This window comes from Tachysurus fulvidraco, chromosome 24 (genome assembly GCF_022655615.1).
Source record: "Tachysurus fulvidraco isolate hzauxx_2018 chromosome 24, HZAU_PFXX_2.0, whole genome shotgun sequence".
Classification (NCBI taxonomy): domain Eukaryota; kingdom Metazoa; phylum Chordata; class Actinopteri; order Siluriformes; family Bagridae; genus Tachysurus; species Tachysurus fulvidraco.
Window position 1 is genome coordinate 9,918,624 of NC_062541.1, and position 72,089 is coordinate 9,990,712.

The 72,089-nt window shown below is 36.2% G+C and overlaps 1 protein-coding gene across 2 annotated transcripts; it reads left to right on the forward strand.

Annotated features, from left to right (window-relative positions):
• Window positions 1–5,917: 5,917 nt before the first annotated feature.
• Window positions 5,918–25,042, forward strand: angpt2b (angiopoietin 2b). 2 transcript variants are annotated; one of them, XM_027176030.2, is made up of 9 exons: window positions 5,918–6,789; window positions 11,192–11,347; window positions 12,586–12,707; window positions 14,890–15,122; window positions 15,361–15,485; window positions 21,274–21,375; window positions 22,619–22,785; window positions 24,242–24,372; window positions 24,543–25,042. In XM_027176030.2, exons 1-9 carry the CDS (start codon window positions 6,523–6,525, stop codon window positions 24,701–24,703), a joined length of 1,464 nt encoding a protein of 487 aa, XP_027031831.1. In that variant the 5' UTR covers window positions 5,918–6,522; the 3' UTR covers window positions 24,704–25,042. The 2 variants fall into 2 exon arrangements, with proteins under 2 accessions (XP_027031831.1, XP_027031832.1); XM_027176031.2 differs by lacking the exon at window positions 5,918–6,789 and adding an exon at window positions 10,760–10,783.
• The last annotated feature ends 47,047 nt before the right edge of the window (window positions 25,043–72,089 follow it).

Consider the following 72,089-nt stretch of genomic DNA (forward strand, 5'->3'; position numbering starts at 1 on the left):
GGTTAAGTCAGGAAGCTTATATTGTCATTTCAACCATATATACTGTAGCTGTTGCAGTACACAGAGAAATGAGGCCATGTTTCTCCAGGGCCATGAACAAAGACAGAGCTAAGGAGTTAGTAAGTAGTCCTAGCCACATAAAGTGCATCTGTGCAACCTGGTGCAAACAGTGCAGGACAAAAGACAATAAAAGTGCAAACAATCAATACAAGACAATACACAAAAGACAATACACAAAAGACAATACACAAAATACAATTCACAAAAGACAATACACAAAAGACAATACACAAAAGACAATACACAAAAGACAATACACAAACACAGCACCAACCAGTGTAAATACTGTATGTTCTATATTGCATGTGCAGAAGTACTGAAATGAACACATTAGTATTATAGCAGCACTTATATGGACAACACAGCAAAACAGCAAAATATCAAAATCCTAACATATAGCTCATATTTCTGTGCTGTAGCTTTAAGCAGTAATATCTCTGAATTTAGAGATTTATCAGATTTCATAGCTGAAATAGAGTAGAACAGAGTTTAAAATTGTCAAGAAACAATTAGTTTTTTCCTTTTTCTTTATTTTTAACAAAGCGCTGCCTCTGATTTATCGGCTTTCGATGTCCACTATGTGTTTTACATTGAGCTAAATCAGAATAGATGCAGAAGAGGGCAAAATGTGCTTTCCTCTGAGTGTGCAGCCAAATGCAATTGGCTGGCTTAACATGTCTAGGAGGAAGCACATGTTAACCTTCAGTCTTTCCATTTGGTAGCTCTTGAGTAATTATGGGAAATCTGGCTGATGGGTGGGAACTGAAATGGGCCCAAATTGGGGAGAAAATTGCATATTCCTTACAGAACAATATACACAGTTCATAAAACACACTTATGTGCCAGTACATAAGAAAGCTTATTTGCTTTCCTGTACCGAGTATGAATGGCATGAGAAAGTACACAATCTGAGCTAAAATATTCAGGACTTTTTACTAGAATTTGCACAGTTTAACTTTTAAATGCATAGCACGAATATTTAGTAATCCCCCTCATACATTATTGTCTGTGTGGTTTCAAATCAATAGTACTGTACATGCATAATGTTGAGAACAAATAGTTGAATTAATTTCCGGATTCTGTCATCTGTCAAAAAAAGGAAGATCTTTTGACCTACAACATATGCTGTTGTGTTGGTAGCATATGGCACTGCAGGGTGGCATGTCTGGCTAATACATAGACTGGAGCTACTCATTTCCTGACAATTTCAACTTTACTAAACAGCAAAGGAAGAAATGCAGCTGGCTCCAATAAGTTTTTCAACTATAAAATGCTGTATATTAATTACACCAATCTGGCTGCATGTGCCCTAAACACAAAACACTGGCAAAATGTTAAAGCTCATTAAGCCTGATACCATGACACACATGTTCATGACCACTGCAGTTCTTCCAGCATATGGAGGAAGTACATATAACAGGACACATTAAACACATACTTGTAAATGAAGCGACTTTACTGCGCTTACGTTTAGCGGCTTATATTGCCATTGGCTATGTGATAATTATTCTCAGAAGGTTTCAGAGAAATTTGTGACATTTTGCAATCCAGGAACATGATTGAAGAGCTCAATTTTTAATTCTGAAGAAAAGGAGCTGCAAACTTTAACACTAAAATTGCCATAACAAACGTTAATACAAGCAACCTGCATTGACAATGAAGCTCATTAGGGGTTTAAAATGGAGCAAATGTGGTTACTTGTAAATTCAAACAGTTACCGGCTATAAAGTAAAGGTAGAAGAACACAAATACAAAGAGAGAGAGAGAGAGAGAGAGAGAGAGAGAGAGAGAGAGAGAGAGAGAGAGAGAGAGAGAGAGAGACCGACCTGTTGAGTGTTTGGAAAATCTGGAGCTCCTTTTCTTAATGTCACATTTTTATAGCGGCTGTTAATCCATCTATTTACAGTGGCTGGCTGCTCTAAACACCCAGAAAGAATTACGATCTTGAATCTATTCAAGGTATCGTAAGGGGCACTGCAATAGACTAGAGCAAAGCAACCCACTTTAGATGCTTGGAGGTCAAACATCACCTAAATTTTAATGATCCATACTGACATTTTAATTGATTCAGTGTAAAAAAAAAAAAAAATCAGCATTATAACTGTCATCTTATTCTTTAGGGCCCTTACACTATGAAGGCTTATATAAAAACTATATATAAACTTGGCGATAGTTTATGGTTTTATTATAATGTGTCAGGTGTGATGTGGTACTTGTTATGTATTTCTCTTCTTATAATGTCTGGTGTGTTTCTTACAATGCATTACTGTGCAGTTCATTTACATTTATATACTCCTATAAAAGCAGAACTGATAGAAGTGTAAAAAATACTTTCAGAAATATAAGCTGATGAAGTCTGATTCATATGCGGAAAATTAAATGCTACTAAAATTTTTGGACTAAAAACAAAACGACAGTAAATTATATTATGTCTGTAATGAAAAGATGGCTCAGCAAGCTAGCTGGCATTGAATAGACAAGGGATGATATCTGGAATAATCTGACTACCTTTTCTTTAACTATAATTGCTCACTTAGTTTATTCCTGGTTGTAACAGCAAAGGTGACCTTGCTCTCCTGCATCACTGAATGAATTTGACAAGGCTAAGCATTGTACTTTCATGTCACATACAGCATGCTGGTTCATGTCACATACAGAAAGGACCAACTGTCAAATCCCTTTTAATGTGAGCTAAACTAAATATCAATATTCATAAGGACTCATCAGGAAGTAGGATTAAATGAGCCTGTGTGTTACTTTATGAATAGATCCAGTTTTCCAGTTAACTTTCCCATTCACCCCTTCAAAGATTGTTATATGTGAGACACTGATGACTCTTAGGAATAATGACTGGATATGTAGTGCTGGAGACAGGCTTTATGATAAATGTAAACTGGACTGCGAATGCTCTCACTGCTATGCTATGTTGTTGAAAGGAAATAGGAGTGGGCGATTTGACATTTCATTCTCCGGAGCTCAAAGTGCTATTTTGCTCAGCTGTGGTTTAGCTCAAGTTAACAAATATTTTGGCTGTGATACCCCTTTTTTGGATAAAGATATCAACCTACTGTACATCTTTGACACACTAAAGCATATGAACGGGAACAGCTCAAGACCTTAAACCACCTTCTGCACATGTAGCATCTGTGATAATTATGAAGCATATAGTATTGTAGAGTAAGAGAGTGTAAAAACTACAAAAATGAAGACTCTCATATACCATTATAAATGGCAACGGGTACCTATTAGGTCTGTTTTTTTTTTCCATCATGTTGTACTTTTTCAGGTTCTGACATGAAAGCTTACTCAAAATGGTCGATACACTGTTTCCCATCAATCCGATGATATTCCTTCTGATATCTTGTGAAATCACTTTAAACTATTGAGCAAACAAACCACACACATCGGTACTTGAACTACTCATACTTTAGCTTTTAGTAGGGTTATTCATTTCCTAATAAAACATTCCCTCTTGCATGTGTTGGGAAAAAACAAGCTTGCTTAATTGATATTGTGATGATGTCACTAAACAAAACCACATCATAGCTCATTAATCAACCCTAGCATACTGTTTCAATTGAGTTGCTGCGGTAAAGGATGCAGTAAGACAGAATTATTTGGTGCCCTGGTGGAGATATATGAGATAAGGGCATGAGATTGGATCATCAGACAATAATAAATTCTGTTCATATGCAGAGGAGGACTGCAAGAGAACAAATGTGTTTATGCTAGCAGCATAATTTAGACTGATAGATACAAAGAGAATTATACTGATACTGACTCCTGACATCTGAAGAGTAATTTGGAAGAATGCATTCACATGGGTGAGAGTTCATTTCTAATGTATTTTTTTGTTCTTAAACACCGAGGTTGTATCAAGGTAGCAACTTTATATAATAACTAGATTTGTTCATCGGGACAAAATTTGATCAGTGTTACGTTTAGAGGCAAGTGGACAGAAAGCTAGGGTGCCAAAACATTTGGAGGCAAGTGGAGACGAGTATGTGACGTCATCCGAATACTCTTGAGGAAGTTCCCCACATTGGGCTGAGTGTCTTGATATGTCACATGTCCATGTTGTGCTAATTTTTTATTTTCACCTGACGTCACGTGACATCACCAGAATACACGTGAGGTAATTCCCCGCATTGGGCTGAGTGTTTTTATATATGATATGCCCATGTTGTGCTAATTTTTGATTTTCACATGACATCACGTGACATCATCAGAATGCCCGTGAGGAAGTTCTCCTTATTGTTCTGAGTGTTTTGATATGTCACATGTCAATGTTGTAAAAAGTTTTTTGATTTTGCATATTTTGGGGGCGGGGCTGTGGCACAACCGAAAGGCCAGTCAGCACAACAGGAGTATCACCCTAAAGGAGCTGGCCGAAGATAGTTGGTGTAGATAGTTGGAAAGCTTGCCGAGTTATAAACCTCCAAAGTTTATAATGGGAGTCTATGGAAAAAAAGGCCATTTTGAGACCCAGTACCGAAGGTAGAGGTACTCGGATCGCTTAGAAAAGTAACAGCAACAAACTTCAGACCAGGGACTACAACATCTCTGAATTTGGTTCATGTGGCTTGAAAGCACTAGGAGGAGTTACTCTTGATAAATTTTTGTCTAAGCTTAAATAGGAAAACAGAATGTTGGCTTCTACAAAGCCAAAATCATAAACTGCTAGACCAGATAAAGAGGCTGATTGTACTCTTTATACCTGGACTACAGTCTCATTTTCGGGACTCTGAATTAAACATATGAAAAAGACCATGATTTGTTTTACATGATGAAGTTAGAGTTCAAGATTGAGAAAAAAAGAGATTCATATAAAAAAAAAGGAAAAAAAAAGAAAACGGTGATTTCAACGGTGATTTCAAAAACATTAAAGAATAAAAAAAGGATAAAACAGAAAGGTTTAAAATAAAAGTTACTGGAACTAACATGTCTTTTCTGTGCATAAAATGTATAAAAATGTAAACAATTTGTATGAAAAATTTATGAAGAATAAAGTTAGTATGGCACAGAAGTAGGGATGGGTGAGGTTACATCTCATTACATCAATTATAAGAAAAAACAAAAACAACAAAAACAGGTTTTACTTGAGGTTTATTTGAATTTATACATTTCTTTTTTCACTTTTCTTTTCTTTTTTTTTTATAACAAAATATAATATATAGAGATCAGCTTTGTTGGCATCCAATGTGGTTTTGTTTAAGTTCTCTGGTTTCTTTATACAGCACAAACCGTGTAAGTAGAAGGATCCGGTAAGTGTGTGCATGGTGATGGATTGACATCCCATTCATGCCTACTGTTCCCTAGGATAGACTGTGACACCCCAAATCCACTGTGACACCAACCAAAATAAGAGAAACCAGAAACATTATGAAACATTATGAATAGCCAGACCAAAAAAGAGAATTTAAAGTTATTGGTTTAAAAGAAAATAAAGTGACAGTAAAACTTTGTCTTTTTGTTTGTTTGTTTATTTATTTGATAAAAATTGTGAAATGATTCAGTTATAACAAAGTCACATTTGACCACCAAGCTGTTTGGACTATGAAAGCTTTGAACTTTAGTTAAACCATATGGCTTATTAATTATGCTGTGTCCCATGATGAATGAAGTTTGAATCACAGGGGAAGGGAAGTGCAGCTATGGATATAATGAATTTACTCTTCAAAGTCAATTATATGAAAATGAATAACATGCATATGTTATCAGCTTTGACTGAGAGGTGCAGCTGTGAACTGTGTAACCCCTTATATAGAGACCCACTGTTGCGAGCAAGTGATGGTAAGGGGCTGGGGAAGGAGGAGAAAAGCAAGAGTGAGTGAGTAAGTGAGTAAGAGTAACAGGAGGAGGAGGTTTAATGAGAAGAGAATGTTCTGTGCTTGGGCTATTGTAGTGGGTGCCTGGTGCATTTTTGTGGCTTCCACCGAAGAAGAGAGAACCAGAAAGACTAGGTGATGGAGGGAGGTTGAATGATTGTGTGTCAAGAGAGGGGACGTTAAGGTAGACTGCTGCTTCAAGAGCTCTGGCACTCTGTACAAAAAAGCCCTTGAGTCCAGAAATCATCTCCAAAGGCATTTCTCACAAGAACAGCTTCGACAAAAAGGGGAGGCTGAAACCAATTCCGAGAGTAAATAAACACAGAGAGTGTTTTCAGCATGTTTCCTGTGTCAAGGCATCTACAGCACTGACTGGATCAGAAATAGGAAACAACTGTCCTGTTGATGCAACAGTAGATTTTTTTTCTGTGTGCAATGTCATAAAAAGATCTTTCCCTGGAGCATCGTAACAGCCACGGAAGACAGAAAAGAAAGAAGACACAGGAAAAAAGGAAAACCTGGAGGAGGGAAAGAAATAATCCTACGACAGCCTTACTTGGGAGCTTGTTTTGTAGCCTGTTTTTCAGTACAGTGCTCTGTTCTTTTTTTTACTTTCATCCATCTGTGTCCAGGGATGGGCTGGCTGCTGAGTATGGGCTACCTGGCTGTAGTGGTGGCTGTAGCAACTGGCACAGAGAAGAGGAAGCACCAGGTGCAGCATGGCCCCTGTAGCTACACATTCATCCTGCCAGAGGTGGAGCAGTGCCCATCACCTGGAAACTTCCGGGTGAGCAAGTCCCTGCAGAGAGATTCACCCTTACCCCCTGATGTTGCCCAGACTGAGAAAAAGCTTGAAAGCCTGGAGAGTGCCACTGAGAACAACACACTGTGGCTGCAGAAGGTGAGAAGCAACTCACTTTGTTCTTTTAAAATGCATTCATTCCCCAGCTCACATTAATTCATTAATAAATGCTTTGATAAATGTCCAAATATTGTTAAAGTTTCTAGACGTGTTTTTTTTTTTGTTAGCAAGCTGATCATGTTGTTTCTGAAATGGTCCACCAGGAAGCTGTGATTCTCAAATTCCTCTTTGGCTTGAAAGCAAAGGCAAGGATTCAGGCCAAATGCATTTCTCAGTTCCTAACTTCAGAGCAACCCCCTTACATCCATCTTTCTGTCTCTCATTCCAAAGTAAACACGACTAATGATGATGTGTACCAGGGAGATTAGTCTGGGTAAGCTGTTAGGGCAATATACAAAAAGTCAAATCCTGTCTCAAGCTAGATGCCTTTTGAGCCTAACCATGCATTTGAATTTGTTGATGTCTCTGGTTTTAATACAGTTTTGAAATAGAAACTCCCATCTTTTTCCATATAAAAACACCTCTTAAGTCACCCACTTTAATTTCCAGAGATGGAAACACATGAGTAATTGTACTTTATCACCGTGAATATTTTGGAGGATTTGTATGTTACCAAAATATTACTGATTTTAAAATATTGTATGCTTACTTAAGTAAGAGATCAGTCCTTACTTTTTCATTTTAAGCTTTAAAATTCTCTGTACAAAGTATAGGATCTAAAAGACCTACAGATTTTAAAAATGAAACATCAAACTAAAAAATTGCTAGCAAAGTTAAAAAGTATGTTGAATTGAAGTTGAAGGTAGCTTAATAAATTTATACAACCATTTTAACTGATTAGTTACGTTTTGTAGATGAGCTTGATGAATTAGCTAGTAAGTGCTGATAATGGGAATTTCCAATGATTAAACATTAGCTAACCAGCTAAGCGGCAAGATCTATTTCGTTCAAATTTGTTAGTGATCTAATTGTACCAGATCAGATTTGATGAAATAGAGGTAAAATCTGTTTATATGTTACAAATATTTACTTTTCTTTTTAAAATGCTTGGGTATGTACAAAAGGAATAAGGAATGGTGCATGACAGACCATGCTGTTATACATGCGTCAGTGTGATATAGGGTGCAAGATGAGGATAGAGAATCCTATATCCCTGGGGTAGTGTGATACAGCGCAACATGCAGCAGAGTGCCGTTAATAACTTGAAGTAGTGGAGTGTGTGATTCTGCAGATACCACAGCGATTTGTAAACAGAAACAATGGTTCATTCAGTAATTTTAACACATTTTAAGGATTTCTGAGATTTAGTGTTGTGGAATGTCTGAGGAACAAATTAAGAGTTATCATTTACCACAAAAAGACATTCTCTCACCAGTATATCTCTAATAATATGCTTATTTTTAGTCTTTGATTATGTGGCTTGTCCATCATACAAGTCCCCTGTGCAGGAGCAGTTACTATAGAAACAATAACATTAAAATTAACTTATGAGTTATGTTACAGCTGGAACTACCCTCTGAGACGTTTACTGACACAAAACAACCTTATGATCTATCAGATTTGTGAATTCAGCCAAGCTGTGATGAAATACTTTTGAAACTGTGATACTGTGATGAAATACTTTTTTTTCCTGCCCTTTAATTAAGTACATTTTTTTGTACTTTCGCTACCACAGGATACTTTCACAACATATGTACACAGCGTAGTATGTCAGGGTGGCCCTTTTGTCTTTGAGGCATCCCAGCTGGGAATTGCCCTGCTGTTTGTATGACACTTGGAGTGTGCCGTGGTGGAAACTTTGGCTGTTCTGTGTGGTTTTGCTATAAACACATCAGGAGGGCAAGAGGGTTAGCGCTATGTACACACAAGCAAGAACACTTGAATGCTCAAACATGACAAGGGGGTCAAACTATGCACACATCCACCATGTCTGAGTATGCATAGTTCTACTTTTTCTTATTTGGAAAAGAATTTTAATCGGCACAATAATGACAAAGTTGAAAGGAAATGCAGAGCGATATCAGAAACTGCACACCCTTAAAACAAGCTATTATTACTTTAAAGTATTGTTAGCTTTTTCTGCTTGATGCATTAGAAACTCGGAACTCAAGCAGTGTTGACGCATGAGCTTTTTTTTTAAGTACAGTCATGCTTTTTGCTTTGCCGAGGCCTTATTCTTTCTGGGGTTTTAGCAAAAGGTCACACTTCAAATTACCTACCCATTTCACATCCATTATTATCTCGCTTGATTATTCAGCCCTCTGGGGCTCAGTGAAAACTCAACACATTCTGACAAGTCATACATTTTTGTTACAGAGTCCCAAAGGAGTAATAGAAGAAACTGAGGTTTATTTCTTTATTTTTTTGGTTAAATCTGGTTTGATCTTTTCATCCTCTGGATTATGCATGGTGAAGTGAGTGCATGTATAGGTTTGTTAGCATGGCAGCACAAATAGTAAAGTTTAAAACTCAAATTAAAATAGATCTTAATTACCTAACACAATAAGAAAGATAGCATATGGCAGTAATTTGGGATTTTTTTTTTTTTTTGCTAAATCCTGATTGTTTCTACTTTTTACTCATTCATCCTCGAAAATATCTGACAGATTTTATTTAGGGGATTAAAATAAACACTTACTTCAACTAATAATATTAAAAAGATACAATTAACAATTCAAAATCTTGCCTAATTTTAACTAAGCCACATTTTCTTCTAAGGAATAGCTTCCAAACATGACCTTTATGCTCACCACCAGATCCATACTCTTTTGTAAGCACAAAAGTATTTTCAAAACTTGCTGAAATTAGCTAATCATTTTTCTTTTCTGCTGACACATCAAAAATCATTGGGGGAAAAAAAATCATGGTAGTATATTAGACTGTCAGCATTTTAACACAATCATGCTGATAGGAACCAACAGCCTGCCACTTTACTAAATGTGTATTGGCTGTAATTATGATATGACATTTCAGCTGTCTGATGTCCTAAGCTGCTATTTGAATCCAGTGTAAGATTTCAATGCCAGTCTCTATCTCTGTCAGTTTCATTGTGCCAAGATGCAAAGCCACCTACTGGACTACATTTGGAAAAAAAAAGTGAAATGAAAACATGCTATCTGTACCACAGGACTTTTCTGTATCTGTACAGTCTGTTGCACCTTAACATGTTACATATATATTAAATATGTATAATATTTATACGGTATATAAGTACATACTGTATATAATGTGTAGTGCATTGTAAATATGTCTAGTAGTACACTGTGTGTACTGACTATGTACTGTATGAGCACATTGCATCTTTTCCACATTTGCACATTACACCTGGACACTACTGAACATTTTTCACCTGTATGTAAATTGTTCTTAATTTCTGTTTCTTAACTACTGTATGTAAATGGTTCTGCAATTTCTGGAGCTCGCTCCCAAGAATTTCACTCACCATGGCACATGTGAAGTGGTGATGTGACAAAGGTGACTTGCCTTGACTTGACTTAAATATGTGAAGTGCCTAAAAACACATCCGCATAAATTTCACATCTGAATCTAGTAATTATTGAAGATTGAAGTGTTCATTAAAATAAGAAAAACGTATAGAAATTGAGTTACACTTTATTAACCAACATTTTGTGGACACTTGTCCAATCACACTTATTCTTGTATTGTAGTGTATATGATCCATTTGGTATGGCAGTTTACTTATTTTTGCCACTTAAACTCTGGAAAAAACGGTTTTCACTGAAAAAAATATTAAAGTAACATAACAGGATGTGGTTAGAATTATTACATGGTACATTGGAAATGTGTCTGCCATATGTTATTGCTCTGAGAAGCTATAATGCTGAATATCAGTCTGCAACGTTTACAGCTTACATCCCTATTGTCTAATAAAATTATACAGAAAAAATCTCAGTGACAGTAAATAATAAACTAAATGAAATGTTGTATTTCTGTCCAGAACTTAATGCAGTGCTTCAGGGATCATTTATGCATATCTGTTTGGATAAATAAGGAGACAGTAAAGATGGATAAGGTTATGTATGATATTATCCATTTGTCTGTATAGTGAAGCCAATTTGGATGTTTAATTCTCTTCCATTTCTTTACTTAAATCATTTTCAGAAGATTATATAATGCTGTTACTAATCAAATAGGAGGATCATAAACAAGCTTACTTACACACACACACACACACACACACACACACACACACACACACACACACACACACACACACACACACACACACTTGAAGTCAGTGCCATATTTTGTAGAACAGTTGAACATATTTATTTTTATCAGTGCATGTGTTTTAACATGTTGAAAAGTCTTTTTCTTAATCTGCTGTAATTGGATAGTTCAGTCTTGCAGAAAAACAGATATATATGTGGACTAAGATGGTGGTCTAAACTGACTGATGTGTCCTCTATCATGCTCACAGCTGGAGAGTTACATCCAGACGAATATGCGTTCAGAGATGGTGGAGATGCAGAGAAATGCCATGAACACCCAGACAGCCACCATGCTGGAGATAGGAACCAATCTCCTCAGCCAATCAGCAGAACACACACGGAAACTTACAAATGTGGAGACCCAGGTGACTTGTAAAATGGGACAAACAAAATCTAGATATCAGTTTCAATGGGTACTTCATTGATATTTGCAAATAAAGTATAAAACAAACTACATAATATTGTCATCATTGAGAAATGATGTGGTATAAAAGCAATAAAACAGTTATGCTATGGGACATAATCTTACAGCTGGTAACTGGTTACTCTGCTCACTTCATGTCAGGCCATATCATACCACTCAGTCACTGGTTAATTATTTCCATCTAATAGCACACCACATGATTTATTCCTGACAAATAGGATAGTGGGCTCTGATCCGCTAATTTGACTGGACAATCCTGGTCCTAAATCTTCTGATATTTAATATGACATCACTGGAACTCACCACTGTTTGTATTATCTAAGTATATAATCTGAGCTTTTAATTTATGCTGCATTGAATTAGTTCCTACAGTTCCTACAGCTGGTAGTAAATCTACTCATTGTATGGATGGCATTGTATCTAGTCTTCAATATGACAGCACTCTTGCTCATGTGATATTATCTTAAATAATGAATAAATTCCCACTTAATGAATGATTTAACTTTCTTATCTATTACACTAAGGGTAAGACTGAATGCAAAATACAAATTAATTTTTGTGACAAAAACCATGTAAAAACCCCCTAACAATACAAATCCTCTTCTTGTCCCCTTGAAGATAAAATTCACATTGTGTATTTTACTTTGCTATTTATATGTGTATCACTTGTGTATTATTATACTATATTTTTTTAGTTTCCCTCCCTTTGTCAGCCATCTATTCAACATAGTAGTGCAACCTGAATAAATATTTAACTGATTGTCCTGACATATGTTTATTATATTAGTGTAGCTGTAAAAATAGAACAAGTTTGAGTTATACACATGGTGAAATAATCACTTGGGGAAAACATGAACTCCTGAAAAGACAATGTTATAGCAAACCAAGGTCATAAAATAAAGCTCTAAAACATTCAATATAGTGTATGGAAAGAACCTAAAACACATGCACAAAGTGAACTCAAAAACATTTATTATAACATTTAAAAATTCACTACAATTTTGTAAAGTTGATTATGATCTAAATTTTAGGACGTATTTGAACTGCAAAAACTTTTAAAAACTTTATTTTGCAAAACGTCCTTTTTAAACTTTTTTAAAAAATAATTGCATTTATGTATATATTGAAATTACAGTTTGATTTTGTGGCATATTAACTACAATCCGCTCCTATATGCAGGTGCTGAACCAAACAAGTCGACTAGAGATCCAGCTGTTGGAGTATTCTCTCTCTACCAAGAGACTGGAGAAGCAACTCCTGCAGCAGACTCAAGAGGTGTCTCGCCTAAATGACAAAAACAGGTAAGATATTCAGGGTTCTGAAGAAGCTCCTTATTGTGCTGATGATAAAGATGATCTCTTACAATGCAGAGGGTACATTGCCATGTTAGAGCTGTACCGTAGTGGGTGGTAAAGTGTCAGGCATGAGCTATGACTGAAGAGTGTCAGAGTCTACACGCTGTTCAGGTCACAACCAGAGGAAACCCACTTTGAGGGGGTCAAATAATGGAGGACATGCATTAGTGGTGTAAGAAAGATGTTTGTTTTGATTTCTCTTTCCAGTTGTTTAGCATTCCAGCTTCTGAACAAATTTGGCCTAGGCAAACACAGCTCACCACCCACCCACACACCACCTGTTGCACATCTGCACATTTTGTGTGATGTAGATCTGGAGGTCAGCATGGCAGTAGCACTACATGGTAGACAAAGTAATGTTATGTAAATTTTAATGTTACATATCTTACAAAACAAAGCTCGCTGGTAGGCATTCCATTTAATGTAAAGTATAAAGAATTGTCCCTAAACACTGGGCCTTATGGAAATACAAGCAGTTTGAGTAGTGAGGAGGGGATTTAGGGAATTATGTCTTCTGAAATGCCAAAAGTGGCTTGTTCAATCCATATGGTTGGATTGTTCCAATGTGTAACTGCCATAAAGTCATAAAGAGTCATAAAGACCAGGCCTGCAGGATTTATTACCATCATTTAGAGCACATTGAGATGCAAACTCACACACCGTCTGTGATGCCTTCGGGTTGATGGAGAAAGCCAGTCACCAGCACCATCTGTGAAAGCTTGGACTCACCAGGTGTTTTTGGGGTTGTTTAGAAACACCAGTTACTGAAAAGAGTAGCCCTTTTACTAGAATATTTATTTTATGGAGTTTATGGAAAAGGGTCGACTGATGTGCACAAACAAAGAATCAAAGTTAATTTGCATTGTTAATTTTCTTATGATCCTTGTTTTAACCTAAATATTATTCTTATATTAAAAAAAATATCAGGTTTGTTTAGTTTATTATACAGAATTACCATACTGGGGGTTTGAGGGTTTGAACCTCCTTGAAACATTTTACTGTAGTTCTGTAACACATACAGTGCGGATAATTCTATATAAAATAACACTGTTTCATGCAGTAATTGTAAATGCGATTGTAAATGTCATCATTATCATTACTCAGTATTTAACTTATAGGTAAGCAAATGTATCCATTAGTCTAATTGTCATGACGCGGGGTGAGGAAGCGGACCCAAACGCAGGATAGCCAAATCAACAGGGTTTAATAACAAAAGGACATGAAACAACACATGGACTAGAGACAGGACAAAGAGAACAGTAGATTCACACTTAAATACAAAAGACAGTCAGATACAATTAGGAATAGGTGTGGAAATAGGGAGGAACAGACAAGGGTAGGGCAAACATGTGACGAGGAACATAAACAAACAACTGCACGTGGCCAAAGTCCGGGCTGAGTCATGACACTAATAACATTTTATTGGCTATAAAAAGCTGCTTTTGGGAAAAACAGGATTAACTTATTTTTTGGTTGAAAGCTGCTTGTCAGATACTAATAAGCTACTGTACTTTTCATAGAGATATCACGATGATAGCATATAAAGTTTAATGCATTAGGAGAAAAAGAAAGGCAGAGTCTTGTTTTATAATGTTAAGTATCCATTTTCTCTGTTACTGTCAAGTTAGTTTAATCATTTGCAGTGGAACTGTCATAATGGTTTAATTTTTGATCGCTGTTAATGTTATTAATAGGGCAGGATTTGTTGACAGGAGATTTTGCCTTAAATAACTGAATGACACATTCTGAATCCCACTCATGATTCTATTCCTGTCTGGCATCCAAACAAGCACTCTAACTGAATTTACCAGCAATTAATGCATCCATAAACTGTTTGTACTGTATGTGCCATCAATAACATAACTTGGTGTTTGTCTAGCAGGGTTTGCCAAAATAAATCCTAAATAGAAATGTATTTATTTAAGATAAAACTTTATGAATGTCATATTTTTATAGTAGGCAATATATCAAGTTTATGTCTATATTAAAATGACTATATATAAAGCCTGCCAATTTAGGCTTGTAGATATGAACAAATATATGATGAACATCTTGAATAGTATGTCAAGGTTTTATAAACAGATAGCACCACAGGGCAAAATCAAATTCATGCCATTCTCCACAACAGCTACCTGGAGCAGCGCTTCACAGCCTTGGAGGCCAGACACAGCCAGGAGCTGCAGGCTATCCAGGAGGAAAAGCAACAGCTGCAGGAGCTTCTGGAAAGGCAGAGTCGCATGGTCACTGTGCTTGAGAGACAGCTGGCCACCTCCACACGCAACAGCACACTGTTCCAGCATCAGCAAGCTACTCTCTCAGAAACACTGCAGCAGCTACTGGCCATGATCGCCCAGTGCAATGGTGAGTGCCAAGCTCTAATCAGTATGTATGCAGCTGTCTGGAAAGCATCAGTGTGTATTTCTGGGAAACGCAATTGTGGGCCAGAATGCCTTGTTTCAGGATGAGACAATGATGCTTTTACTTAAGAACAGATTACGGGAAGTTGTAACATTGCTCAACATGCTATTTTAGTACAGGCCATAAAAAAGCCCTCACATACACATTCTTAATACCTAATGCACACTTTCTGCCCTGCCAGATATTACTAGCCTGTCTAAGGCGAAGACAGTGATTTTCAGAGACTGTGCCGACATATACAAGTGTGGAATTACAGAGAATGGAATATACAACATTCATCTCGCTAACAGTACACAGACAGTTAAGGTAATTATTGAAGTTATTTTCAACCTCAGGATATAGTTTTACAATTCAAATAAAAGTTCACAGTTCATACTTTGTTTCTAAGATTATGATGTAACCACTGCAGATGTACTGAAAGAAATGTTACAGATGGAGCATAGTAATGCTTGTAAAATTTATGTAACCACATATGCAAATCAATTCCAGCTTTGGATCATATTTGATCCTCGGCGCTGTACCAACGGACGTTATAACAGATAGTTTGAATTAGTTTTATTGGGTATAGTTGTAAGAACTGCTGGTTCTTCAGTGAGCTTTTCTCTTTGGTTGTGACTATACCTACAGCTCCATATGAGCGTTTCAGTTATTTTATTGTTTTTTTAAATTACAGTAAAAAAAAAAAATAAATTATTTTTAAATTTTGGTTCTGTTACATACTATAACAAATATAGGTAATAACAATTATTTGAAAGATGCATTTAGACAAATCCTATTTCAAACGTGTGCTTACACAAGCAAAAGAAGCAGCGGTAACTTTACAATATCAATTAATGCCTAAATACTTTAAATCCTAACATTACTAACTAAACTAGCAGTAATGTTAGCACTATTTGCATATATTTATGCCTGTATTCACTAATTACTAATGAAAATAATAAACTGCTATGTTGTTTATATATCGATTGCCTACTATTCGTATTAACTGTGTTAATATAATCTGAAGATTTGTACTTTGAAAGTTGGATTGAAAATGCATTGCATTAGATTGCTAAAATAAGCTAGAGAAATGTTAGACATGGGCTATAGTGTAGTGACTTTAATTTTCAATGTACTATCAGTGTTTTGAGTTAGATTGCATATTTAGATGCTGTGGCTCTGAGACAAATGACATGGGAAAATGTTATTGTTATTCATAGAACTTTCTCCTATGCACTCTTTCTCTGTCGTGTTCCTCTTCACACAGAAGCCAGGTGTTTGGCCTAGGTTTTGTAGTCTCTTGCCAAATTTGGATCTAAAGCAGCTTTGTAGTGTGAGTTAATAGATGCAGATTCACAACTCTTTTAAGTGATGCAATCTTCTCCGTAACAGACTTGGTGGTTTTGATCGTTAAACAGCGCAATATTACTTTTCATTCTTTATACTTTATGCATCATGCTAAAACATACTCTTAAATACATTTCTGAAGCAAATAGAAATGCTGAACTTATTTAGCAGAGGTGCTATAAATCTGATTCAGATAGAATTCATTCCTCCGATGATTCCAACAGCAGTTACTAAGGATACGCAATACTTATTAACACTAATAATACTTTTGTTTAATATTAAAACATGAGTTTTGAGTTAGGGCATTAGAATTATAGTTTTAGCATTTAGTCAAAATACATGCTCAGAGACCAGGGTCATTGTTTGGATAAACTGACCAAGCCCAAGAATGATAATGTGATGAGTTCCAGTTTTATGGGAGAAAAAAGCCCTTTACCCCAAGCCTAACAACTATTGCTATGTCCTGTTTAAGCTTATTCAATTTGTGGTGGAAAATCTTAAATAAGATCCAGATACAGTGTTTCCCCATGGGCAAAAATATAACTGAAGCTTTCAGCAACCTACAGTAGAATTTTACATTACAGACATTTATTTTTATTGCTTATCAACTTACTGTAGGTAATAAAATTGATAGAAAAATTACATTGTATAGTAAAATAAGGGAGTCAAAGAAGACAAAGGGAATGTTGTTATTCTATTTGGATCTATTCTCTGCATGATAATGAAGTCTCATGGTGTTTAGTATCTTCTTGGCTATCTTGACTTTAGTATAGTTTTAATGAGTGTTTTGGTAAATTTCTAATTTTGTTGCCTTAGAAACTCATTTACTTCAAGTTATATTCATGTTATGGTTCTACATGGTACCTAATTATTATTAATATTATAATAATTAAGGTGCACTTAATTTCCCCACTTGATTTCTAAAAGTTAGGTTGTTTTGGGAGGAAATTGACTACATATTTGTATGATTGATATATAATAAATATATAATATATATAATTGAATAATAAATATTTGTCACATTTTACCATTTCTATCTTAAACCTACACAAACTATCCTTGCTTCACTTCCAAACTAGACTTTTGCCAAACTGATGCATCACCTTCACACATTTTTCAACAAGTACAGTCTTTTTTCCCTTTAACTCCAGTTACTGCTGCTTTATCTTGCAACATGTGGCTTACTCCAATATCTGTTCTCACAGACCATGAATGCATCCTCAACAATGCAGAAACTATACAATCAATGATTTCATCTAGCCTCCACTGTTTTCTGTCTCCCAAATTGGTGGTAGGTGGGATCTGGGACTTGGAATTTATCTCAACTTCACTATCTCAACTTCAACTATCTTTACCTCAACTATCTTCATTCTCTCCACCTTTTGGCACTGACTGAAATTGGGATCACTCCAGAGAATTAAACAACATGAGTTGTTTTATTCATCTGCCAATGCTTTGTGTATGTTCACTATGAAACTGGAAGGTACAATGGTACAGGTCAGCTTCTATTCCAGAAATAGAGCCCCACATAATTTCAAAGTCTCATCTTAACTCTTGAATTTCAGGCTGTTGTTGTTAGCTCTCCCACTGATCTTTGTATTGTTGTTATCTATTGCCCAAGTAGCACCTGAGGAAACTTCATAGAAGACATGGGGATTCTCATTAGTTTCTTCCCATCTCATGGAACTTTACTCTTCTCTTAGGAGCCCACCTTCAAACAAGCTTTTGTCCTCCTGCCTCCTCCTCGCACTCTTTAGACCTTACCTTATATCGCGCATTGGTACACAAGGGAGGACATGTACTATTATTCACACCTCTACACTATTCACTGCAACCACCACTCTGTCTCTCCTTCCTCTCTGGCTTCCAGTTTCCTAACAACCATACCACAACCTAACTCCATTTCCTCTGTAACATGTGAAACAGCCACTTTAATTTTCTCTATTCACTTTATTCTCCAGCAATCATCTCTATCTACCAGACTAAAAAAGGAAATCAAAACTCGATGCTGAGCTCTTCTCATTATGCTTTATTATGTTGGACTTTTCGCTAAATCGACTGTTGCTAAGACTTCTTTTGACAAAGGAAAGTTAAAAGCATTATCAATTACACGCTATCTGTCTACATTCCATTCCTTCCGCAGTGCTCCAGACCATCTTGCAAAACTTTATTAATTCCTCATTTCCTTTAAACAACTGCACAAATACTGGTCACACAATAACTGCTTTTAAGACATTAAACAAATTTTGAAAAAAGCCTGCACTAGACATATCAAACATCAGCAGCTTGTGACTGGTATCTCATTCAGTGTCTCTTTTTCATACCCCCAACAAAATGTAATTTTGTCAGATATGTTTCTGCATGGATCATGTCGCTCATTTGGGTGCAAGGTTTACTGTTTAATACATTTTGCATTGTGTTTCAAGAGTTCTAATATAAGATTCACTTTAAAATATTGCCTTTTCTTAAGAAAATAATTTAATTTAATAATTGCAGTATAGCCTATATAATTGCAGACATTTGTCTGTCTTGTCCTGCACTGTTTGCACCAGGTTGCACAGTTGCACTTTATGTGGCTAAAGCCCTATTCGGACGGGATTAGTTTTATGTAGGGACGTGGGGGTAAAGTAATTATTACCAGAGGTTCTCAGTGATTTTAGTCCCATCCGAATGTCTCGGTAATCATTACGGACAATGTCAGTAAAGATTACGGCGTTTTTTACCTTCTGTAAAAAGGTCCGGAAAAATTACGTCAGGTAATACTAATCCCGTCCGAATAGACCCGCTGTAAATATGTACGGTAAAAGTACGTCATTTCCTGTTTAAAAGTAGTTTTTGGCACGTTTTGCAAGCATGGAGGCGCTTGATACAGGAAGCAACGTCATATGCACATGATGACAAGGAGGTTACTGTAGTGCGTAAAGCGAGTTACCCCTCCCACTTCTGCTAATTTTATTGAGATATCTAGTTCCGTGCGAATTGGCCAATTAATATTACAGACGTCCTGAGGTAAAATTGCATTACTCCACGTCCCCACGTAAAACTGATCCCGTCCAAATAGGGCTTAAGACTACTTACAAGTCCTTAGCCCTGTCTTTGTTTTCATCTAGCACCATGATCCTGGAGAAACGTCTCATTTCATTATGTACTGCAACAGCTATATATGGTTGAAATAACAATAAAAGCTTCTTGACTTGACTTGAGATTGTTATACCACTAACTGTTAAAAGTACTGTTTGCTACTGCAAACCTGTTACTACTTTTTTAAGGTTTCTTGTGTTTTAAGTTTTAATACAATAATGGGCATTTTTGTATTTCTTTGCCAGAAACAAATAAATCTTAACTAAACAATTCTTACATTCTAGTTTTAAAGGTAGAAAAGAACACAGGTATCGGATCGGTATCGCCGATACTGGCAAACTCTGGTATCAGAATTGGATCGGAATAGAAAAAGTAACAGTACATCCCTAATATAAACCTCTGACACAGTCAGCCTCCAACTACTGTTTTCTCATGGTCTTGAAATGGTCATGCAGTTTTTTATTTTCACCTTAAATGGATCTGTCCACATCTCTCCACATTGGACAGTCAGTTGCTTGTTCCATTTCCTATGCTCAAAAAATTTGACTACTGTGATTTTCTCTTGTTATGTCTTCCCTATGTGCTATCAAATCACTGCAACTGATTCAGAATGCATCTGCATGACTTACTTTTAATCTTTCCCAGTTCTTGCAAATTACCACAATTCTATGTTCCTTCAACTTGCTTCCATAGCTGCCTGGATTGGATTTAAAACACTGATGCTTGTCTACAAAGCCAAAAATTGGCCGTATTAACCTACCATCCTTCAGGGCCCAAGGAAGACATGCTTAAAAAACTGGCACATAGATGGTGGAATGAACTTCCCATAACCTTCCAGACTGTCACTAGCAGTCTTCAAAAAATGATGAAAACTTTTTAACTAAATTTGCACTAACTAATAATTACCTCTTTGTACTAGCTTGAGGATATATGCGTTGTCTTGAATTTACAAAGCACTCCTGTAAGTCGGTCTAGAAAACAAATAAATGTAAGTTTAATCTAATAGAGGAGAGGGAGAAACAAATTTTCATACAATAATAAGATTGGCTTTGATGGGGCAGATAAACAGCAGCTCTTTGTTACAAACTCTTACTGTATTGCAACATGGGATTAAACAATCTGGAATAAGGTGTTTTTTCAGAACAAAATTCATCTAATTTTTGTGAACAGACCAAAAACTATTCATGAAAGGATACTTGCTTCCATGAAATTGTTATAAGAAACCTGTATAGGGATTAACAAATGTCAAGAGAAAAATGTATCTACAGTAAACAGTACTTTTACAGCAAACAGTTTTTCCATTTTACTGTTTTTCCAAACAGTCCAATATTTTTCCATTTTAAATGATTCCTGTTGGATACTACTAGCATTTTTTATATCCCTCACGATGAACCATTGATGCAGATGCATTGGTTTCAACAAATTTACATTGTCTTCTACTGATCTACTGATTAAAATATCAGTAATCACTAATCTTTGCTTATTTCCAACATATTATTATTATTATTATTATTATTATTATTATTATTAGTAGTAGTAATTATAATGTCTAATTATCTGTCTATCACTATCTTTTCATCCTTACATACATACATACATACATACATACATACATACATACATACATACATATATTATTTGAAAGTATTTTTTATGCCATTAAGCTTTGTATTGTTGGTGTCACTAGGTATTCTGTGACATGAAGACTAGAGGAGGAGGTTGGACTGTCCTTCAGCATCGCTTTAATGGTTCAGTGGACTTCCACCGGAACTGGAAAGATTATAAAACAGTAAGTGTCTCTTTATATATATAGTAAAGTAAAGTGGTAGTAAAGTGGTTTACTGACTCAAAGATTAATGTAATATTTGAGACACAGATGAGGCCTTATATTAATGTAATTAATGTAATGTCCGCAACACTGTTTATAACTCCCAGATTTAATAAAGGCAACGTTTCGAACCTACTGGGCCTTCTTCAGGCCTGCGAGTCCGAGTTAACGTTAAGAGATTCCAGCCATCCCTTGCAGAATCTTTTTATGTTGTTACCTTCTTCACGTAGATATTCTTTACCGCTTTGCAGGACAAATAGATTTAAAAATTCTTTTGTACCAGTTGCTATTGGGTTTTTAAATACTTAATTTATTTATTTTTTTCCCTCTGTACGGTTTGTTGTTGTGTGTTTGGGATTGTATGGATTCTGCTGGCTGTGAAACAAATTGCCCCTCGGGGATAATAAAGTTGACCTAACCTAAGCTGGGAGTTATAATCAGTGTTGCGGACATTACATTTTTTTCACTTTAGTAGTCTTTTGTCATGCACCTGCCAGAAGGTGGGATGTGCACACAATTACTTGTTTAACAGCCCTACTGTATATTAGTGTTACATAGGTTTTGTGCTTTTTTATGTGTTTTATTTTGTAACCTGTTTCTTGTGTCTTGCTTCCATTGCCCTCATGTTCTCCTGCCTTGTGTATGTGTCATGTTCTTATTAGTTGAGTTAGATATGTGGCATTCTGAAGCCTATATATATATGGATGTACACAGGAAATAAGCCTTTGAATTAATGATTCAAATATGACTTTAAAGTTTAAAGCCAATGATTTTCGCCCACAGTATATTAAAGCTTAATCCATAAGTTAAAAGCCTTTCTTAGACATTGAAATGAGGCCCCAGAAGTTCATATGAGAAATGATCACAGATAATAGACGAACACAACTGACTGCAAATCAGTTTTTCTTGCACTTACATTTCATTTGTTATCCAAGAAAATGTTTTTACAAGTGAATGATAAATATTTGGCCGTGGAATTAGGGAGGCCTGTTAGATGGCTGATAACATATGACCTAAGGTGTTAGAGTGTAATGTTTAAATAACATTGAACAAATGTTGTTTCACTAACTGGCTTAGCCAGACAGTAAGTGTGTATTGCTACTTAAAGGTACATTTTGCATTGAAATGCACCCTTATAGCCCCAGAAGATGTATTCCGATATGTAGCAGTGTTGGAGGAAACTCACAGTTTATGCAATATGCAGGGATTTGGAGACCCCTCAGGAGAGCATTGGTTAGGAAATGATGTCATTCACCTGCTCACCACATCCAGAGACTACACTCTGCAGGTCCAGCTCAAAGACGAAGATGGAAACCAGGCCTACTCTCAGTATTACCGTTTCTACATCAATGGAGAGGAAAAGAAATATAGGTACTGTAATATGTCTCTGGGCTCACGTTTTAAATGAACAGTCATGATGTACTAAAGCTGGTCAAATTTAAATTCCAAACACATTCTGTTTGTATTGCATTAATAAAACTTGTTTTATAAGTTAGTTTGTGTGGTAAATAAACAAAATTTAATGTTAATTAACCGTGTTAAATTTCATAGTTTTACTGAGAAAGAAGTTACATTCATGGCTCCTAATGTTGTGCATAAACTGGGACCAATCGGCATGGGGTGGGAATATACCATGGATATACCACAGTCACACCTAGGGGCAATTTAGCATAAACAATCCACTTACAGTATGTGCATGGTTTTGGGAGGTGAGTAAACACTAGATAGTAGATAGCACTAGATAGCACGGAGTGAAGAACATGAGAAACTTTACTCAAAAAAACTCAAAAAACAAACTTACAGTACATCTCTGGAGCTACGAGACTGCAATGCTTCCCACTGTCCCTCAGTGCTTTCCTAAATAAATATATCCTGTACCATCAATCAAGTGTGCATCAGACAAAACGATTATCAAAGTAGAGGGAAATTTGCCACAGTTTGCTTTCCATTGCTTTCTCTATCAACAGGTACTTTTAGGCTACTGATTCAAGGGCAGACCTGGATTTTGAATGCCAACTTAAACAAATCTCACCTTTCTGTTACAGATGAATTAGATATTGCCTAGGGAAGTTATCATATCGTTATGAAGAAGGAACATACAAAAACATACATTAAAAAAAGAAGTGAAATGAAATGAGTTCCTTGTATGAAGAATGAGGCTTGGAAAGTGGTAAGACTTTATTAAATCTAGTCTTGTTGGAAATCATTGTGTGTGGTTCACACTGCCTACAACCTGGGAGGGAGATAGGAAGTCTATTGCCAAATTCCATCTTGTTTAGTTTCCTTTACACCTTCTAACATATGTGTAAGTTTTATTTGCATGCTGTGAATGCTGGCATTGTCTGTGATATGTTGTGTTCATATGGAAACAGCCAGACATGTGACCTGTTGTGTAAGGCTGTCTCTGAGCCATTATGCTTGCCTGTAGACTCATGGTGTGTGGTCCATTTTACTTCACTTTTCATTTTAAATGCGCAGTCACACCTTGCCAGTTGTAAACAACAGATTACAGATAATGGAAGTCATTTTCAACACAGTTGAGTTAAATGCATCTTAATTTAATATACTATACAACTGACTGAACTGTACAAACTTATGAACGTGACGACAGAGTTTCACACAACCTCTATCAAAACAGTATATGACCAAAAGTTTGTGACCGTCATATTCATGATTGCTTTCTGAACATTCTAATCTAGCTTAGTCTACCTTTGTAGTTATAACAGCCTCCACTCTTCTGGGAAGTCTTTGATTTTAAAGCCTATGCATTTTAAGATTTGAGAAAATCTTATTTTAAGAATTGATTACTTGGACTCTTTTTTTACAGCATTCATGCTGAAGGTTTCAGTGGTACAGCAGGTCGGACCAGCAGCCTAACCCACTCGGGCACCATGTTTAGCACAAAGGATCAAGATAATGACCGCTGCAGCTGCAAGTGTGCTCAGATGGCCTCTGGAGGTAAAGCTCTGCACATGTAACTCTTACTTTTGGTCTTCTAAGATGCAAACTTGATTGTGGCATATAACGAAGGGGTCAGGGGCTTTACAGCATTAATTTGGAGTTTTTTGTCTTCTCTGGTTATACTTGGGTTTCAACAGCTTCTAATTCTTAATATTTTGTTAATGCAGGATGGTGGTTTGAAGCCTGTGGACCATCCAACTTAAATGGCATTTACCACACTGGAATTTCCAGTGTGATGCGCTACAATGGGGTCAAGTGGTACTATTGGAAAGGGCCAAACTCCATAATAACCAAAACCACTATGATGGTACGTCCTGTGGATTTCTAAAAATAAATGTCGTGGACACATTTAGCTCTTCACACAGCAACATTCCCAAGTTTAATTAAGATGCTCATTTGTATCCAGCTGCACTTACATAAACACTATGTGTTAATTCAACATTAGGGAATCTGTGACATAGACATCGAATGAGTGCCAGAAAGTTGTTGACACAGCTGAGACTCACTGACATTTTATGCATTTTTGGAATTTGTGAAACACTATATGATTTAATCTATCTTGTTTGTTCTGTGCTGGCAAAAAAATGGACCCAGCTGGTTCATCAGTATATTATTTCCCTGTATATAAAACCTCATGCAGTGAAGAATAAAAAGGACTACAATTTTACATCAATGTTTGCTTGTATAGATTGAGGTCTTAAATGTGAACCCTTCCTCCTCCCTCTCAAACACCCCCTGTCCACAGCACCTCTCTATTTTCTCTTTCCTGAAATGCTTGTAAAGTTTATGAGTGAATACTCCCATAAAAGCTGCATGAGATACTAAAACAGGTGTATGTTTTACAATCACATTATTTCCTATAAAATATATATTTGTAATAAAAAGACATAAAATCGATCAGAGCCGTCAGAGTGATTGCAGGGAATGAGAAAGCATGATGCTACAATGCCAGCATCTATGAATGCGGTCTGTTCATGGTGTTGTTTTAGCAGCAGGCTAAAGGCTGTGCCTAATGCAGCACTATAGTTGATTGACCGTCCATGCAGGGTGTTAAGAGGGTCAGTGTTATTGCAGTGACTATGCCAATTCCTTGATGAAGCATACAATACAGGCTGCTTGCACTAGTCTGTGTTAAATACTTCAGCGGTCAGGCCCTTTTGCACTGCTGACCTGTGTTCACACTGAGCACTTGGATCTGCAGTCATGATTAATCACTACAATCATGATTTAACTCTCGGTTCAATATTCCCATTCATCCAGCGGCACAGGGATTGTGAAAGAGGAGAAATACTTGTGCTGACATACAGAATAAGATCCCAGTCAAACTCCCATGACTTTCACATGCTATATCTGCAGCATGTTCATGAATATACATTGGGAAGGAGAAATGCACAACTCATAACAATCATTTACCAATAATTTATGGCTGCCAGTGCAGATGAGACAAAATGAAGATGTAGTGCGGTGAATAGTATGTGAGCTCATTTACATGCACACCACACCAAGCTGCAGAAACATTTTTATCATGAGTCCAACAGCTGCCTGTGGAAGATCATTGCCCAGGATCTGAATTGATCCATCAGATTAGATTTAATGGCAAGTTCTGAGCGACCATATACTTTTACAGGGCTTTCGAGAAGGGACTATGTTCTGTATGGGCTTTGGTTTCATTGGAGCCACTCCAACCTGTTTGAATGTCTAAATGAGATGCCCTACACCAATGGGGGTTCTGCTCTAGTAGAGCTTTGGAGTGCATCCATGAATTTATTATCTCTTTCAGCAAGTTGAAGGAAGAGTTGAGAGGGCTGAGAAAGGGATATGCAACAAGCACACGTAAATCTTTGTTGAACCTTTGTTCCACATGAAAGGCTCCATGGGTGCAAGAAAGGATAACTCAACTCAAGTATAGTCCATAATGAAAGCAGGAGACAGCGTTTCTGTTGATTCAGCAAAGTGAGACTCATCGAAGGAACATGAGAGCTGAAGAATACTTGAAAACACCCTTTTTATGTTTACTTTTTGGCTGTTTAAATAAAGCTTCATGTAGAATAAGCATAATTATTGGTTGTTAACCCATTTCTACTACAGCAGGGGGCACTCTGGGCACAATATAGACACAGCAATTATACACACACCAGTGTGGGTCAAAAAGAAGCTGCAAATTTGAAACCTAGTGTTATTGGTTATTTTGGCTATGCATATTATTTCTTAACTTAACATGCAATTACACCATGTCATTACTATTATTCTGAGATAACACAAATGCCTTACAACAAAATTAACATATTCTAAGGCTTTGAGAAACTCAATATTTAATCAAAAAATGTTTCTTTTATTAGATAATGATGTGTACTTACCAGTGAGATTGAGAGACAAACAGCTCATTAATGCCTCTGAAATACACAGAGAACATATTGTTGCAGATTCAGAGCTACAGCAATAAAACTAGTCATGTGGTGGAGTAACGACATAAAACATTAGCACATCAAAACATAGGGTCTTTCCCACATGGGGTTATGGCTGCTGTCTGATCTCGAGCTAGGAGTGAAAAATTCACTCATTTTAATATTTATTTACTGGATAACTGGAGTTTGGTGAAACGTTCAAGTTGACATTCTGAGCACATCACTTTTTTCTTTTTTTTCTTTTTTTTCTTAACACCCACATAAATCTACTTGGTCACTTTCTTTTTTCCATAATAGCACACTGACACAGACGGCTCACATACAGTATGCGAACACGCAATCATCAATTTAAAGAGAAAATCACAGCCATAATCATAATGATTCTCATTAATGAATAGGTAGGCAGGATTAAGCTGTCATGACACTGATAAGAGTGTCCCCATACAGGATGTGATGGTTTTTAGTCACCCTTGACTGTATAAGATTTTATTTTCTTTATGTTTTTCTTCCATTTTACTTTAAAAAGACACCCCCAGTAGGATTTATTAAAGATATATTGAATATAGGCCTGACAAATTTCAGGTTATTACAGCACTAAATTGATCACAAGGAAAAAAGGTACAGTGGCTGTAAGTTGGAAATGAGTAGCATTGCCAGCAGGGCTGTGTACCAACAGCTATTCAGTGGATCGTAAAGACATGCTAATTAAAAAGCATATAACAACAGGGGCCAGAACAGAAGCTGGGCTTATGATGATTAGCATCAATGCTGGCACACTAAACTAATATAATCACGATTTATTAATAAAGGAATTATAATCACCATTATTCCTTTGAGCACAGCAAACAAGCTCACTGAACCCCAGAAGGATTTCATCAAGAATACTCAGCAAGAACCAACTGCTGCTATGATATTTGCACGTGTTGATGGTGAAATGAAGAGGGATGAAGGAGATTTATCTAAATGGAATATAAAGATCACATATTTTTGTCAGATCAGCAAAGGAGGATAAAACTCATTAAGGGTGTGTGGAAAACCAAACAGAGCATTCTTACAATTTTCTTAATTAGCCTGTTAACGAATATTTGCCTTGTCAATATTTGCCTTCTGAAGCATGAAAATAACACACATTTCATTTCAAACTGCTCACTTATAAATGTGCCAGATGTGTTACTACAGTAGTTTCTTTATTTTTATTATTTAACCATACACTACATTAACACTCTACATTTCTTACGTATTGTATACTATATGGCCAAAAGAACGGTGTAACCGATGAGCCCACATGTGGGTCTATCCCAAACTATTGCTATAAAGTCACATTATTGTCTATAATGACATTGTATGCTGCTGCATTACAATGTTTGTACTGGAATCGAGCACAAACCAGTTTGGGAATGACCATGACAATGCACCTGAGCACAAAGTGAGGTAGTTTGCAATGTTAGGTTTTTACAAACTAGTGTGTCCTCCACAGAGCCCTGACCTGAACACATTCAGGCTAAACTGGAACACCGGCTGCACTCTAGGCCGCCTTGACTCACATCAATGTCTGACCTCACACTCACGACTTGTGGCTGAATCAGCAAATCCCAATAGCCACATTCTTAAATCTATTGGAAAGCTTTCCCAGAAGAAATGATGCTATTATAGAAGCAAAGGCTGAGAGTCAGGTGTCTACATACAGTATTTGGCCATATAGTGTATATTCTTTTAAGACAATGAGTCAGATTGCTTTGTAGTTCATATAGGTTAGATTGCTATTGGGGCTTGTTCAGTTTTTCATGTCAGAGGGTAAGACTTCAAGAAAACATTTATCTACAATTAATATACGAATGAATAATTATCTTTGTTTTAAAAAACAAACATCTACGTGTACAGGCTTGTACATCAGGTCCCTATTTGAAGAAGAAGGTGTGAGGAGCTGGAGTATGAAGATCACAGTGGAAATCAGAGAACACCAGTCATTTGGAAAGCCTTGTGTAACACTTAAAGTAGTGAAAGCAGTACACAAGACCTGGACCTGATTCTTTATTGACACTACATGTGTGAACTCTCCACCATCTTTGTGGTGTACAGTATTACATCCAACAATTTAATGTGATTATGTACATTTCAAAATGGTAATGGATAGAAAAAAATATATAAACTTGAGACTGATGGTTAGGAGAGAAAGATTACATTTACTTTCAGTGCCCACACTAGCCGGTTTTATAATTAATGATTTGCTGCTCATTCAGAAACATTCGTGCAGTCAGCAAGGGCAAACGTTTAAACAGATTTGTTCTTGGTTTTTATTATAGAATGGTTTTAATTTTAAACCTCTTTAGATATCACTTTGTAAAAAAAAAAAAACAGGAATATGGGAAAATAAACACTCGGAGTACTACACAAGGATTTCTCAACACTTAACACTTGTCACAGGTGTGCAATACCTTTTCATTTCACACAACAGAGGTTTCTTTTTCTTTTGGATACTGAAGGCAGCAAACAAAGTCATGGGGCTGAAGTGAATCTAGGTGCAAAAACCACAGAGGTGCAAAAAACACAGTTAAAAAAGAATGACAAGAGAAAAAAACCTTCTCTCTCTCTCTCTCTCTCTCTCTCTCTCTCTCTCTCTCTCTCTCTCCCTCACACACACACACACACACACACACACACACACACACACACACACACACACTACAACATAACAAAGCACCGGGATAAGCAAAACATGACAAGAAAATGTTCATGGCCAACAGAAACAACCCAGAGAAAACACAGCAATGTAAGAAGTGCACCATGCTGAGAAAAAGATTTCACATTAAGCCAGAGTTAAGGCAGGGGATATGAGCAGGAAGGGACTAGAACTTAATTGCAAACAGGTGGGAATAATCAGCAATAACTATGGCAAATCAGTAGTCTGGGAACAATGACCTCTGGTGGCAATAAATGTGACTATCCTTCACATGATCCCTGTGTAAGATATTGTCACAGAAACATGTTTATTTTGTACTTAGATGATTACATCTGAAATTCCTAATCAAGTTTCATAGTATTTATACTGTTTCCCTGTAAAACTAGAAGATCATGTAAGTAAAGTATCACAAAAAAATATATATTGTGGGAACGAGGCCTATGTGTCTCTTAACATTAACAGCATCTAAGCAGAGACATTGAGCAGAACAGGAACCTGAGCCGTCTGTGAACAATTCAATGTTTTATTCAAACATCTTCTGGCCTGAGATTAAAAAAGCAGCTTAGATGCCAGATGTGCAGAGATGTCAGTGAAAACCTGCATCCTGCTCTGTGGATTCCACTTAATGTTCACACATTGGTGGCTGACTTCCGTTTTACCTAAACCTGTTCCTTTGCTAGTATTTCCATCCTTGTTCCACTGAGCTGAATTGATGAACTGAAAGCAATTATAAAGGCTACATTGATGATCAACTGTTTTATTAGTGTTCTAAGCAGGTATCTATTTAAAATCACATATTTGCTCTGCACAGTTACAGAAATATGTTATGAAACTCATGGTAATGTCAAAACAAGCTAGAATCCCTAGGTATTATGATATTACTAGGTTGTGTCTGCTTTGAAATTTGGCAAAACTTTCAAATCAAATGAGCTGGAAATAAAAATGCCCTGTCAGCAAAAGCTTTTATATATTCTGTTTCACTCTTCTTAGCTCTCAAAAGCTAAATCTTTCAAACTGCTCTCAGGATGGAGATCATCCCTAATGGATCCACACAGCCAGAGCTCAGTGTAATCTAGTGGTGCAGTCTTCTCCCTAGAAGAGTTTATGTCCCCTCAGAGCTTTGGTCACATCAAACGCTCTATTCACTGACAGCCCCTTGGCTTGAGCTCATAAGAACCAGTGCCAAAGAAACAATAGAGAAGCACTGGAGAGGTGCCAGAGATCTCAGTCTTCATCTCTCTCTCTCTTTTGACACTAAAACTGGGAAAAACAATATTCATAGGAGGTGGCCTGGCACATCTGGTACTTTAAAATTAAATCAATCCATTGATTTTTTTTTGGGCTTCTTGTTTTCTTCTTTTTTTCCTCTGCCATCTCACTATGTCTTTCAAGTTCATTGCTTTTACTGCACCTTTGCCACTGAGGCTTCTTTGCTAAACATTTCCCTGTAATTTTATTACTTAAACCCCAAAACCCCCGATTCTCAGATAGGAAGAGGAGGGAAGCTGGGTTGAATTCAACAAATGTATCCTTAGAACAGCTGGTTTAATGCTGCTGGATGTGCGCTTAGTGGATATGGGGTTAGAAACTCTTGTCTAGAAAAATGCTATATATCAGAACTTGTCAACTGGTGGACTGCAGCCCAGATAAGGTCCAAGCAATGTTTTTCAGTTGACCACATTGAGTACAAAAATTGTTTAAATGAGCTGAAAAATATAAAACAATCATTTCTATAAATGTTTCAATTCTATTAATTATTTTAATCCTACCCCTAGACAACATATTCTGTTGTTGCTAACTACTGTACATGTATTTATATAAATTAGTTATCCAATTATTAAGCTCATCAGACCAGAGACTAGCTACAGAACATGAGACTAGAAATCAGGTCAGAAAAGTTTTCAGATTGTATTTACTTCTATAGTCTTAACTGACAAAATTACTTTTCTGACCTGGAAATTCCTTCATTATAGCCATAATCACTGATTATTGTGTAAGACTTAAAAACATCAAGTGCTTACATTTGGTTTGTTTGTTCTGTTAGCTATGTGAAAGATCTAACTGAGTAGAACTGGGATCTAACTATTAGCTAGTTATACCAAACAGCATATATGCAAAAGGAATGATTCTGCTCTGCTGTGCTCAGTTAAGTCTGCCGTAGTAAAAAAAAATGTAATCTTTTTTGACATATACACCAAACAGGATGCAGGTTGCCTGATCACATTAACTAGCAAGACAAAACACAAAGGAAAAGCAATATGTACATATGTATTTTAGGTAATTACAGTAGCTATTAGTTATTTAATGCTAGTAACCGCTGGGATGTCATAATGCAACTTTGCTAGTGTGCAATGACTTCACAAATGCTTTTCTGTCTCAAGCAGCTTTTCTGTCTCAAGCAACTGGTTCACCATCAAACACTTTTCACAAATCAAAGACTATTATTTTACCATTAATTTGCCTGGAATGATAATGAGGAAAAATTGGAAAAATACATACATTGAAGAATTCTTTACAGAAAAAAACCCAATAATATCTTGCTATCCCAGGAAACCCTTGCCATTGTTTTGTATGGGCAGTGGAAATGCAGAACTAGCTTTCAGTTTCTTCTCGATTAGACGCAGGCAGATTTGCGCTACTTGGCTGTCGTTATACCAAAATATTTTTTTGACAAATTCAAGGTGTGAAAAACATATTTAAACTGCTGAAGGACATCATGGATTCTAGAAGTGTATGTTAGTATGTTTTCAAATTCTCAATTTCAAGTAAGGTTCAATTAAACAGTGAAAGGCAGCCAGAGAGTTTCTCAATGTTCCAAACAGCATCATTGTTTATTTTTAGAAGTCAGGATATAGGCAATAATATTAAAAACATGATTGGTTAAGGGGGCTTGCCAATAACATTTGAGTAGTTATGCTTATTTATATTGCACAATGGTTATCACCACACAGAAGTAAAATGAAATATTGCATTTTTCCCTAATGAGAAGGTCATTTCAGGGGAAGAAAACAATCCTTGAGAAGACATGAGATATTTAATGATTGGGAATATTTGTGGCATGCCTTCATTATGAAATCCAATAAAGAACATCCACAGAAAACCCCTGGTGATCTTTAGGATATTCATGTGAGCCATCAGCAGCAACAGCAAATGATTTTTTTCCAAGAAGAGCCAAGAAGAGAAAGATACTCCTACAGTATGCTGTCAACACAGTAGTCAAGCCAGTGGACTTGAATAAGCTCATGTGATGGCATTTACTTTTCTATAATTCATAAAAAACAGGCTGTCCTGTCAGCCTTGGGAAGTAACAGGCATGCATGCAGGCGAGCATGTTTATGTGTATTAACCCTTTATGCATGTTACTTCTTTGAAGGATGGCTGTGCAAGTCAAAAATGTCAAGTCAAAAATGTACTCAAATGAATTTAAATGTCACTTTTAAACTCAAGTATTCAAAGTAATTTACCAGCAGAGATTTCTGAAGTGGAAATATTTTTGTTAATCTTTGAGATATTGAGCAGCCGCTACTGGATACACTTTCTTTAATGCAGAGTTGTTGTGGTCATGGTTGAGGTGTGAAGACCTTGATCATATGATTCAAAATGTATAAGCAATCTCTGTGTCAAATCGAGTTCTTTTCTGGGATTTTATTACATAATCTAGAGAGAGAGAGAGAGAGAGAGAGAGAGAGAGAGAGAGAGAGAGAGAGAGAGAGAGAGAGAGAGAGAGAGAGAGAGAGAGAGAGAGAGAGAGAGAGAGTCTACAAGCAGAATTTTACTTAAGGATGCTTCACAAAGTATGTATGGAGAAAAGTTACAGGAAGAAGAAGATTAAAATGGAAAGGAGCAAATGAAGCAGAGTGAGCTGTTTATACATAACAGGTGTGCGACACATCTGCTCGGCGGAGCTTTTCGGCCAAGCCTCAGGTCTCTCATGCTCTGAGTGTTGAGGAAAGGCGAAGAATAAGGAAAACAAATTTGCAGCCAAGCAAGTCCCAACTCTTGAACTTGTCTTGAGAGAGGCAATGGGGAGTGTATGCACTTACCCATGTTTTTTTAAGAGGAGGTAAGCATGATAATCAGTGCCTTTGAGGTGTTTAAAACCTCATTTGTCCTAAACAGCAGATGTGAAAAGACAGAACATAAACACTTGTTTCCCAGAATCCCTTCTGAGAATAACCCTTTTCAGCCACTGCGTATGTGTGCGTGTGCGAGAGAGAGAGAGAGAGAGAGAGAGAGAGAGAGAGAGAGAGAGAGAGAGAGAGAGAGAGATATTTGTTGATGTCCAGACCAAACGAATCCATTCACTAGCTATAGGACAAGAAGACTGAGACGCCCCACATCTGATAAAGGAAATTAAATTTCCTCATCTAAAGCTGGAACTTGTTTTTGACCTCTATATGGCCAGGATGTGGACGAGCATGTAGAGCAGATTCTGAGTGTGTATGAGCATGTTGAGCAGATTCTGACACACCTTACATAGAGTTTTCATGGAGTAGATTTTCAAAGGTTTTCAGGTTCAATTTGGTTCAATGGTTCACTTTGCTTCAGGTTCAAATGAGGCTTAATTTCTTTTTGATGTTTTGCTTTTTCTTAAGCTATTTTCAGGTCCAGGTTTATTTTATGAATAGAATCTGTATAAAATGATGATCGAATGAATTTGCATTTACCATATGATGACTTTTCAGTTGGTTTACCAAATCATTAAAATGAGTAACTTGTTTATAACAATAATAATTGTTTGAATAATGGTTGCTATTGCATTTATTCCACAAACCCTATGATTCATTTGCATTCTGTTTTATTGTGCCTCTTAGTTTGCTATCTCTTCTATTTGAAAGTTATATAAACTTACATTACATTTATAATAATTTGATATATATTAAAGGGGTTAGTGGTTAGCACATTTGCAGGGTCAGGGTTTGATTCCCACCTCCGCCTTGTGTGTGTGGAGTTTGCATGTTCTCCCCGTGCCTTTGGGGTTTCCTCCGGGTACTCTGGTTTCCTCCCCTGGTCCAAAGACATGCAGGGTAGGTTGATTGGCATCTTTGGAAAATTGTCCATAGTGTGTGATTGCGTGAGTGAATGAGAGTGTGTGTGCCCTGCGATGGGTTGGCACTCCGTCCAGGGTGTATCCTGCCTTGCTCCCAGGCTCCCCGTGACCCGAGAAGTTCGGATAAGCTGTAGAAAATGAATGAATGAATGAATGAATGAATTAATGATATATATTAGATCAAACAAGCAGGATTGCCCCTTAATATTAACAGAACTGTGTTACATATCATAGTGTCACATCTCTGTCCTCAGTATTCCAGTGAATTACAATTCATGTCACTCACATGAGCAAGTATTCTGTTTCTCTAGTCTCTACATTTTCTGATTTATTCTCACCTGTTCTCACTAAACATAAGCCCTACAAATTACCCAGATTTTCATATTTAGTTTGTAAAGTCTTTACTAGTTTTTGTATTCTGTTCCTTGTTTAAATAGTTTTTTGCATGATTATAATCTGTTAGTCGGTCATATATCTGGTATGTCTGCTCTGCTTTTAATCAATACTTGAATCCAACCCTGCTGTTTGCTAATGCCAATAATTAATTTGCAATTACAAGTAATTTAGAAACTGTTGCCTTTATCTAACAAGGCAATAAAGCAAGCAAACAAACAAATAAAAAAAAAATCAATGATTACATTATGCAACAAGGTACATTTTCTTTAAGCAGTATGAAACTACCAGTGCAAGTCTAGAAAATGCCCAGAGCTTTTTTGCTGAGCTGATGGGAGACCATACACTGCAGATTTCCATTTCTCTTATAATCAGTGTATTATGTGGATAATATTTACATGAAGTAATGCTCACAAAATCACATTAAAGGAAATGCTCACAGTCAGCTGAAAAAAAAAAATCCTTTTGCTTTCAGTTACGGATTTGTTTCAGATTGGTTCTTAAGGCGTGCATATGAGGTGGCTGTTTTTCCACACAAAACTGATAACCTGATAAAATAGACTGTACATACAATTGCAACACATAACACATGCTATTAATATCATTTGAAGCCTGTTGATCGAGGTTCAATTTCATGAGTTGACTTATATGTAAATATACACAACCTCAGGAACTCCAACAAGATAGGAAGTTTTCCCAAACTTAATAGATTTTCATGCATTTCTTGTGTAAATACTCCTGTGAACGATTTACGAATAAATTCTGGGCCTTTGTTTGCTGACCTACTTTCCCTCTCAGAACACTGCTCAGCTTTATGCCTTCCTATGCCATGTTTGGTATTAGAGAAAGTAAGTCGCCTACATCTGATGTGTGGGATTTCCACCTACCTTGGAAACACAGTGGGGTGTGTGTTAAATCGAGCAGAAAATAAAAAAGAGGCTTTGACCTGTGTGTGTATTTCCAGAAATCAAGACAAAAAGCAAAAGCTCTGTGTTTTATTTGCCAAACAGGTATCAATTTTTACAGTCGATTTGTCAGCATAACATTTTCTTCTAAAAATCTTTCTCCACTTAATATTCTTAAAATATATATCCATTTAATTAAATTCAAGAACAGAAAAATGCAAACAGTTGCTTATTCTTTAAGGCACATTATGCTATTGCACATTAAGGGTATACACTAGTGGTGAAATAATGGGTGTTTAATATTGGTGGAATAATCCTAATATTATAGAGAGACATACATGAGTCCCACAGTGTTGCAGTGGTGCGAATTCACATGTCCTTACTGTGTCCGTGTCTGTTTCCCTTTGGCTCTCCAGTTTTCTCCAGCTTCCCAAAAGCATGCCATTACAGTATGTCGACTGTCTATGCAGAATTACTACTTGGAGTTAATGAGTGTTTCTTATCTGTTGTATATTCACAAAATACACCTAGTCATCCCATGAGTCTCTAAGTATCAGGTCCTACAAGACTCTGACCAGTTTACAGTAAAGACTGAATGCATGACTTGGAGATACTCATTAGGAAAAATGCTTGCCAGTATATGACTTAGTGCTTAACATGTTGCCTTGCATCTCAGGAGTTGAGGGTTCAATATCAGCCTTTTCTTTCTCTGCTCAGTACTTGCTCATGTTTGCTAATGCTCCCCGTGCTTCAGGGGTTTCCTTCTGGTACTCTGGTTTCCTCCCCAGTCCGATTTAGGCGTTTTTGGCTAATATTATATTTTAGTTTAGGTAGTCAAAATTGTCAGGGTGTGATTGCGTGGGTAATTGTGCCCTATAAACTACCCTGTAGTATGAAGCTCTACAGCTCTTACAAATGTACAAAAAGCTGGGCAAAATAACCATTTTATATATATTAACATTTTTGACTTATTTTTTTATAACATTTTTTAATTATTGAGTATAGAGTTTTGGGTAATTTTGAATTGTAACCAATTTTCTTTCTCATTATAACATTTATTCAAAATAATATTAAACTTTTACTATAATTAAATATTCAAAACAAAAGGAATACAATAATAAAAAAGAATCCACAAAAACAAAATCTTATTATGAGGAGTTTCAGAAAACATTCCTAGAAAAAAGTAATTTCTGCTTAATAAATTTTGATTGTGTTCAGCTGAATTTATCCCAAAAACTTTGTAAGAGCTTCCGAACGACTAAATCATTCTAAAATTCACTTTACTCATTTACACATTACAATCAATTTCAGAAAATCTAAATCTTTACCAGCACATCCACCATGAATAATAGAATCCAAGCCGTCAAAATAACAATATGTGATAATCAAGGTCGTTTATTCACTTCTTTAATGTCATGTGAAATTTAATTGAAATTGCCTGCATGTCTGCATGTCAGAAGTCAGAGCAAGTGTGAAATATGAGGAGCTAATAATAAAAAAAAAATGTCAAGAAGGATGTGAATATTGATTCCTTAATCTGCAATCAAAGGATGGACACATTGTTCCTGCCTACACTGAACAGGGAATGTATTAAAATCCTGCTGAGCTGTGGGAGTAGCTGTAACACAAAGAGATTACCGAACTGAAGTGACTTTGAGCCCTAGTTGCTTAGCTATTCCTTTAATTGAAATTAAAAGATCTTTTACAATTTTACATTGCGATTACCTTCATGAGTCATGATAATAAGAAATCAGAAGATATAATGCGTGGAGTATAATTAAATAATAAATGTGTTAAGAAGGATCTGGCTCCATTTACACACAAAAATGGGCAGATCTACTCTGTACTACATTTACATTTACATTTACAGCATTTGGCAGACGCCCTTATCCAGAGCGACGTACATAAGTGCTTAAATCTCTAACATTGAATACATTAATGCTGGTTCACTAGATTACATACTTAAGATACCATGAATTTAAAACATTTGTTCAAAGTTACAATGAAAAAGTGTCAAAGGGTTTTTTTTTTAAATGCTATACTATACTATACTATACTATACTATACTATACTATACTATACTAAACTTCTCCACTATACTATACTATACTATACTAAAACCTGGCTGCATTGCAGAAGCACCTTTAATATTTTTAATGGTGGATCTGAACATAGAATTGACTCCTGAATTGACACCACTTCCTCACCCTGTACTCCTCCCCAATTCCAATTGTCTTGTAAGGAATCTAACACCTCGACAATTTGTGCTATATTGAGGTAAACCGATTAAATATTAAAATTTAAAAATAAAACTCTTCAAATGGATACCAATTGGCATATTTTAGATAATAAAGAATGGAGAAGTGGATTGGCACATTGGCATGCAAATTCGCAATCCTTTTAACTGTCAATGTTTTAACTTTATCAACACTAGTTTTACAAATCTTTTCAAGTTGTCATTCTGTATTTACAGAAATATTTCCAGGACCAGAATCGGTGCTGAAAATACAAGTTGGTTATTTTGTTAACTGCAGACAAGAGGTAAACTCCTCTTTCATGCAGTGCCACTGATACCAGCATCAGTCAGCTGTGTATTTTTCAGAGCAGACTAGATCTTCAGGGACCTGTTAAAGTGCAAACTGAAGCTTTAAAGGATCAATTGCTCTGTATTGCCTGACATCAGACAGATATATTCTCAATCCGTTGCACCTCACTGTCAGCAACAGCTAATGGAATCAACATGGGTGACAGATATAGCATGGAAAATGAGTTGTCAAAGAGTGCCAAGCCTTTCATCAATGAGGCTGCCACAGCTGATGCTGACCCTCCCAAAGTTTGAGCAAAGATTTATCTGAACATCAAAATCGCACACTGTGTTCCTTGATTTAAGGAACTGGGTGGAATTTTTTGTGAAGGTCAGGGGATTTAAATTGAAATAGAAATAGAAATAAAAAAAAGAAAGTACACATTGTTCCTGCTGAGAAATTAAGCCTAGCCCTGAGTATACTATTGTTGAAGAAATGTGATCGATATGTCTGTTTTGATGTGGGTTGTTTTGTATGACAGAATGTGTGAAATCAAGATTGGGATTTTACAAAATAGGCAAGTCCAAATTTACACTAATATAACCTCTGACAATTCTACAGTGCAGATTGATTTGTTTGTTCATTCCTTTGTTCATTCTGAGTAACCATTTTGTTCAGGTCACGGTCTCAATGGATCTGGAGCCTGTCCCAAACACAATCAACCTGAGGTGGGAATTCACTCTGGATAGGATTGCCAGTCCATCACAGGGCATTATACATTCACTCATACACACCTAGGCAAATCTATCATAGCCAATTCATCTACATGCATGTTTTTAAAAGGTTGGAAGTAACGTGACTACTGTATAAGGAGGCTTCTTCATCTGACTAACAGTAAATACTTCATCACCTACAAAAAACCCTTATAACAAACCCAAAGTGCACTGAGCTCCCAAGTCAGAAGTATGTTATAACTTATCATATCAATCATATCATTCATATGTTGTAAATCACATGTCAAAACAAAACAAGGTCAGGTGACTCAGGGTATTAGGACAACTCGTACCTGTTGCAAAATTGTCAGGAAAGGCTTGCTTATGCAGTTTCTGCACTGACAGACATTGGTATGGTATAGAAGTGACTGAGGGATTGTGGGACATGTTTTATCAACTCTACAATGTCTAACAACTAAGGACTTGACAAATTTCCTACTGTCATAGAAATAATTAGCCAATATAAATGCTGTGGCCATGAGACAGAAAACACATTTGTTCTACCTGGTTATTTCTACCAATAAAAGTAGAAGAAAAAGAAATCGAAATGAAATCTAATAGAATGTCACTTGGATGAGCTGCCAGCACAGTCAGTGTTTAAAAGGAAAGAGAAGAGCTGATAATGAGTCAACAGCACTTCAGCACACTGAAACACATCACTGTATACAGTATTCCCTGTATAACGTATTCATGCCGACACAAGACTTTTTACAGTTGCAGCACACTGAAAGGTTACCACCTGCACTCATGGTCACACTGAGCATATATCCTACCAAATTCTGATAACAGCACACTATTATACCTTTTTAGATTTGATTTATGATTATGAAAACATGACTCACTCTATGTCCAAATAAGTGAGACTGTATCTACGGCTGCATAAAATCTGACAAATATAGCTCATATAGCATAACCAGTCTAATCCAATCTGATCACAAGTAAATTCTTCTGGGGAAAAAAAAAATCCACTAAACATCCATGTTAAAATTTATAAATGTTCAAGAGAGTACATAAAGGTGTGGAGAGTGGTATCTGTTTTTTTTTTTTGTTTTGTTTTTTTGTTATTATTGTTGATTAGCTACCGTAGCTGGTTAAGTTGGTTAAGGGTGATCAAGAGTGACACCTCTTGTTAAGGATTTTCTGTCGACTTAATGCTATAAGTCAGTCAACTACAAAAAATAGCATGACAACTGACCTCAGATATATTTGTTGTTTAGCAATTGCCTAACTGTTTCAGTAGCATTTACAAAATCAGCTACACAAAAATGAAGAAAAAGTTGATTTATGGCTAGTCAAAAGGCTAATTTGGCTGTAGCTGAACTATTTTAAGCTAAGCTTAAAAACCCCTGCAAGTATAGATGTGCAGTTAATCTCACTCTATACAGTATATCTGAGTAACAGAAAGATATAAAGCTGTGGTGAGTCTGTATCTCATACCTGCTGAACCTATAGGACCAGATCAGATCTTTTTAATGGTGCTGTACTGTACTTTCCAAATTCTCTCAGGACTTAAACCATACTGAGCAGCAGGATTAGTGAATAAAGCACTCAGTATTCTTTCGTCTTCATGGGTAGGGAGGCTCTGATTACATCTCAATAATATTTCCATCAAGCCAAAATCTTAAACATCTACATGATGCAAATGTAAGGCTCTAGGTCTAGTGAAATAATCTTTCTTTCAGTTGCCATGAGTCGTTTTTATCATGTAAGCGAACATGTGTGAAGTTGCACCCCTTAAAAATATCAGTTTACAAAAGATGAATAGGTATTTCTATATGTACATGTACAAACTCTCTGGAAATAAACTAGAAGAGTTAAAATTTTTAAATAATGTAATAAAAATGCGATGCAAATGCAAATTCCAATTATAAACATATTTTAAACATAGCAAAAAATATATTATAATTTCTGAAAAAGTTTTAAAATGCAGGCTTTGCATATTTTTGTTATGTCCGTGTCCACATCCATTATGAACTCCAACTCCCATGACGCTCAGCCAGTTCTCATGATACAAGGTTCTCCTAAAGCTACCCAAATCCCAATCTCTGAACTTCTTGTACATTTACATTTACATTTACAGCATTTGGCAGACGCCCTTATCCAGAGCGACGTACATAAGTGCTTAAATCTCTAACATTGAATACATTAATGCTGGTTCACTAGGTTACATACTTAAGATACCATGAGTTTAAAACATTTGTTCAAAGTTGCAATGAAAAAGTGTCAAAGGTTTTTTTTTTTTTATAAATGCAAAAGATAAGGAAAGAAGTGCTAGTTGAAGTGTTTCCTGAATAAGTAGGTCTTCAACCGCCACTTGAAAATAGCCAGTGACTCAGCTGTCCGGACCTCTAGGGGAAGTTCATTCCACCACCTTGGTGCCAGAACAGAGAAGAGTCTTGTAGTATACTTGCCTCTTACCCTGAGAGATGGTGGAACCAGTCGAGCAGTGCTGGTAGATCGGGGGTTGCGGGGTGCAGTGCGAGGAATGATGAGGGCTTTGAGGTAAGAGGGGGCTGGTTCATTTTTGGCTTTATAGGCCAGCATCAGTGTTTTGAACCGAATGCGTGCAGCTACCAGAAGCCAGTGGAGGGATCGCAGCTGCAGGGTGGTATGCAAGAACTTTGGCAGGTTGAAAACAAGCCGGGCAGCTGCATTTTGGATCATTTGCAGAGGACGGATTGCATTCATAGGTAGATCTGCCAGCAGTGCATTGCAGTAATCCAGTCTAGAAATGACAAGAGACTGAACAAGTACCTGAGCAGCCTGTGTGGACAAAAATGGCCGAATCCTTCTAATGTTGTAGAGAAGAAACCGACATGAGCGAGTCACATTAGCAACATGAGAGGAAAAGGACAGTTGATTGTCCATGGTTACCCCAAGGTTGCGAGCTGTGGCTGAAGGGGAAATCAGATCGTTGTGCAAGGATATAGCAAGATCATGACCTGGGGATGAACACATCCCCAGGTCATGCACATCTTGTACACATATATAATCTAAATCTAAATAGATAATACATTTATCTCTAAATAATAAAATGATCAAGACTTCCAGTGAGCCATTGTGGTCAGTTTAACATTTACACCAAAGTGATGTTGACCTGTCACTTTTGACTGGGCAGAAAGCTTTGATTACAGGATCGCTAATAGCAGGCCTTGATTTTCTATAACAGCAGCTCTGAGAATAGTGCTGTCCTTAAGGAAAAATTATAGGTTTATAGTAACAGTAACAACTTACTAACAGAGACTTGTAAACAGATTCAAAAGGTGTTATTATTTAAAAAAAGGCAATATATTTAACATTCATAGAGGCAGACTCAAGCAACAACACAACTAAAAGTAAGTAAGGTTTCTTGCTATGAGAACGCCAACTTTGTGCTTTCTTGTTTCTTCAAAACATAACAAGTGCCTTTTTTTGGTTTGTGTTCAAGAAAAAAAGAAAAACAAACAAACAAACAAAAACAAACAAATAAATAAATACATGCACTCAAACCTTATCATTTGTACTACAATTGTTTAGGTAAATAAATTATTTCTAGACTATTCAATTAATAAGTGTACTACAAGTTTTTGTCACTGTGCTCCAGCACTCAGGATATTAAAAGGAACCATAACAATGAGTAATGTTAGCTTTAAATAAGAAAGTGATGAAAAAGAGATGTCCATAGATGTCCAGTTACTTAGCGACAAACATTTAGCCCTCTCTTAGTTGGAGGTATGAATCATGAATATATTGATTATAATAACAGGTAGAACTAAATCTACCATCTCCCTTTGTAACATGGCTTTGTTTATGGAAGATCTTTTTGCATCATTTTTGCAGACTTCCAAATATTAGGGGAGTAACAAGGCTGTAAACTAAGTAGGTCAAGGATTGAAGCTGCCTGATGTGCTTTCTACTTGGAATTAGCTTCCTAGCCACTAGGAGTCCCTGCTGATCCATGAATGCACAGAGACTGCATCATTCCAGAGAAATCAGTCACCCCAAAACAATTATAGAACAATATTATAACAGTTCATTACGATATTGCTGCAGAAGCAAAAAATATCAGAATTAAAACGTAACTTTATATTGTATTTGTTCAGCAGCATGTAATTTTTCTGACATTTAATGCAGTGGAAGCAAATGAAACGCAGAGAAGGCAAAGGTTCCGCATTGAGCTGGCTAACACATTTGAGCTTGTTTAGAAAAAAACAAAACAAAAAAACAATAAAATTGAGATATTGACTTATGTTCTTTTTAGTTTTATGTTCTTATTTTCCAAGAACATTATGTTATCCTGTAAACCCAACTAGTGTCGATAACATCCATTTTATTATTATTATTATTATTATTATTATTATTATTATACTAGTAGTAGGCATTGATGCATTACAATACTGATGCACAGGTTTCTTAACTGTAAAGGAATCTACAGAATTCATTTTTTTCTTCAAACAGGACTACTTATTATTCCAGGCCAACTTTACATGCTAACAAGGTCAGCTGCTGTGTTCTTACATTATTTGTACATGTTTAACAGAGTTAACCAAAGGTAATTAATTCATTCTAAATGCAGGTTTTTCATCTGATGTCTATGTATAGATCATACTTGAGCAGCAAATAAGAACCTATAATGTCAGAAAGCAGTAGGGCCGTAATATGTGTTATGCGATAAAACATGAAGAAACATGCCTTGAAATGGATTATATTCCTATAACAGCGCTTCCTGGAATGTTTTATTTCTCTTATACACAGAAATTTGCCAATAATTGCAATATATCATTTAGTAATGACTGACAGCATCCTTTTTAACTGTTCCTAGTTGAATACAATGCTATACAGACAAAGCTCCTGTTATTGCTTTTGATATAGCAGTTATAACAGATGATCACTCACAAGCCTCTCTTTATTTCTCTGTCTTGAAGTTAGTGAGACAGGTTGGCATGTAACCGAGACGTGTCTATACTGATGAGAAATGTATTCTGTATTTCCTGTGGTGAAAAAACTGACACTAGAGACTTCATCCATTAACGTTAAATAAATGTCAAAAATAATATGTTTTTATTTGCTAAATACCAACAAGTTTTCATTATTTCAAGACGTTTTAATTCTAGTCAGCGCTAGAGTTGTCAGAGCTGTGCTGCAATAGACAGTTAATCAACACGTTCTCACCAATCAGAACTGAGCATTTAACAGCAGTGCTATTAATATTTTTTAACAGGGAATTCACACTTGTTTGCATCCTGACAGGTTGACCAGTTAAGCTGCCTATGAAATACATGTAAAAAATGAATTCTTACTACTACTAGACCATGCAGCAGCCTGAAGGTACAGGTGATACATCAACTGTCAGCACCCTGATAAAAGCCAACAGACATTGTGAAGTGATCAGAGCATGACAGCAGTGTTTACTTTTTGGATTGTCATGGTCATGCCCTCCTTACCTCGTAGATCCAGAAAGCCCTACATCCACAAGTGCCTATGACAGGTGGCTTGTTGCAGCAGTAGCCATGACATCTGTCCAGCCTTGGGCAACTCTTAGGCTTCCCTCAGTGACAGAGGTGAACAAGAGGTGAGATGTACCTGACTGCTAACCTTTTCAAGCACTGTCACAAAAAGTCCAAGCGGCCATTCCAGATCAACCATCAAGTCCATCACCTGCTGCGTTGAACATACCTAAACAAGAAAACAAAAACATGACAAACCAAAGTAAAAAGTTTTGTTCTAAAAAGGCTTCAAGAAACATAGAAATCGAAGCTACTAGCTTTTAAAATATGTCATCTTTTCTGCAGTCACTTGTTAACTCTCTTTCCTTCATTGCTTATGCATCTTGCTCTCTATTTCACTGTTCAAGAGGATTATGTATACTTGAGTTGACACATGGATGGAAAGGGGATGAGCGTTGCTTACTGTTTGTTTTGAAAGAAACGTGACAGAAAATGACAGAAAACTAGCATTGAAAGTCACAGATGCGCTGATCTTGTCTGTTTATTTCTTATGTAGAACATTGTTCATCTGAACATTTCATAATCCACATTACATGTCTCAGTATTATGTAGGCTTTAGTTAATTCGAGAGTGCTCACATCGCACAACACTGGCACCCATCTTAGAGGTGGAAGTGGAGACAATGCTGCTATTGTTCCCGCTTGCTTGCTGGTGTCGCTGTGACTGACATAAGTAGATGTATAGGAATGAAAATATAACACGATAGCTGATACCTTTTTACACTCTTGGATGAGTAAACAGTGATATAGTCAAAAATCAAAGGACATTAGGAGCTGAGCAAAAGTCATTTCGGGTTGTCTTAATGTGAATGATGAGTTCATTATTCATTTAACAAAATGGATTGTTGGACAGAATGTCAATACAAAATGATTATAATTCTATTGCAGAACACCATTCAAATTTAATCTTTGCTTGATTTTTTTTCACTTCTTTATTTACAGTAAACACACTCGATGCTCATCTAAATGCAACCTTGTCAAATCTATAAAGACACCTTAAATTGGTTACATTTATGTTCTGTAACTTGACATTTACTGTGTGAGGAAATCATGCTTATCGTGTGGGAAGTCTGGCTGCACACTCATGCAGTTAAGATCTATTCATGCAGTCTAATCAACCAATCATGTAGCAGGAGTGCAGTGCGAAAAATCATGCAAATACAATTCAAGAGCTTCAGTGTAAAGAAGCATTTATTAAAGAAAAGCATGGTAACAATTATCTACACATAAAACCTTATTACAGTACATTTAACTGGGTATGTTTTAATTAAGCATAATTTATACTTAAGATTTACAAGAAATATTCTTATCAAAAATACCTAAAAAATACCTTTTTAACAATCAAATTTTATTTCAACTACATTGCACAAATAAAGCAATATTTTTTTTGTTTTGCACTTATTTCAAATTTCATACAATACAGCTCAAATAAACTACAGAAATTTTAACATTAATAGTATATATTCATAATGACTGAACAAACAGAACCAAAGATGATCCACTTCACACACACACACACACACACACACACACACACACACACACACACACACACACACACACACACACACACACACACAGAGAGACTTGAGAACCACAAAGAGGGTGAATCAGGAAAATATAACTGAAACACATAATATGACAGTTTTAATCATTAGTTCATCAGTCAGCAAATTTCTAGTGCAAATTAAGACAAAAAAAAAATCCCACATTAATTTGCAGTTGGTTCAAGTAAATGTTAAATATGTTCCTAATTTTTGGAGCAAAATAATATTAATAATATTAATAAATTTATTTAATTTAGTACAAAAACTACATTTAATTAATTACCAACTCAAAGCAATAAATGAATTCTAATATTTTTTTTGTAAAAATCACAGAACCATTAAATCATGTTTTTTTTTTCAGTGTACAGACAAAATTGAATCATATAGCAAAAAAGTGAATCGAGTGTTTTATAATCACACCACTTCAGTTAGACACTCTGCTGTGAAGACTTTGAGAGCCTTTCACTGATTCTTAATTAGCATCCTTTTGTTTACTCGACCAGCATGTGTTTAATGATCGGAAGAATTTAATGCCCTCAATCAAACCCTTGTCGTGCTTTGATTCTGACATCTTCATTCACATGTAATTGACTTTTCATTTTTCTAAGGCAATAAACTTAATGTCTACTTACAAAAACATCAAGCGAACTGTCTTTTAGCAACTATTAGCCAGGAAAGCCATATTGCAAAATGACAATTAATTATTTTTTTAATTAATTAAATAAACTTTACTGTTTACTTTTTTTTGCTCATGAATTTTGCTTTGCATTTTGCAAATGTTGTATTTTAATTTGTTGTTTTTAGTTTTTGGGACAATTTGTGGTTTTCTTTATAATGATGTCAGTACTGGATAAGTACATATGTGTTAAACATATGTGTTTATTGCATTGTCACTGTTTTGTACTGTATATATTATATTATATATAATATTCTAAAGCTAAGTATTTTCAGTCCTTGTGCCTATATTGATATCGATATATCAATTGACATGAATACTTTATTTAAAGTCATTTAAACTTTAATTTTGTTTTGATCAACCTCATGTTTCTGATATCAGAGAATGAGCTGAAGGTATTTAATACTAGGGGCTCTATAGGGGCAACTGTTTATTTCTACCTAAAAACTAAAACTAGTAAACTGCTCATTAAAACTAGTCCTCAAAGTACTCAACTAGTTTGCCCCTTAATTAAAAAAACATATTTAGGACATTTTTATTCACACAATTACATGCTGATAAACTTTAGAGCTATAAAGAGGCTACAAATGACATTTTCATTGTTAATGCTTTTTAGGTCAGTGCAATAAATGTACAATATTATTCTTAAAATGCACTTGTTTGGATAATTTGGTGACTCAGATGAAATCTGCAACCGAGTGCACACAGCAGGGAAACTCATGTAGTCGACAGAGCCCTCCTTTGGCTCAATAACCAGCCTTGCATGGACAAAGGATATTGTAGGAGCTTCTGAGTGTTTTTTTCTTCTAGCTGATAAAGACCTGTCAGTTAAACCCCTAATACTGAATAATAAACATCATTTAGCTTGCTTTCTTCATCTGCCTTACTGTTATTTCCACTACCCCAACAATCCGCTGATACCTGTACCTGTTCAGTAACTGTGTTTTTTATCATGTTGCAACATACAAAAGAGCAGAAACTGCAGTGTTGGTTGTTTTGTTCTGCTTTGCATGATATCTTTGCTTGGGATGTTTTGCCCAAATGCAATTTTTTTTTCTAGGCAATATAATGTTGGTATTTTTGGTGCGTCTCTATTTGAAATCGGATCGGCTACAGGCATTTTGATGAAGATAAGATGAATGGCATTGAGACTAAGCTAACTTTATGACTGTAGTTCATCAGAGTAAAAGGTATTACACTGAACACACCTGTCTCGTTATTATTGGGTTCTAGAGGTATATTTAGAACATGAAACAGAAGAGACCTTCATGTTCACTCATACCCATACCCGTCTATTACACATGATGACTTTGTGACAAATTTAGACATATTGCACTTCTCTGAAAGAAATTTTATGTAATCATTGAACCATGAAAAACCATGAAAAATTGTCCCTCTTTGCCCTGAGAGGACCTGCTTCTAAGGTGGAAAGCATAATAATGTCAGCTGAAGTTAGTTCTGAAACCAGTATTAAAGATATAATTATATTCATTTTGAGTATTTATTTTTGTAATTAACTCATCAGTGGCAAATCTTTTGCATATTGCACATTTATATTTGTCACATTCTGAGAAAGGTTTTGTATTTTGCATAATAGCAAAATAAATACAGGTATTTTCTGTGCAGAGCTATCACAGAGTTATACTGTTATAACCTGTATAGTTAACTAGCTTAAGTGAGAAGACAAAATGTTCCTGCAGGCTATTTAAGCTTAAGCGACCATTTGATTTTTTTTTATTCTTTCCTTTAACAATGACTGAGACCTAAAGTATCACCTGCCAACAATCATGGATGGGCTAAATAAATCAAAGTAAATAAAATATTTTTGGCACATTAAAATTTTAAACTCAAGCCATCCCATCCCATCCCATCCCACCCCAACAATGGACTCTTTTCTTTGTTGCGTTCAGGGAAATGCTTCCACTCCTTGAAAGCAAACACAGAGAAAATGAGGAGAAGCTTCTTCCCGCAGGCCATTCGGAGTTTAAACCAGGAAACACCCTAGTACTGGACCTCTCCCTCCATCTTCACTGCTTTTCTGCACACCGTTTTTTGCACTGACACTTTAACTCTGGACTGTCACTTTAACTCTGGATTGCACAGCACAGTACCGCTTTATACACTTAATACACATGATACCTACACATGGACACTTTAATTGAAACCATATGCATTTATGTACATACATTATTTTTCATATATATTTTCATATTTTATATAGTTTTTATATAGTTTATACTTTATTTATCTACCTCCTTTTGGTTGTATTTTTTTTATCCCTAATTGCATTCCTCTCATGTTTGAATACCGGACAGATGCAAAAAGCATTTCACTGGATGTCGTACTCTGTATGTATGTGTATGTGACAAATAAAACATGATTTGATTTGAAATCAATCTTCCTCTTCTTTTGGCTTTTCCCGTTAGGGGTCGCCACAGAGAATCATCTGTTTCCACCTAACTCTATCCTCGGCAGCCTTTACTCTCATACCAATTACCTTCATGTCCTCTTTCAACACATCCATATATCTCCTCTTTAGCCTTCATCTTGACCTCTTACCTGGCAGCTCCATCTCCAACATCCTTCAACCAATATAACCATCTCCCTCCCTCTATGTCCAAATCATCTCAATCTAGCCTCAATGACCTTGTCCCCAAAACAGCCAACCTGAACAATAATCTCACATTTTTGCACTGATTTTCAATGAAAGGTAGGCAGAAAAGCAAAATGACATGCCGATTGTGTGCAGAACCTCACAAACCATATCTCCATTTTCCAACACTTACAGATAGCTTAACTAGTTGACAGAAAAGCACAATTTAAGAAATATAAACAACCGTGTTAATCTATTTTCTAAAATCAATTGCCAACAAACATGTAACTGTGGTCAAGCTTTGGGTCTGTACAGAAAGAAAGTCCAACCAGCAGGCAACACATGATATGAGAGAGAGAGAGAGAGAGAGAGAGAGAGAGAGAGAGAGAGAGAGAGAGAGAGAGAGAGAGATTGTTGGTTCTCTATCAAGCAAAGTATTATAGTAACATATCTAACTAGACTTGACCAGCTAAATATGCAGGTAATTAAATGTAAAAATGCACAGATAACGTGTTTATATTTAACTAAAATTTTAAAAAATCCTCTTGCAATCGTGGACAAGCACATTTCATCTGGCAAATAAAATAATGATGTTTTATATGGGAAGTAGAGTAAGGCAGGCAGAGCTGTGAGCTTTTTGTCACCTCTGGTGTGAAACAGCCTTAATACAAAATATCCCAAATACAAATTGGTCAAACTACAAAATGCTGAAACTGAAATACATACCAGAATAAAAAAAAAGACAGCATGATAACAGTATGCTAAAGAATTGCTGTGAAGCTTCTAACCAGTTGTTATATTTTTCTGCCATGTGTAGGCAAGGGCTTAACATATCATAATCACAGCTGATTTCCTGAATAATCCAGTTAGCAAAAAGGTGTATGTGTGTGTGTGTGCAATTTGAATGTGTTACTACAGCATAATTATTCTCAGAATGTGCCGGCAAATGTAATTCTGATGTAACTCACTGCACTATATGTTGTTGAGCTTTTCTTTCCAGGCCGCTCATCTTTCCTCTGAAAGCTAATCCATGGGCTCTTCTTTGATCTGTGAAATAAATAGAATTCATAATTCAGTGTCTTCGGCCTACTGTTTCCTTATGCTGACTTAAGGGCAGATCTTAGACTCCTGCCTCTTAGGACAGGGGGGCAGATGGATCATCTCAAATTCAGGTTACATGTACTGAATCATTCATGAAATGCAAGGAGGTATACTCTTTTTTTATATCTCCGGAATGACCTAGAGTCCTTTTTTTTTTGCTTAAAGGAAAGCAAGGAGTCATTCAGTATGTGTGCGCTGAGATATCTTGTTTGCAAAAGCAGTGTAAAAGTGTAGAAAAGGATCTGTTCTGAAAGACAGTTTTTCTCTGCCACAGCATTCATTTCTTAGTTGCTGAGAGAAAAGGAAGGCAAATTCCGAACAACGAATGTGGAAACTTTCTCAAAGCTTGTATAAATGTGCACTTGTTATTCATAAAATGTCGTCCACCCCGTGAAAGCATCTGTGGTGGTCCTGATGAATGAAATTGTTAACATTGAAATATTTAGTGATATTAGCTTCGGGGTTATTTACTCACTCATGTATTTATCACAGATACGCTGTCTGTGAAATGTTATGTTTTAGTTTTCCCTTTGAATGAATAAATCCTATAGCTTAAATGACTTGAATGCTTTATTATGCTGAATGCTTTTTAGAGCATACCTACGGACGATAAAGGATGAGATTTTCATAGAAGTATCAAGGTTCATCAAGGAGAACTAATGTGACTGAAATAATGTTTCAACCTGCTTGCTGCAGTGATTTTATTTGCTAAATCATGTAACTTCAAAAGACAACAACAAAATAGTAAAATGTGAGTGACAAATAAAAGCACTGAAAGATTAGTATAGGGTTTACAAATGCACTGTGAAGGCGATCTTAGCTATTAGACACTGATTCCCATGCTACATGATTTATATACATAGAAATGTACAAATCCAATCTAAAGCTGTCCTGATATGCAATTTTTTTTATCTGACCCTTGTGCTGAAGGTTATCCATTGGGTTTGTTAAACATTCAGAATTACTTAACAATTATATAAAAATATGATCTCAGTTAATGAATTTTACAGCAAAAGAATAACAGAAGAAGCTTTTTAATTCCAAGCATTGTTAACAGCGAGGAAATAACTTCCTACAGTTGGATAAAGATCGTGTTTGGCCCATGAGCACAGGGATATTATATAATGGCTACCAAAACCCATGGAGCATTGAAATCTGAAACATATCTTGATGAATTGAATCTTGATGATCATGACCTATGACCTATAGTCGTGGCCTAATGGTTAGAGAGTCTGACTCGTAATCCTAAGGTTGTGGGTTCGAGTCTCGGGCCAGCCACGACTGAGGTGCCCTTGAGCAAGGCACCGAACCCCCAACTGCTCCCCGGGTACCGCAGCATAAAAATAGCTGCCCACTGCTCCGGGTGTGTGTTCACGGTGTGTGTATGTTCACTGCTGTGTGTGTGCACTTTGGATGGGTTAAATGCAGAGAATGAATTCTGAGTATGGGTCACCGTACTTAGCTGTGTCACTTGTCACCTATGTTTTGAAGATCTCTCATAACCTTATTCTAAACATGGCTTTGAAGTAAAGTGCAAATCCTGAAAGTCAATTTTATTATGAATTGTCTTTCTGTGTAAACATATTGTACACTTTCATAAACTCTTTATTAATAACTATGGAGGATTACAAGCCTTGAATGGGATGATGCCTCCCTGGTTGGTAAGCAGCTGTTGTGTGGATAGTGGATGGGAATTGGCAACAAACAGAAAAATGGGAAAAATTAGTTAAGCAAATGCATTTAAATGTGTTATTAATACAAATTTCATGTACATATCCAAATAAAATGTCATTAACCATATGTATTACTTTTCTTATTATTGTTTTTATTGTTGATCTTTATTCTCACCTTCACCTCTCAGCTGGGAACGTACAGTATGTACTGTGTGTGCAATGAAGGACTTCCACTCAAGTGTGTACATCCTTGATAAATCTGGACCATGCTATCACTAAAGGCCTTTTGTTGGATTGATGCCCTGTCTCTGACAGGGTGAAGTGTTTAAGGATGGGGTAAATCAGATCCAATAAGAGCAGATTTAAATGACTGCTGTGGCCTGTAATTGGTTCTGCAGATGACTCCTTAGCACAGGAGAAGCTGCCAGTGACCTTGGCTATGATTGCGCATCACTCTTTTGTGCCACAATCCGCATCACTCTCTGTAAACATGTCTGGCCATGAAAGGTCCTCACTATATGCCATGTCATTTGTGTAGAGGCCGCACAATGTACAGCCATTAATGTACAGCCATTAACATGTACATAACTACTTAGATACTTTGGAAACCAGAAAATTGTGCTACTGCTTGATCATGAGATTGTCTGGTTGATGAGCATGCTAATATTATCTTTAAAATAATGACTCAAAAACCTAATGGTATATCGGTGCCAATCCTAAAAGAAAAAAGAACACATCCTGACCACTTAGCTTTATTTCTAAATCATTTAGCATATGACTTGCTACACATGAGCAATGTTTGGCAAGCATTCTCACTGGCTCTTCTCTGAAGCTCAGGCTTTTTTCTTATTCTAGGCTTCTCAGTACAAGACAATTTCATCAATAATGCATACAAAAGGAAGGTTGAAAACTAATTTGGTAGGTTTTTGCCCCCCACAAGTGTAAACACTCAAACACAAGCATAAGCACTTGGGCCACAGTGCCCAGTATAGTGTAATTTTCTCTCCCTCTCTTGTGCTGCTTTTCTTATCTTTCTTATACACCTTGCCACGTTAGCATTTTCTGCCAATCACTGTGTGACAGCTAACTTCACTGCATCAAACAGTGATCAAATCAGAGCCTTTTTGTCTGGCAGTGAGAACAATGTATTCTGTTCTCTAATGAACTCCTGGCAGGAGAGCCACCTGCCTTTTTGCTCTGCCAGCCCATGCAGCAGCAACAGCAGGCAACCTTTACTTAATTACACAATTTTGCATTCAGGATTCAGCAAGGGTCCAAAAAAAAAAACTTTTAGTAGGAGTGCTGACTTTCTTATTATCGAGAAAGGACAGAGGGGGAGAATCTGTAAAGTTATTACTGCAAAGCCATTGTAGGTGTAAGAGAGGGGAAAAACAAAGTATACAATAAATAAACCTCCTGCTATTATGTGCATATTACATTATTTCAGTTTATTTAAATAATTTACCAAGTTAATTGTCACGAACGTGGGATAAACCAGACCCAAATGCAGGATTTAATAACAAAAGAACACTAAACATGACACGGACTGAAAACAGGACAAGACAACACAAGGCAACGCGCCACAGTTAAATAGAAAAAGGTGATCACAATAGGAAACAATAGGAAACAGGTGTGTGGAAACGAGAGAAGCAGACAAGGGCGGGGCCAGACACGTGACGAATAACATAAACACATGCATGTGGCCAAAGTCCGTGTTGAGTCCTGACATTCATATTCTAGGGATATTATAACAACCTTGGCCCAATTGAACCATTACAACTTCTAAATCAATATCTATAGCTGACGGAAATTAGAAAGTAAAGTAAAATCCACGTCAGGTTTTGTTATGTATGCTTTCATGGTCCAGACAGCTTGGATGTATATTGATGCTCTGTAGTATAATTACACATATCAAGTTCAATAAAGTCACATTATTTTTATGCATAAAATTATAACTAGGACAGTATGAACTGTTAAACACTCCACACATCCTCACTGATACAGGGCAATTTGTCCAATATACATACTGTATGCAGGCCTCCTTTCAGTTTTGCATTTTTATTTAAATCTTTCATGGTGGGTAATGAGTACTTGTGCTTGGGTTGGTCGATTTAGTTCATTGAGGTAATATACCCTGCAATCTTGCCCATGATGAACTCATTTCGGGCTGTCAATGTGCTAACTCTCTCTCAGTTTGTGGTAAAAAACGATTTGTTGGCTGCTGAGCTGTTCGTTCAGCGTGATGCTTATAGCCATCCCTGCTATAATCTTCAGCACAACACTTAAAAAAACAGCTAATTGAGAACTTAAATCTGCTATAAAAATAAGGCTATTTAATTAAAAAAACAAAACAAATGAAAAAAACTACATTATGAAATAGTAGAAAGTGAAGATCCCTAGGTTATGTTTCTTGTAGCTTTCTGCTTACAGTGAAGTATGTAACTAAAACTATAGTGAAGCTATAAGCATAGTATTGTTTTGCATTATCATTATATTATATATTATAGAGTGTAATGTTTTTAATTTTTTTAAGGTTTGTAAATGAGTGTAATGATCACATTTCATGAATCATCAATAGTTTTAAAGCGAGCCATAAGTTGTTGTGCAGCAAGGTTCATCATATACCTCCAGAGTTTCCAGTTCAATCCTATTCTTCGTCTACTGTCTAATTTTGCATGTTAACCCCATGCCCACATGGGTTTCCTCTGGGTTATCAGGTTTTCTGCTACCACCCTGGCATCCCAGTCAGGATGAATTCCTGCCTCACACCCTACACACATCTTTATCCTACATGACCCAATTTTCGTTGCCAAATTTTGTTGTACCAAAATAGTTTGGTAACAAGCAACAAACAACACATTAATGACATGAGCTGGCAAAGACTGTACTAGAAATTACTTGTTATAAAAATAAGTGGAGCAGAGCATAGCGGTGAATGATGAAAGAACATGTTTGATCAGGAAAAGAAGTTGAACTAGTCTATTACACTTGGCAGGATGTTAGAATAAATACATCTGTCAAAGTATAGCTAAAGTTAGATGTATAAACTGATATTCCTGTGCCACCCTGTGAGATGGGAGAGTGGAACAAGGACAATGGAAGCAAGTTTTGCATAAGAAAGTGATGCTTTGTAAATGCTATCAAAAAGGGTACTTTTCTTGTGCAATATTAGATTCAAGATGAATAAAATAAACAAAATAAACGGTTATAGATTAGCTTTCAGCTCCAACAGGCATAATTCCCTCTCAGGGCAGGTTTTCTCTCATTATAGTTAAGGCTTTTAAATATACATAAAATACATTGTCAAAAGTGTCTGAATGTCAGAATCAAAAAAACAAAAGCAAATTTGCCATTTAGCGAATGTGTAAAACTTGCTAAACCCAAGAGAGCAGCATATACTGTATATATTTAGATACTTCAAATATCTTTCCTATGGGGCAGAATAAACAATGTGTTTAATGAGATTAATGAACAATTACAAAGTGGCAATAATGCTGACAGCAGACAAAGGTCAACAAGAGTAGTGATAGACAAAATCACAAGAGCAGACCAGATCGTAAGACCAGATGTTAAAATCAGTGCAATGTAGCTGATGATATAATCTTGCTGACTTTTACCAATGACTGAACACATATCTGTTTCTGAGTTCATCACTTGTAGCTGTAATGTTCTGCTCTCTAAGCAGATGCCAAACCCAGCTGCCTTATAATACATTTTTGAGAATTGGCTTTGAACCACGGGGACGTGTGTGTGTGTGTGTGTGTGTGTGTGTGTGTGTTCAGAAAGCGTCAGAGAGCTGCAATTGCAGAAAACTGAGATACCACAGATACAAAGAGGATAGCGTTAGAGAATATGAATAAGGAATATATGGATATGTTTCTGTGACAGCTTGTCATTTCTTGCCATTCCAGAGAGAGACAAATCTATATTATTAATGCGTACAGCCAAGAACAACAGTCCACTTTTTAACCCTCACTCATATCCTTCGCCTGCTACCTACACTACACCAAACCAGACGTGCACATTCTCTAATTACACACTGCTCATGTTTAATTAATCATGCTCAGACCTCTGCAATCACTTATATATTTAAAATTTGTCAAGGGGAGAGAGTGAGAGAGAGACGAATAGAAATGCTTTTTGAAATCCCATTGCACTACATACTGAAGTCCTAAACTGATTGGTGGAGGTGATAGAACATAAAATATGAGTTTTCAAGGGTTTAATTACTTTTCCTTCACAGCTGGATTGTGTCCAGAATTATTACACAGTTCCATGCAGAGACCTCATCCTCTACCAGTTTTGCTGCTTAGATGCTTCCTTCAGCTAATAAAATGGAGACTATTTTGTATACTCTTATTTCAGCTTTTCTGTATTCTTATAATTTTAATTAACTAGAGAGAGAGAGAGAGAGAGAGAGAGAGAGAGAAAACGCATTATTTCATGGATCGACATACAGGAGCAATCTAGTGTACTACAGAATTGAACCTATATCACATAATACAGTAAGAACAGAACTTCATAAAGTTTACTCCAGTAGTTGCATCACAGATTTCATAATTTATACCTGAATAGTCAACATTTAGAGAAATAAATATTAAAAGTCACATTAGCTTCACATTACACATACGATTCACCTTTACGGTATTAACTACCCTTTTTCTACTGTACAAAAACACTATTCTCATTTGCTTCTTATGACCTTTTTTAATCCAACTGTGTACTATGTCCACAAAGATACTTGTACAATAAGGGAAGATAGAAAATGGCAACAAATGATTGCAGGCACACTGGCCATTCTGTTGCCTGATACATTATTGATCTGAGCACTTGCAGGAATGATAGGTGAAGAAGATGGAGAATCAAACTAATATGAAACTGAAACAGAAAAAAAAGATCTGTTTCAATTCATTTCTGTGACAATCACTTTATCACTTCTTACAAAAAGCAGATTGAACTTTAGAGATTTATATGTATTGGTTTTTACATTACTGAGGAAAAATTCAAATCCTTTCAATAACTATGACAGCTTTGCTGCATTAGATAATTCTAATGCACTAAAGTGTGTGTGTGTGTGTGTGTGTGTGTGTGTGTGTGTGTGTGAGAGCGTGTGTGAGCGTGTGTGTGCGCGCGCGTGTGTGTGCACAACAAAAGATTGTAGGTAAAATAGACTAAAATACTTTTGATTTTATTTTCAGGATCTACGTAAATAAATGTTATTTTGTATTTATGATTAATATATGAATTTTGGATAAATAAAATTGTCCGTGATTTGTCATCATACTTTTGGGGTAGAAGATGAAGCATTTATGATTTTGATATTATTTGCTCTTGGACAGACATGAGACCAAACTATACACAGGCTAGTGTGTGGTCTAGAGACAGATTTAAATATATTTCATGATACAATGAGTAAATGCAAAGAGTAATTGTAAGTGGAGTTGTGTGTATTGTGCAAAATTAACTGATAATGCTGAAAGAACAACTACATGCAAATAAATTTATTAATTAATAAAGTAGGTTATATTGGACAAACAAGCAAACAAATAAAAAAATACCCCTTGTGAAAAATATCCCAAGATTAATACCACTTAGTCATGAAAATATGAAACTCTTATTCCTGTGTCTCAGGAGCTGGGACCAAAATAGCTTTGAACGTCCCACTGTGTCTAAATATTTTCATCAACAAAGTGCAATCTTTTATAAATAAAAAAAAAAAATCTCAACAGACTGCAAATGCACTCGCAAAAAATTGACTTGCTACCACCTACTATGGCAAAACACTAGTGTTAGCTCACCGACATGGGAAAAAAACAACCTCTCATTCCTGTATGAACCTTGCATTAACTTTTGACAGTAGTAACTTTTTTTTTTTTTTTTACAGTGAAATTACATTGATTTAAAAAAACAATTCTTACACAAAGTCACTTACTGTATAGCAGGACTACATACCAGCATTATTTTTTTAATTTAAAAAATTACATACTGCGCTTTTAATGTGTCTCCTCACATTTCAACATTATTGCTCAGAGATTTTGATGAAGCACAAGCCATTATGTTAGCAGGCCTGACTTGTTCTCTGAAGTAGCTGGCTTGAGCGAAGGTAATAGGAACATGTCATGAGTTAAAATCAGTGCTTCACACAGCTGGACATTTGCCTGTAGCTTTTCTATCTGTTAGGAATTTATCACAGTATCTCAGAGGAGGAGTATAATGGCGCATATGAGAACTATAGCCTTCATCTTTTCAAGTGTAATATCATAGCACAGCAGGTTCTAACACAACATGTGCCTCATATCTCTGATTAGCTTTAGGATTTTACTCAGGAAGGATGTTGTACATTATAGTGTATGATGAACACAACGGATGCATTGTCGGCATATATTGCAATGTCTGCCATGTCTATAGCCCAGTACAAAATGCGTATCAACGACCTCTCAGCTACACCTTTTGAATTTAGAATTGGTCTCAAGATGTCCCATGGATATTTTTCCTGTCTAACGTGTTCAGTAAACTAGGGGACTTTCTCTCAAAACACCAGTGTCTTTCCTACATCAGTGAACTGTTGTTTAGCTGACGGCAACAGTTGTAATATTTAATAATATTTGGGCAGATTTACTCCTGGATTTGTTACATACAAGACCAGAAATGTGGAATTTGGATCAGATGCTTCTGTGAAGGTGGAAGGATGAGCTAATTCTACTTAAACTGTGTTCTTTTAAATTACAATACCCACATGAATTTCCTGTGTGATTTCCCAGTTATGCAGAGCATTCATTTAAGAATGATAAAAATCACACGGTGAAGTTAAAAGTTAATAGGAGCAAATAACTGACTATAGATTTTTTAAAAAAATCATATCTGTAAATGTATCTGTTTAACAAATGTTCATTCCAAGTAATGTATTTGTATTCCGTTACATCCCTACGATAGAGATGAAATGTCGCCCTCTCTAGTAGAAATAGGTTGTGAGAACACAATGAGGTCAAATGTACTTTCAATCAGCTTGTATAGAGTCTCTATATTACAGCATCAATCATCTCGCAGCCAACAAAGGCTGGCGTGGCTTCTTTCTCACCTGTCGCCTGAGGTGTTGGTAGAATGATGAAGCAGTCCACAGCCATGGCTATTCGATTACGCATAGTACTGTTGTTTCACCAGAAAAAAAAAGGTGAGTGAAGGCTCCATGTCTCAGCCTACTCTTACCTCTTACCACTCCTGTACAGTACTTTAATATCACACTATGGACAGAGCCATTTCAGCAGATGCTCAAATCCCTAAGGAGGAATTGTTTAAACCACAGTTTCTTTATCAAGGCAAAAGCCAAGCATTTATTTCTGTTTTTTATTAAGCTCTACAATAAAAATCTTTCTTGTGATTCTCAATTGAATGATAGATGACATATTCTCAGAGACAAATACTGCATTTCAAGCTTAGATAGAGCTTACTTCTAAAGCCTCATTATAGTTTTGTTAATCTTAACAATTTACAAATCATATTAAAACATACATATAAACAATCACACCATTTAAAAACGTTTCACACAGTAGCTCTAAATGATCCTAGCTAAGAGTTTCTTTGTGTTGTGAGAAGTTATGTGATGTCCACTTTCCAGTTACTTTCAATATCAAATGCGAAACCCGGTAAAACGTTTAGCCTAAACATAGCTGCTAAATGAACGATTTATTGGAAACTGGTAAACATTAGCATGGCAATCCTAATATTAAGACTATTAAGTAATTCTGAATAAGAATAATTCACAAAGCATGTTAACTCTAAAAGCAGGTCAAAAGAACAACATGTCTGCTACAAGCAATTTAAGAGTATTGTCAAGTTAATAAGTTTGGCATATTTAATGACAATGAGCTTTAAAAACTCATCCTGTCAAAGTATTTTAATGATAGTGGAGGAAATGTGGGCAGTACCTCATTAATCAAGTGATCCATAGTGCCAAAGACTGTTGGATCATTTTCTTGTCCCTTTACAACAGATTTGCATTTAACTGTATTTTACATAAACAGATGGAAAATATAAATATTATCCATTTGATTATATTGGTATTCGTGATGTTTAATTGCGGTCATACAAATTCCTGAAATTCAGGGGTTAAGAACGATAGATTAAGAGTGAGAGAGATGGATCACGTGTAATATTCCTAATGAACAGGATTACACATGCTTTGGAGCTTTGTAAATAATCCTGCATGTCTCTGCCTTCTAGCACTGTCATGACATTACTTTAAAGCTTCAATTCTCTGACATTTACATTTCAGTATATAGCAAGCAGACACATATTTCTATTTAACTACCCTAGTCCATTTTCTTGTTATTTACTTCTGTGTAATCTATAGGAGGCGACTTGCTTGTATATCAGTCCTCTGCCTGTGCTTGTTGCTCTACCCCATAAATATTTCACAAAACATGTGTTCTACCTCCCTGAGTGATTTTTATCGGCAGGGTGATTTTTAAAGTGTCTGGTGTAACTGGTGACGTGACCAAAGCCATTTGCTTCAAATATACATATAAGGATTTGCATTTGTACTCTATAAAAGAAAGCAATCAAAATGTTTATGATAAAACTGATTAAGCTCTTGTAGCTACACTACGCTAGCTTAAGTTGATGTCTATAGGATCAAAGATTATAGGAACCTCTACATTTACTGTATATTACTGCTCAGGTAATCCTGTGTAAGGTTACTACCCATAGTTTGATGTAGGGTTTATTCACATGTCCATTTAAAAATGTTAAATGCTACAATTTACTACACATTAGAGTTCATATAGTATTCATTGCTACTGTGACTGGAGTTTGTGCCATGGCAAGAAGGGTGATCAGTGGGTCTCTCAGTATTTTCACTCCCAGGATAAGTTTTATACATAAATGTATAAAAAAGCTGTTTCTAATTTTTAGACCCCACTTCTGCTTGTAATTTAAACAAAAGCAGCCGAGCTCAGCCGAACTCACTTGCTGTTAAAACTACATCCTGTATGTATGTGTAATATCAGAACCTAATAAATTTATAGACCAGAATATTGTAAGTCATAGCATGTAAGGTCACGATTAGAGTTGGATATGTTTTTAGCAATAAAAACGTAACCTAGTAACAATATCTATAGCCAAATATGAATAAATTCTTTGGAATGAACAGATAACATGCTCCACACGAGACACATTTAGGACTAGGATCCAATAGGGCACAACAATAAAGCTGTACAGCTTTAAAGCTGTAAAGTTGTATTAAACAGGTTTTCTGTGCAAACAGATAACAAAATTCTACAATTTTACCGGGAGACCCAGTGAATTTTGGTAAAGTGAAAATGTCAAACTTCTGTATAATGCACAAAAATAATTCCAGCATAAGCATCAGCTACATTAAGACAAATCTTTATTACAGGTTTGTCAAAAAAGAGTGAAAATAGGAAAAAATTTAGAGACAGAAAACATAGAAAACATTATCAGTCTCTTGTCACACTAAAAGATTGAAGAAGTCAGTGAGTGGAACAGTCCTGTCTTCCATATGAACAGCCTTGTCTTTTCTGCTCTTTCCTCTTCCTTCTCATGGGGCTTGGTGCTTGTTCTTAGCCAGAAAGAAAGTTTCCAGAATTTTCCACTCTACAGTTTCAGCTCAAAAAAGAGATAAACATTTTTTTTTAAAGAACATTAATAGAGAAGTATAAAATCTTTTTAAGAATTAGCTTTTTACCAGTGAACCCTGAAGCTTATATGCTACAACCAAATGAGGATGGTTCCCTTCGGAGTCTGGTTCCTCTCAAGGTTTCTTCCTCATATCATCTCAGAGAGTTTTTTCTTGCCACTGTCACCTCATGCTTGCTCATTATTGATAAAAATTTCATTTTAAAATTTTCTCTTCCTATATTTTCGTAAAGCTGCTTTGAGTCAATGTCAATTGTTAAAAGTGCTATACAAATAAATAGAATTGAATATGCATAAATAGAAGGACTATATGATATGCCTACTACACATTCCTTTCTATTAGTCCAGCATCTCATTCATTTTGACAGAGATGGTGTTTTAATTCATCTCATTTTTAATGTGTTAGGTCAGACTAGATCCAGATCCTGTTAGAGAAATGCTTAAATTCAATGCAGAAACACAATAATGACACCAGTCAGGGCTACAATACCATTTTGCCAAACAACTCCAAATACGCATTATGAATTGTCTATGACCCCAAACCTTGACCACCCTACACTTTTTTCCCACAGATTTATATTAGGACTACTGTAACATTTAAACAGTGTATTATGTTTGAACATTCATGTGTGCAGCATGACTAAAATCTAAGAAATATGCCTTGCACTGGTGTACCAGTCTGGTGCCATGTTCTTATAGGGAAATAAACCACAACTGGGTGATTTAAAATGAGCCAGTGCCAAGAAGAGGAATCTAAATTATACTTGACATCTAACTTTGTGTGCTCAGGCAGAATTGGTGATAATGAGCAGCATTGTTCTAACACATGTCTCCATAATTTATGTACATCTGGATGATTAAAAATTACATTTACTAGATGGCACGTCAGAGCCAAAACACCCTTCCAGGTTTTCAAATTAAACTTTAACATGTTTAGCTATTACATGCACACTAACATCGCAGTAACAACTGATGAGCTCCACTTCTCTTAAAACCTTCTGTTGTGACTTTGTCAAGGGTTACTCTGACCCTTTACTCAGTAGATGTTACTAATCTACAAAAGCCATTAGCCTTGTATGGAAAACAGACATTTCAGTAAGTTTATAGGAGACAAAAGAGGTTTTAAAATTCAAACAATGACCATAAAAGAAAACTTGGCTAGAGTTAGTACTCAGCGAAGAATAGTGTACACAGTGTAGACATATTGCTAATTTGTCTCAAATCACCTACTGTACTTATACAAATACAAAGTAATTTAATTTAATGTTTATAACATGTATTTTTAATAATATGCTTTTTTGTCTTAATACATGCTATTATTAACATTAAATTCTTACTTTGTGTCTTCTTCACAAAGATGCATGGATTTGCTCACATTACAAGCAAACATATGTTTAATTAGTGGCAAATTCCTTTATTTACAGAACTGCCACATCTGGTTTTAACAAACTACAACCTATAATAGGAAAATTAAAACCCAGTTCCCGAGAGTTTTATGTAGGTAATTTGCTCCACACCAGCTCTAAATGTAAAAACAATTTCACACTTTAACAGTTTTATATAAGTATGTACAGTCATTGGAAATTTCAATACTGTTAAAACGATGTTTTAAGAGTGGGCTTAGATAAGCATAAAAAGAAAATTAAAGTGCAGCAAAAAATCCAGAGCAATGATCTGACCCCGTGAACTGACTTTGTGTTAGTTGCTGCTTAAAATAAAAACATTTTATGTTAAGCTAAATGATACTCCATTAAATCTTTGTAAGTGAATTGACCTATAACTTGATTTTTTTTATTCTTATTTGTTACAGATATAAAAGCCTGTTATAATCTGTTGCAAAATGGGCTGATAAATAATGAACATCCAGAAAACTACAGTAGATTAAGAACTGATGGGGAAAAAGGGACAGGACTTTGAATCAATTAGAGTTCAGATTAGAGTCAGAAAACTAACATTTGATATAACAATAGAAAAAAAAAGATTGATACAATACAATACAATAAAATGCTATACAATACATATTGTCTTATTTTTAGTACTAATTCTACTCCTGTATTGTTGTATAAACAGAAAAAAAAATTAAGGGAGGTAATCACCAGCTATGGACTTCAAAATCGCTTCATGTGCTTTCCTTTCTCCAAAATTATGTGCTAGCATATTAATCCACTAATATACTAGCACTCCACCATCATGATTAGGAAAGTTACTTTATTATGCTGTTAAAGGTATCTGTAAATATGCAGGTCTCTAAAATTGAAAGCCACATATAAAACAAATCGATAATCATGCAGTATAGTTAAATACAAACTTATTCCTGTGTCTGTGCTAAGTTTGGGTCTTGGGTGGAATTGACAAATTTGACCATTTTTCTGGACCAAAGTGGTTTCAAAATCCCACTGAGCAGATTCTGAATGTCACAACCACATTTGGCCATTCTACCCACGTCTGTGCACTATTAATTTATAGGCACTAAAAGAACAATAGGTCCCAAATGGAGAGTAGGAAATAGGCTTGTGCCCAAACAAAATAACAGTATGCTGGCATTAGCTATCAAACTGGCATGAAAACAGAGCCCAGTGACCAAAGCTCAGGATCAAACAGACATTTTGAGCCCTGAGGCATTAACACTACTTTTGCCCCAGCCAACAAGTGATCGTAAAAACTAAGAAAATCTTTTATGTCAGGCAATCATGAAATTTAAAAAACTCAATAAGAGTGCTGTGTATGAATATTTCAGTATTAGATACAAAGCACTGTAACGCAATGCTTTTGCAAATTCATGTCAAACTTTGTTTTTGTTTACATTTGGTAACAGTGGGATAGAACACACACTTCAATAGTAGCATACAGAGTACAGGTGCTTCAACAAACAGCATGCATATCCTGCACAATTTTCTGTGCAATGTGCAAACGGCATTGTTTCACTTCTGGCACAGTTTGGAGTCAGATGAGTCATGTGTAGAGCATCAACACTGCTGACATCCAGAAAACAAGTCTGAATGGCTGGTGCAGTTTCCATTTACAGATTTTAAAACGTCTTACTGTAATGTATCATATTCCTACAACAAGGCAATTTATGCCTCTATAAGAAGGAGGTAGAGTATTGAGTATAGTTCTTACCTCCAATAAGTAGCAGTTCTTGTTTTTAGCTCACAGGAAGGATACTCAGAAAAAACAAAAGATTAACTGAGATTCTTCTTATACATTCTTCTTGTTTTGTCTATTAAAGTACAGTACCATAATTCCAGCTATTTGTACTATGAGAGTCAGCAGATTCACATGAAACACTTTACTATCACAAACAAAGTCTGGCAGCTGTCTTTACTTAACCGTGTACAATAATCTGTACACCACCAGGCTTTGCTCTGAGGAAACTGCTAACAAAATGGAAATCTCTCAAAATGTTGAAGGACTCCCAAGTAGAGACATGTTTAAAAAACAAGAACATAGACCCTGCTGAGTGAAACTGGGCAGATATATTCAGTAAATATAGTTTTAATTACAATGAGAACTCAGGATGGGACTGCATCCTGCATCCAGCAGCTGCTGTGCTCATTAATCTGGCCTAGTTAAACAGAAAAAATCTCTATTCTACTTATTTTGTAGTTGCATTCTGATATTATCATGTAAACATATCTAGCTCTAGCAATCATTCATTTATCTTCATCAGAGATGTGATGGATCTAGAGCCAATGCAAATTTCCAGAAAAACAGTAACCCAAGCTCAGGAACAAATCCAAGACCCAGGAGCTGCAGCATTAATGATGCTTACTGTCAAACTACGCTGCCAATACCTAGCTCAAATAACTAGTAAAAGGCTAATTATTGTAATTATTGTATGTGGTTTTGTTCTTGGTGCAACACAGGTTGGTTAAAATAATTTTAAAACCTGCTGATCGCTGAATGTTGTGGGGGGGAAACAATAACAACAACCTCCAATAAGTAGCAGTTCTTGTTTTTAGCTCACAGGAAGGATACTAAAAAAAACAAACAAAAAAAAAAATCACACACACAAAACCCCACCACTCTGAACTACTAAGCCACCTGTGTTAACCCTAACATCAACAAACTCACCATACCATGGACACGTGACAGGTATTACAAAGGTGTTATATAAGGCAAATGTAGCATGTGATGGTGAGGTAACATTAAAATATTCATTGATTATTAAAATATTCACCACCCAGCAAGGCTCCAGATTGTGTAGGTGATAAAAGTGTCATACATCTGGTTAGTCAATTATGACCATCAATTTTAATTCCCAAAGAAGTTTAACGTCAATGCAAATGTTTAGTAAATCTGCTTCTTATTTGGATTTCATTTTGTAGTTGATTGCAATAATAAGGCATCTTAGGATTATTTCATGAGTGGACATGCTTGCTTCTTGGCCTCTACAGTAGGCTCAGTGCAGCTTATTCATGAAATTTAAATTTTATTGAATAAGGTCTAATGGTTAGCTAACCAGGCATGGGTCTATGCACCCTAGATAGACTTTATCCCCTGGCTTAATGTCCTTGCAGTTGAGTGTAATGTTGAGATGGATGGGTCTGATGTTCTCTCCACACCAGGTCAGGCAGTGAGATTGCATGCCTGATACCGTCCCCCATCTCGCTGGCTGTGACATCGCTCCAAATCAATACAGCTCCCAGATGCACCGTCCTTCAAACTGGCATGCTGAGCAATATCTAAAAGAGTTTGGAGCCAGAATGCGATAGGGATTGGTGGGTACTCACCCACAACACATACCCCACAATATAACAACTCCATGTGGACCACTTATTATAACTCAGGAAGGCTGTTTGTAAGGAAAGACCTTCCACACCCTCACTGACCCTGTCCAATACTTCCATCATCTCTTGACATCTTGTGATCTACAGGACACATTCTGGAGTTCAAGCTATGACCTGAACTCTGTGAGACCCCATTTCCATCACTCTTCTTATCCACTTTTTTATTTCCTTAATCCTGTCTCATCTCATCACAGATCACATACATTTTTAAGGCATGGACTTGTAGCAGGCTCTCTCTTACATGCTCATTATTAAATATATCTTTTCAAAAAAATACAGCATTTAACAGGTATTTTCTGTTAACTCTATTTAAAATGTGGTATGGAAAAATGAATAAACAAAAGGAACAACTCGCATATTTAGGATTAAATATAAGGGTACATTTTTTTATTTGAACAAAATCACCCAGTGCAATATGTTTTCTTACTTAATACATTTTACAAATTGCTGGCTTTGGCTTTACATCCTCTCAGGTGGGTCACTGTAAACCTTACTAAGGGGAATTTATCTCAAAGGGCTGTACAACCGTGACTCATTCATACAAGATGCGCTATTCCAGGACTGGCCTCACCATCTATTATACAGTATGCTTTCCTTTATTTAGCTGATTCAGTCTAGACGTTGGTTTTCATTATTGCTTTCAGTGGTCAGAACACTCTGGTGGATTCTTAACCAAGTTAGCTAGTTACTATTCCAAAGAGATATGGCACACTCAGCTAGATCACCTCTGCTTGTGGGTTTGACCCAAGGAAACAAGAACCCCTAATACACAAGTCAAGAATTGTTGGGAGATTTTTACCAAATGGTGCACATGCCACAAGCTGGAGATTAGAAACAACAAATGACATAAACCAGAAGCATGAGAGTGAAGGCTGCAGAAACCAGAACATAAATATTGGTGCTGATTTGGGTAAACACAGAAGAGGTGTGAGTGCTACAGTAAGTGTAACATGTGACATGGTCGTGTGACTTAAAGGGGCTAAAGAGTTAAGTCAACATTTGCATTACATTACTGTTAGGAAAACATATGTAATGTTAAACGAACATTAAATTTCAATGGCAAATACAGCATAATTAAAAATGATTTATATACAATATGCTGCCCTCTCATCTCTGGAAAATTGTCCGTAGTGTGTGAGTGTGTGTGTGTGTGTGTGTGCCCTGTGATGGGTTGGCACTCCGTCCAGGGTGTATCCTGCCTCGATGCCCGATGATACCTGAGATAGGCACAGGCTCCCCGTGACCTGAGAAGTTCGGATAAGCGGTAGAAAATGAATGAATAAAATGAATGCTGCCCTCTTTATATGCAGATTGTTCTGCCATTTTTTTTTACCCCAAGAAGCAGCTAATTTGGCATACAGTACACATCCTTCCATCTGTGGAGCTTCTAACAACAGCCTCAATATCACATTTCTCTCTAGGATGGCTTGATAATTTTGTTCTCCCCACTCCCTTTTTTTTCTTTTAATCTCCCAATATCACCTTACTGCTTTTTTTTTTAAATCAGTTAATTAGTTACAATTTTACATAATATAGACATAGCTCAAAGAAAAATGTTGAGACACTGAAGCTATACTGTACCTACCTGAATGCCTTGTTCCTTTTTTAAGATGAAATGCAACTCAAAATTCTGGTTTGACTGGTTTGATAAACCAGTCATGAAAGGCGATGCATTTACAGTCATCCTTGTCATATAAAAATACCACAAACTAAAGCAATCAAAAATCCTCCCTCTTTAGTCTTAGCTTTAATTACCCTGCCAGTAAAGTGGAGCTTATCATGTTAACCTGACTTCCTTTGAAGACCTGAAAGTACCACACATTAATCCATCTGCCTTGCCCTAAAGGCAATATATTATGCAAATGCACACTTTGCCAGAGAGGTGGGGGATTTATCTTACCACAAATGGCTCTGTATAGCACCATTTACTATGTGCCGATTGTGGGTTAGTGCCATGCCCCAGTTCTTTACTCCATATGGGGTGTCGCTGAGATTTTCAAAAGTACAATCTGTCAAGATTGATAACATGCTTGCTTACAAGCTCTGCAAATTTATAGAGGAGTTGCTGAGATTTTTTCTCCTTTTCATAACTATTGAAATTGTTCTTACACCAGAATCTGCCTGCTTATGCCAGAATCAAAGGGAACCAAACAAGGTCAGCATTAGCCACTACATAGAAGTTAAGTCGTGGCCTAATGGTTAGAGAGTCTGACTCAATCCTAAGGTTGTGGGTTCGAGTCTCGGGCCGGTCACAACTGAGGTGCCTTTGAGCAAGGCACCGGACCCCCCCAACTGCTCCCCGGGTGACGCAGCATACAGTAAATGGCTGCACACTGCTCTGGGTGTGTGTTCACTGCTGTGTGTGTGCACTTTGGATGGGTCAAATGCAGAGAACAAATTCTGAGTATGGGTCACCGTACTTAGCTGTATGTCACTTTCACTTTCTATTGCAAGGAATTAAATGAAAAGAAATATGAAAAGAAATAAAGTGAAGTAATCAACCATTTTCAAGACAATAGACACCAAATTGACCTATTGGTTAATATACTGTATGTGCCGTTTCCTGCTTGGACAGTAATCTATTAGTGTTTTCTTTGCCAAGAGATACACTGTGATCCTTGCTGAAACCCTTACAGAAGGCTTTTTTGTTTGGTTAATGAAGCAATAACCCGAATGTGTTTTAAGCTGATATTGTATTGGTTATGTCTTGGTAGAACAATACAACACCAGAGAGAAATACACTGGTTCTTGGTCAAGGTGACTTGGATTTTGGTTGCATAATTCAAAACCAAGTAAGGTGACAAAGCTTTTTATTAAAAATATTGCTTTGCCTTTACATGGAAAAGATAAGAATTTTCAATTACCATTATGAGACAACTAAGTTTTAATCTCAGAAATGTTCTATTATCTTTATTAACAAGATATTCAAAAAATAGACCTAATAAAATCTTTTCCGAAGTATCCGCATTGAGGGACCATGTCTTCTGGGAGCGGTAGTTACTGTATCCACATTTTATGAAGCACAAGTCCAACACAACTTATTTAGAAATCCCACAGACCAGCCAATCGATTGCTTTTAATATCATAATAAAAAAGTAGTGATCAAACTGGCACTTATAAGACTATCAAAATGTTCTATTTGCAAAAACAAACAAACAGCTTTAAATCTAGGGTAAAACAAATGTAGTCGAACTTTGTCCACTACAGTATCTCCAAGAGGTCTTACATACAGTTGAGGATTTGGGAAATCTATCATTTTCTTGACTCTTCTGTCCATCTGACCATTCCTGTCTTTGTGCCGTTACTGCCATGTTGTCTATGGTCACACCTCAAGCAGATGGCCACCACTGTCCTAAGAAGGAAGTATGTCCTTCCAGATCACCAGTTTTTAGTAGAGAATAGTATTCCACCAGCCCTGTGAAGTCTGTCCTTTTTTGTGCCTTTCACATTTTTATTGACATATAAAGAATTCTATAAAAAAACTGTAGTATAAAAACTGCTGTTCTGCTTTATAAATATATATAAGCCTTGGTTCCTTCCTCCCTTGATAAAGGGAAAACAGGCTGTAAGGATTTAATATCTTTTCTGCCTGAGTTGAATATTTTTGGTACACAAGTTTTGAATATTTTTATTAAATAAAAAAAATATATATTTGATTTGATTTATACAAATGCATTTTTATTTACTCTTCTTTTTTATCATTTGTTTGTTATGGATTTGTATCATTTTTTACATCTCTTACTTTAGCTTTTTCCTTAAAAGTGGATGACTGAGTGATATAGATGCTCAGTAAAGAAATAGAATTATGGAAGGCTGATGTATTGCTTGAATGACAAATACAACTCCATTCACATAAAATTTACTCTAAATGGAAAGTAACACCTCCTGTGGAACTGGTGCAATTTTCTCAGACCTTAGCCAATTTTGCAGGGAAAGGAATCAGAAATTAAGCTTTGTTTAATCAAAATAATATGAAGTCTGTTTCATACTTCTGTTTCATACTTCTGTTTCAAACAAAAATAAAATAATCGAACAAACTGTAGAATTATAGAAAACAATTCTAATAGATTTAATTGGGAAATGGTAGCACAGTGGTTATGGTGTCGGACTATTGATAGGAAGGTCGTGATTTTGAATCCCTAGGCCACCAAGCTGCCACACCTGGGCCCCTAAGAAGGCCCTAAACCCTCAATTGCTCAGCTGTATGAATGAGATAAATGTAAGTATGTTAAGCTAACTTAAATATGTAAGTTAAGCTAACTTAAATAGGTTTATTAAATAAAACACACAAAACGGGAACAAAGACAAAACAAAAAGACATGACAAAAGACAAGAATTCCGAAAAGACACGGCTAAATACTAAAGACATAAGGGACAGGTGTGCTGAGGCAGGAAGGAATAGACGGGAGGGGCAGACATGTGGACACGAAAAGTAAACAAAAGGCACATGGCCAAAGTCCGGGCTAGATCCTGACAGGCCAAGTGTCAAGAACACAGGATAAAATCGGACCCAAATGCAGGAAGCTCTAACAAAAACTGGGATTTATTAACTAAAGAAACATGAACACAGAATTGAGACAGGACAACAACCAAAGACACCAGAGGATTCCGTGCTGCTCAAGGCAACGCGGCTCAACTAAATAGTACAAATAATTAATCAGACACATGAGGGACAGGTGTGCAGAGGCAGGCAGGAAGAGAAGGGCGGGGCAGACACGTGAACACAAAACGTAAACACAAAGCACGTGGCCAAAGTCCGGGCTGAGTCCTGACAATGAGGGCTTCTGCCAAATGCCAAAAAAACCCATAATTAATCTAGATACTGCAGTAAATGAAAGAAGACTTTGAACCTGTTTTCAGCATGGCTCTCTGAATTATAAGAGAATTTACTATCATGCACTTTAATTAGGGATTTCATTATATACTTTGCCCATGATTTGATTCACCATACTGCACTCATGATTTAATTCAATTCAATTCTAAAAACATTTTGAAGAAATTTTGAATGAAAAAAATTCTAACTGAGAGCCTTTTTATTTCTGACTCATACACAGTGCAAAACAATGTGAATTTCTTGATACAGAAACAAACAAAATAAAAAAAAAACTACAGGGTACTACAGGTTCACTATATCTAAGAAATAATAAATAAATGTATAAATTCTCCTAAAACTTGGATCGAATAAAAAAAAACTTCTCTGAGCTGTGGAAAAATAATCAATCGAAACCTAATGAACACCATTGCAGCAGTTTCAATTACTGTATGTTAGACTTACAGTATAAATGAGAGAATGCCGAATGTGCACTTTTACACAATGCGCATAGTCACATGCATCATGTCACAGTTGTTACACCACTAGCATTAACAGAAACATGGATGAGTTCTGTCAGCATAGTTCGTAGCGTGTCATGGTTTCCTGTCAGGCTGCTTAAAATGCACCTTGATGCTGATTCTTTCTAGCAGT

What these genes read in the sequence shown, in the direction of transcription:
- angpt2b (XM_027176030.2), top strand. Translation starts at nt 6,523, where the DNA reads ATGGGCTGGCTGCTGAGTATGGGCTACCTGGCTGTAGTGGTGGCTGTA. An exon ending in ACTGGAAAGATTATAAAACA is followed by an intron (nt 21,376 to 22,618) that starts GTAAGTGTCTCT and finishes TGCAATATGCAG; the next exon opens with GGATTTGGAGACCCCTCAGG. An exon ending in TGCTCAGATGGCCTCTGGAG is followed by an intron (nt 24,373 to 24,542) that starts GTAAAGCTCTGC and finishes TTGTTAATGCAG; the next exon opens with GATGGTGGTTTGAAGCCTGT.